We start from the raw sequence: 71,826 nt of genomic DNA, 5'->3' as shown, positions 1-71,826 counted from the left end.
GGCTTTATAATGAGGGGTCAGGAGTGAGGGCCTGTTCCCAGGAGCTGCAGTCTGAGGAAAGGGCTAAAAAGCCTTCAATAGACCCCTGTACAGCTGTATAATGAGGCCCAGGCTTTATAGTGAAGGGACAGGAGTGAGGGTCTGTGCCCAGGAGCTACAGTCTGAGGAAAGGGCTAAAAAGCCTTCACTAGACCCCTGTACAGCTGTATAATGAGGCCCAGGCTTTATAGTGAAGGGACAGAAGTGACGGCCTGATCCCAGGAGCTGCAGTCTGAGGAAAGGGCTAAAAAGCCTTCACTAGACCCCTGTACAGCTTTGTAATGAGGCCCAGGCTTTATAGTGAAGGGACAGGAGTCAGGGACTGTTCCCAGGAGCTAAAGACTGAGGAAACGGCTAAAAAGACTTCACTAGACTCCTGTACAGCTGTATAATGAGGCCCAGGCTTTATAGTGAAGGGACCGGAGTGAGGGACTGTTCCCAGGAGCTACCGTCTGAGGAAAGGGCTAAAAAGCCTTCACTAGACCCCTGTACAGCTGTATAATGAGGCCCAGGCTTTATAGTGAAGTGACAGGAGTGAGGGCCTGTTCCCAGGAGCTACAGTCTGAGGAAAGGGCTGAAAGCCTTCACTAGACCCCTGTACAGCTGTATAATGAGGCCCAGGCTTTATAGTGAAGGGACAGGAGTGAGGACCTGTTCCCAGGAGCTACAGTCTGAGGAAAGGGCTAAAAAGCCTTCACTAGACACCTGTACAGCTGTATAATGAGGCCCAGGATTTATAGTGAAGGGACAGGAGTGAGGGCCTGAGCCCAGGAGCTACAGTCTGAGGAAAGGGCTAAAAAGCCTTCACTAGACCCCTGTACAGCTGTATAATGAGGCTCAGGCTTTATAGTGAAGGGACAGGAGTGAGGGCCTGTTCCCAGGAGCTACAGACTGAGGAAAGGGCTAAAAAGCCTTCACTAGACCCCTGTACAGCTGTATAATGAGGCCCGGGCTTTATAGTGAAGGGACAGGAGTGAGGGTCTGTTCCTAGGAGCTACAGTCTGAGGAAAGGGCTAAAAAGCCTTCAGTAGACCCCTGTACAGCTGTATAATGAGGCCCAGGCTTTATAGTGAAGGGACAGGAGGGCCTGAGCCCAGGAGCTACAGTCTGAGGAAAGGGCTAAAAAGCCTTCACTAGACCCCTGTACAGCTGTATAATGAGGCTCAGGATTTATAGTTAAGGGACAGGAGTGAGGGCCTTTTCCCAGGAGCTACAGACTGAGGAAAGGGCTAAAAAGCCTTCACTAGACCCCTGTACAGCTGTATAATGAGGCCCAGGCTTTATAGTGAAGGGACAGTAGTCAGGGACTGTTCCCAGGAGCTAAAGACTGAGGAAAGGGCTAAAAAGCCTTCACTAGACCCCTGTACAGCTGTATAATGAGGCCCAGGCTTTATAGTGAAGTGACAGGAGTGAGGGCCTGTTCCCAGCAGCTACAGACTGAGGAAAGGGCTAAAAAGCCTTCACTAGACCCCTGTACGCTGTATAATGAGGCCCAGGCTTTATAGTGAAGGGACAGGAGTGAGGGCCTGTTCCCAGGAGCTACAGTCTGAGGAAAGGGCTGAAAGCCTTAACTAGACCCCTGTACAGTTGTATAATGAGGCCCAGGCTTTATAGTGAAGGGACAAGAGTGAGGACCTGTTCCCAGGAGCTACAGTCTGAGGAAAGGGCTAAAAAGCCTTCACTAGACCCCTGTACAGCTGTAAAATGAGGCCCAGGCTTTATAGTGAAGGGACAGGAGTGAGGGCCTGAGCCCAGGAGCTACAGTCTGAGGAAAGGGCTAAAAAGCCTTCACTAGACCCCTGTACTGCTGTATAATGAGGCCCAGACTTTATAGTGAAGGGATAGGAGTGAGGGCCTGTTCCCAGGAGCTACAGTCTGAGGAAAGGGCTGAAAGCCTTCACTAGACCCCTGTACAGCTGTATAATGAGGCCCAGGCTTTATAGTGAAGGGACAGGAGTGAGGACCTATTCCCAGGAGCTACAGTCTGAGGAAAGGGCTAAAAAGCCTTCACTAGACCCCTGTACAGCTGTATAATGAGGCCCAGGCTTTATAGTGAAGGGACAAGAGTGAGGGCCTGAGCCCAGGAGCTACAGTATGAGAAAAGGGCTAAAAAGCCTTCACTAGACCCCTGTACTGCTGTATATTGAGGCCAGACTTCATAGTGAAGGGACAGGAGTGAGGGTCTGTTCCCAGGAGCTACAGACTGAGGAAAGGGCTAAAAAGCCTTCACTAGACCCCTGTACTGCTGTATAATGAAGCCCAGGCTTTATAGTGAAGGGACAGGAGTGAGGGTCTGTTCCCAGGAGCTACAGTCTGAGGAAAGGGCTAAAAAGCCTTCACTAGACCCCTGTACAGCTGTATAATTAGGCTCCGGCTTTATAGTGAAGGGACAGGAGTGAGGGCCTGTTCCCAGGAGCTACAGACTGAGGAAAGGGCTAAAAAGCCTTCACTAGACCCCCTGTACTGCTGTATAATGAGGCCCAGGCTTTATAGTGAAGGGACAGGAGTGAGGGTCTGTTCCCAGGAGCTACAGTCTGAGGAAAGGGCTAAAAAGCCTTCACTAGACCCCTGTACAGCTGTATAATGAGGCCCAGGCTTTATAGTGAAGGGACAGGAGGGCCTGAGCCCAGGAGCTACAGTCTGAGGAAAGGGCTAAAAAGCCTTCACTAGACCCCTGTACAGCTGTATAATGAGGCCCAGGCTTTATAGTGAAGGGACAGGAGGGCCTGAGCCCAGGAGCTACAGTCTGAGGAAAGGGCTAAAAAGCCTTCACTAGACCCCTGTACAGCTGTATAATGAGGCTCAGGCTTTATAGTGAAGGGACAGGAGTGAGGGCCTGTTCCCAGGAGCTACAGACTGAGGAAAGGGCTAAAAAGCCTTCACTAGACCCCTGTACAGCTGTATAATGAGGCCCAGGCTTTATAGTGAAGGGACAGTAGTCAGGGACTGTTCCCAGGAGCTAAAGACTGAGGAAAGGGCTAAAAAGCCTTCACTAAACTCCTGTACAGCTGTATAATGAGGCCCAGGCTTTATATTGAAGGGACAGGAGTGAAGGACTGTTCCCAGGTGCTACAGTCTGAGGAAGGGGCTAAAAAGCCTTCACTAGACCCCTGTACAGCTGTATAATGAGGCCCAGGCTTTATAGTGAAGTGACAGGAGTGAGGGCCTGTTCCCAGCAGCTACAGACTGAGGAAAGGGCTAAAAAGCCTTCACTAGACCCCTGTACGCTGTATAATGAGGCCCAGGCTTTATAGTGAAGGGACAGGAGTGAGGGCCTGTTCCCAGGAGCTACAGTCTGAGGAAAGGGCTGAAAGCCTTCACTAGACCCCTGTATAGTTGTATAATAAGGCCCAGGCTTTATAGTGAAGGGACAGGAGTGAGGACCTGTTCCCAGGAGCTACAGTCTGAGGAAAGGGCTAAAAAGCCTTCACTAGACCCCTGTACAGCTGTATAATGAGGCCCAGGCTTTATAGTGAAGGGACAGGAGTGAGGGCCTGAGCCCAGGAGCTACAGTCTGAGGAAAGGGCTAAAAAGCCTTCACTAGACCCCTGTACTGCTGTATAATGAGGCCCAGACTTTATAGTGAAGGGACAGGAGTGAGGGCCTGTTCCCAGGAGCTACAGTCTGAGGAAAGGGCTGAAAGCCTTCACTAGACCCCTGTACAGCTGTATAATGAGGCCCAGGCTTTATAGTGAAGGGACAGGAGTGAGGACCTGTTCCCAGGAGCTACAGTCTGAGGAAAGGGCTAAAAAGCCTTCACTAGACCCCTGTACAGCTGTATAATGAGGCCCAGGCTTTATAGTGAAGGGACAAGAGTGAGGGCCTGAGCCCAGGAGCTACAGTATGAGGAAAGGGCTAAATAGCCTTCACTAGACCCCTGTACTGCTGTATAATGAGGCCCAGACTTTATAGTGAAGGGACAGGAGTGAGGGTCTGTTCCCAGGAGCTACAGACTGAGGAAAGGGCTAAAAAGCCTTCACTAGACCCCTGTACTGCTGTATAATGAGGCCCAGGCTTTATAGTGAAGGGACAGGACGGCCTGAGCCCAGGAGCTACAGACTGAGGAAAGGGCTAAAAAGCCTTCACTAGACCCTTGTACAGCTGTATAATGAGGCCCAGGCTTTATAGTGAAGGGACAGTAGTAAGGGACTGTTCCCAGGAGCTAAAGACTGAGGAAAGGGCTAAAAAGCCTTCACTAGACTCCTGTACAGCTGTATAATGAGGCCCAGGCTTTATAGTGAAGGGACAGGAGTGAGGGACTGTTCCCAGGAGCTACAGTCTGAGGAAGGGGCTAAAAAGCCTTCACTAGACCCCTGTACAGCTGTATAATGAGGCCCAGGCTTTATAGTGAAGTGACAGGAGTGAGGGCCTGTTCCCAGCAGCTACAGACTGAGGAAAGGGCTAAAAAGCCTTCACTAGACCCCTGTACGCTGTATAATGAGGCCCAGGCTTTATAGTGAAGGGACAGGAGTGAGGGCCTGTTCCCAGGAGCTACAGTCTGAGGAAAGGGCTAGAAAGCCTTCACTAGACTCCTGTACAGTGGTATAATGAGTCCCAGGCTTTATAGTGAAGGGACAGGAGTCAGGGACTGTTCCCAGGAGCTACAGTCTGAGGAAAGGGCTAGAAAGCCTTCACTAGACCCCTGTACAGCTGTATAATGAGGCCCAATCTTTATAGTGAAGGGACAGGAGTGAGGGTCTGTGCCCAGGAGCTACAGTCTGAGGAAAGGGCTAAAAAGCCTTCACTAGACCCCTGTACAGCTGTATAATCATGCCCAGGCTTTATAGTCAAGGGACAGGAGTGAGGGTCTGTGCCCAGGAGCTACAGTCTGAGGAAAGGGCTAAAAAGCCTTCACTAGACCCCTGTACAGCTGTATAATGAGGCCCAGGCTTTATAGTGAAGGGACAGGAGTGAGGGCCTGTTCCCAGGAGCTACAGTCTGAGGAAAGGGCTAAAAAGCCTTCACTAGACCCCTGTACAGCTGTATAATGAGGCCCAGGCTTTATAGTGAAGGGACAGGAGTGAGGGCCTGTTCCCAGCAGCTACAGTCTGTGGAAAGGGCTAAAAAGCCTTCACTAGACCCCTGGACAGCTGTACAATGAGGCCCAGGCTTTATAGTGAAGGGACATGAGTGAGGGTCTGTTCCCAGGAGCTACAGACTGAGGAAAGGGCTAAAAAGCCTTCACTAGACCCCTGTACAGCTGTATAATGAGGCCCAGGCTTTATAGTGAAGGGACTGGAGTGAGGGCTTGTTCCCAGGAGCTACAGTCTGAGGAAAGGGCTAAAAAGCCTTCACTAGACCCCTGTACAGCTGTATAATGAGGCCCAGGCTTTATAGTGAAGGGACAGGAGTGAGGGCCTGTTCCCAGGAGCTACAGTCTGAGGAAAGGGCTAAAAAGCCTTCACTAGACCCCTGTACAGCTGTATAATGAGGCCCAGGCTTTATAGTGAAGGGACAGGAGTGAGGGCCTGTTCCCAGCAGTTACAGTCTGTGGAAAGGGCTAAAAAGCCTTCACTAGACCCCTGGACAGCTGTACAATGAGGCCCAGGCTTTATAGTGAGGGAACAGGAGTGAGGGCCTGTTCCCAGGAGCTACAGACTGAGGAAAGGGCTAAAAAGCCTTCACTAGACCCCTGTACTGCTGTATATTGAGGCCAGACTTCAGTGAAGGGACAGGAGTGAGGGTCTGTTCCCAGGAGCTACAGACTGAGGAAAGGGCTAAAAAGCCTTCACTAGACCCCTGTACTGCTGTATAATGAAGCCCAGGCTTTATAGTGAAGGGACAGGAGTGAGGGTCTGTTCCCAGGAGCTACAGTCTGAGGAAAGGGCTAAAAAGCCTTCACTAGACCCCTGTACAGCTGTATAATGAGGCTCCGGCTTTATAGTGAAGGGACAGGAGTGAGGGCCTGTTCCCAGGAGCTACAGACTGAGGAAAGGGCTAAAAAGCCTTCACTAGACCCCCTGTACTGCTGTATAATGAGGCCCAGGCTTTATAGTGAAGGGACAGGAGTGAGGGTCTGTTCCCAGGAGCTACAGTCTGAGGAAAGGGCTAAAAAGCCTTCACTAGACCCCTGTACAGCTGTATAATGAGGCCCAGGCTTTATAGTGAAGGGACAGGAGGGCCTGAGCCCAGGAGCTACAGTCTGAGGAAAGGGCTAAAAAGCCTTCACTAGACCCCTGTACAGCTGTATAATGAGGCCCAGGCTTTATAGTGAAGGGACAGGAGGGCCTGAGCCCAGGAGCTACAGTCTGAGGAAAGGGCTAAAAAGCCTTCACTAGACCCCTGTACAGCTGTATAATGAGGCTCAGGCTTTATAGTGAAGGGACAGGAGTGAGGGCCTGTTCCCAGGAGCTACAGACTGAGGAAAGGGCTAAAAAGCCTTCACTAGACCCCTGTACAGATGTATAATGAGGCCCAGGCTTTATAGTGAAGGGACAGTAGTCAGGGACTGTTCCCAGGAGCTAAAGACTGAGGAAAGGGCTAAAAAGCCTTCACTAGACTCCTGTACAGCTGTATAACGAGGCCCAGGCTTTATATTGAAGGGACAGGAGTGAAGGACTGTTCCCAGGTGCTACAGTCTGAGGAAGGGGCTAAAAAGCCTTCACTAGACCCCTGTACAGCTGTATAATGAGGCCCAGGCTTTATAGTGAAGTGACAGGAGTGAGGGCCTGTTCCCAGCAGCTACAGACTGAGGAAAGGGCTAAAAAGCCTTCACTAGACCCCTGTACGCTGTATAATGAGGCCCAGGCTTTATAGTGAAGGGACAGGAGTGAGGGCCTGTTCCCAGGAGCTACAGTCTGAGGAAAGGGCTGAAAGCCTTCACTAGACCCCTGTATAGTTGTATAATAAGGCCCAGGCTTTATAGTGAAGGGACAGGAGTGAGGACCTGTTCCCAGGAGCTACAGTCTGAGGAAAGGGCTAAAAAGCCTTCACTAGACCCCTGTACAGCTGTATAATGAGGCCCAGGCTTTATAGTGAAGGGACAGGAGTGAGGGCCTGAGCCCAGGAGCTACAGTCTGAGGAAAGGGCTAAAAAGCCTTCACTAGACCCCTGTACTGCTGTATAATGAGGCCCAGACTTTATAGTGAAGGGACAGGAGAGAGGGCCTGTTCCCAGGAGCTACAGTCTGAGGAAAGGGCTGAAAGCCTTCACTAGACCCCTTTACAGCTGTATAATGAGGCCCAGGCTTTATAGTGAAGGGACAGGAGTGAGGACCTGTTCCCAGGAGCTACAGTCTGAGGAAAGGGCTAAAAAGCCTTCACTAGACCCCTGTACAGCTGTATAATGAGGCCCAGGCTTTATAGTGAAGGGACAAGAGTGAGGGCCTGAGCCCAGGAGCTACAGTATGAGGAAAGGGCTAAATAGCCTTCACTAGACCCCTGTACTGCTGTATAATGAGGCCCAGACTTTATAGTGAAGGGACAGGAGTGAGGGTCTGTTCCCAGGAGCTACAGACTGAGGAAAGGGCTAAAAAGCCTTCACTAGACCCCTGTACTGCTGTATAATGAGGCCCAGGCTTTATAGTGAAGGGACAGGAGTGAGGGTCTGTTCCCAGGAGCTACAGTCTGAGGAAAGGGATAAAAAGCCTTCATTAGACCCCTGTACAGCTGTACAATGAGGCCCAGGCTTTATAGTGAAGGGACAGGAGTGAGGGTCTGTTCCCAGGAGCTACAGTCTGAGGAAAGGGCTAAAAAGCCTTCACTAGACCCCTGTACAGCTGTATAATGAGGCCCAGGCTTTATAGTGAAGGGACAGGACGGCCTGAGCCCAGGAGCTACAGTCTGAGGAAAGGGCTAAAAAGCCTTCACTAGACCCCTGTACAGCTGTATAATGAGGCTCAGGCTTTATAGTGAAGGGACAGGAGTGAGGGCCTGTTCCCAGGAGCTACAGACTGAGGAAAGGGCTAAAAAGCCTTCACTAGACCCTTGTACAGCTGTATAATGAGGCCCAGGCTTTATAGTGAAGGGACAGTAGTAAGGGACTGTTCCCAGGAGCTAAAGACTGAGGAAAGGGCTAAAAAGCCTTCACTAGACTCCTGTACAGCTGTATAATGAGGCCCAGGCTTTATAGTGAAGGGACAGGAGTGAGGGACTGTTCCCAGGAGCTACAGTCTGAGGAAGGGGCTAAAAAGCCTTCACTAGACCCCTGTACAGCTGTATAATGAGGCCCAGGCTTTATAGTGAAGTGACAGGAGTGAGGGCCTGTTCCCAGCAGCTACAGACTGAGGAAAGGGCTAAAAAGCCTTCACTAGACCCCTGTACGCTGTATAATGAGGCCCAGGCTTTATAGTGAAGGGACAGGAGTGAGGGCCTGTTCCCAGGAGCTACAGTCTGAGGAAAGGGCTAGAAAGCCTTCACTAGACTCCTGTACAGTGGTATAATGAGTCCCAGGCTTTATAGTGAAGGGACAGGAGTCAGGGACTGTTCCCAGGAGCTACAGTCTGAGGAAAGGGCTAGAAAGCCTTCACTAGACCCCTGTACAGCTGTATAATGAGGCCCAATCTTTATAGTGAAGGGACAGGAGTGAGGGTCTGTGCCCAGGAGCTACAGTCTGAGGAAAGGGCTAAAAAGCCTTCACTAGACCCCTGTACAGCTGTATAATCATGCCCAGGCTTTATAGTCAAGGGACAGGAGTGAGGGTCTGTGCCCAGGAGCTACAGTCTGAGGAAAGGGCTAAAAAGCCTTCACTAGACCCCTGTACAGCTGTATAATGAGGCCCAGGCTTTATAGTGAAGGGACAGGAGTGAGGGCCTGTTCCCAGGAGCTACAGTCTGAGGAAAGGGCTAAAAAGCCTTCACTAGACCCCTGTACAGCTGTATAATGAGGCCCAGGCTTTATAGTGAAGGGACAGGAGTGAGGGCCTGTTCCCAGCAGCTACAGTCTGTGGAAAGGGCTAAAAAGCCTTCACTAGACCCCTGGACAGCTGTACAATGAGGCCCAGGCTTTATAGTGAAGGGACATGAGTGAGGGTCTGTTCCCAGGAGCTACAGACTGAGGAAAGGGCTAAAAAGCCTTCACTAGACCCCTGTACAGCTGTATAATGAGGCCCAGGCTTTATAGTGAAGGGACTGGAGTGAGGGCTTGTTCCCAGGAGCTACAGTCTGAGGAAAGGGCTAAAAAGCCTTCACTAGACCCCTGTACAGCTGTATAATGAGGCCCAGGCTTTATAGTGAAGGGACAGGAGTGAGGGCCTGTTCCCAGGAGCTACAGTCTGAGGAAAGGGCTAAAAAGCCTTCACTAGACCCCTGTACAGCTGTATAATGAGGCCCAGGCTTTATAGTGAAGGGACAGGAGTGAGGGCCTGTTCCCAGCAGTTACAGTCTGTGGAAAGGGCTAAAAAGCCTTCACTAGACCCCTGGACAGCTGTACAATGAGGCCCAGGCTTTATAGTGAGGGAACAGGAGTGAGGGCCTGTTCCCAGGAGCTACAGACTGAGGAAAGGGCTAAAAAGCCTTCACTAGACCCCTGTACTGCTGTATAATGAGGCCCAGGCTTTATAGTGAAGGGACTGGAGTGAGGGCCTTTTCCCAGGAGCTACAGACTGAGGAAAGGGCTAAAAAGCCTTCACTAGACCCCTGTACTGCTGTATAATGAGGCCCAGGCTTTATAGTGAAGGTACAGGAGTGAGGGCTTGTTCCCAGGAGCTACAGTCTGAGGAAAGGGCTAAAAAGCCTTCACTAGACCCCTGTACAGCTGTATAATGAGGCCCAGGCTTTATAGTGAAGGGACAGGAGCGAGGGCCTGTTCCCAGGAGCTACAGTCTGAGGAAAGGGCTAAAAAGCCTTCACTAGACCCCTGTACAGCTGTATAATGAGGCCCAGGCTTTATAGTGAAGGGACAGCAGCGAGGGCCTGTTCCCAGGAGCTACAGTCTGAGGAAAGGGCTAAAAAGCCTTCACTAGATCCCTGTACAGCTGTATAATGAGGCCCAGGCTTTATAGTGAAGGGACAGGAATGAGGGCCTGTTCCCATGAGCTACAGTCTGAGGAAAGGACTAAAAAGCCTTCACTAGACCCCTGTACAGCTGTATAATGAGGCCCAGGCTTTATAGTGAAGGTACAGGAGTGAGGGCCTGTGCCCAGGAGCTACAGTCTGAGGAAAGGGCTAAAAAGCCTTCACTAGACCCCTGTACAGCTGTATAATGAGGCCCAGGCTTTATAGTGAAGGGACATGAGTGAGGGACTGTTCCCAGGTGTTACAGTCTGAGGAAAGGGCTAAAAAGCCTTCACTAGACCCCTGTACAGCTGTATAATGAGGCCCAGGCTTTATAGTGAAGGGACAGGAGTGAGGGCCTGAGCCCAGGAGCTACAGTCTGAGGAAAGGGCTAAAAAGCCTTCACTAGACCCCTGTACAGCTGTATAATGAGGCTCAGGCTTTATAGTGACGGGACAGGAGTGAGGGCCTGTTCCCAGGAGCTACAGACTGAGGAAAGGGCTAAAAAGCCTTCACTAGACCCCTTTACAGATGTATAATGAGGCTCAGGCTTTATAGTGAAGGGACAGGAGTGAGGGCCTGTTCCCAGGAGTTACAGTCTGAGGAAAGGTCTAAAAAGCCTTCACTAGACCCCTGTACAGCTGTATAATGAGGCCCAGGCTTTATAGTGAAGGTACAGGAGTGAGGACCTGTGCCCAGGAGCTACAGTCTGAGGAAAGGGCTAAAAAGCCTTCACTAGACCCCTGTACAGCTGTATAATGAGGCCCAGGCTTTATAGTGAAGGGACAGGAGTGAGGGACTGTTCCCAGGAGTTACAGTCTGAGGAAAGGGCTAAAAAGCCTTCACTAGACCCCTGTACAGCTGTATAATGAGGCCCAGGCTTTATAGTGAAGGGACAGGAGTGAGGGCCTGAGCCCAAGAGCTACAGTCTGAGGAAAGGGCTAAAAAGCCTTCACTAGACCCCTGTACAGCTGTATAATGAGGCCCAGGCTTTATAGTGAGGGGTCAGGAGTGAGGGGCTGTTCCCAGGAGCTGCAGTCTGAGGAAAGGGCTAAAAAGCCTTTACTAGACCCCTGTACAGCTGTATAATGAGGCCCAGGCTTTATAGTGAAGGGACAGGAGTGAGGACCTGATCCCAGGAGCTACAGTCTGAGGAAAGGGCTAAAAAGCCTTCACTAGACCCCTGTACAGCTTTATAAGGAGGCCCAGGCTTTATAGTGAAGGGACAGGAGTCAGGGACTGTTCCCAGGAGCTAAAGACTGAGGAAAGGGATAAAAAGCCTTCACTAGACTCCTGTACAGCGGTATAATGAGGCCCAGGCTTTATAGTGAAGGGACAGGAGTCAGGGACTGTTCCCAGGAGCTACAGTCTGAGGAAAGGGCTAAAAAGCCTTCACTAGACCCCTGTACAGCTGTATAATGAGGCCCAGGCTTTATAGTGAAGGGACAGGAGTGAGGGCCTGTTCCCAGGAGCTACAGTCTGAGGAAAGGGCTAAAAAGCCTTCACTAGACCCCTGTACAGCTGTATAATGAGGCCCAGGCTTTATAGTGAAGGGACAGGAGTGAGGGCCTGTTCCCAGCAGCTACAGTCTGTGGAAAGGGCTAAAAAGCCTTCACTAGACCCCTGGACAGCTGTACAATGAGGCCCAGGCTTTATAGTGAAGGGACATGAGTGAGGGTCTATTCCCAGGAGCTACAGACTGAGGAAAGGGCTAAAAAGCCTTCACTAGACCCCTGTACTGCTGTATAATGAGGCCCAGGCTTTATAGTGAAGGGACTGGAGTGAGGGCCTGTTCCCAGGAGCTACAGACTGAGGAAAGGGCTAAAAAGCCTTCACTAGACCCCTGTACTGCTGTATAATGAGGCCCAGGCTTTATAGTGAAGGTACAGGAGTGAGGGCCTGAGCCCAGGAGCTACAGTCTGAGGAAAGGGCTAAAAAGCCTTCACTAGACCCCTGTACAGCTGTATAATGAGGCCCAGGCTTTATAGTGAGGGGTCAGGAGTGAGGGCCTGTTCCCAGGAGCTACAGTCTGAGGAAAGGGCTAAAAAGTCTTCACTAGACCCCTGTACAGCTGTATAATGAGGCCCAGGCTTTATAGTGAATGGACAGGAGTCAGGGACTGTTCCCAGGAGCTACAGTCTGAGGAAAGGGCTAAAAAGCCTTCACTAGACCCCTGTACAGCTGTATAATGAGGCCCAGGCTTTATAATGAGGGGTCAGGAGTGAGGGGCTGTTCCCAGGAGCTGCAGTCTGTGGAAAGGGCTAAAAAGCCTTCATTAGACCCCTGTACAGCTGTATAATGAGGCCCAGGCTTTATAGTGAAGGGACTGGAGTGAGGGCTTGTTCCCAGGAGCTACAGTCTGAGGAAAGGGCTAAAAAGCCTTCACTAGACCCCTGTACAGCTGTATAATGACGCCCAGGCTTTATAGTGAAGGGACAGGAGTGAGGGCCTGTTCCCAGGAGCTACAGTCTGTGGAAAGGGCTAAAAAGCCTTCACTAGACCCCTGGACAGCTGTACAATGAGGCCCAGGCTTTATAGTGAAGGGACATGAGTGAGGGTCTGTTCCCAGGAGCTACAGACTCAGGAAAGGGCTAAAAAGCCTTCACTAGACCCCTGTACTGCTGTATAATGAGGCCCAGGCTTTATAGTGAAGGGACTGGAGTGAGGGCCTGTTCCCAGGAGCTACAGACTGAGGAAAGGGCTAAAAAGCCTTCACTAGACCCCTGTACTGCTGTATAATGAGGCCCAGGCTTTATAGTGAAGGTGCAGGAGTGAGGGCCTGAGCCCAGGAGCTACAGTCGGAGGAAAGGGCTAAAAAGCCTTCACTAGACCCCTGTACAGCTGTATAATGAGGCCCAGGCTTTATAGTGAGGGGTCAGGAGTGAGGGCCTGTTCCCAGGAGCTACAGTCTGAGGAAAGGGCTAAAAAGCCTTCACTAGACCCCTGTACAGCTGTATAATGAGGCCCAGGCTTTATAGTGAATGGACAGGAGTCAGGGACTGTTCCCAGGAGCTACAGTCTGAGGAAACGGCTAAAAAGCCTTCACTATACCCCTGTACAGCTGTATAATGAGGCCCAGGCTTTATAGTGAAGGGAGAGGAGCGAGGGCCTGTTCCCAGGAGCTACAGTCTGAGGAAAGGGCTAAAAAGCCTTCACTAGACCCCTGTACAGCTGTATAATGAGGCCCAGGCTTTATAGTGAAGGGACAGCAGCGAGGGCCTGTTCCCAGGAGCTACAGTCTGAGGAAAGGGCTAAAAAGCCTTCACTAGACCCCTGTACAGCTGTATAATGAGGCCCAGGCTTTATAGTGAAGGGACAGGAATGAGGGCCTGTTCCCAGGAGCTACAGTCTGAGGAAAGGACTAAAAAGCCTTCACTAGACCCCTGTACAGCTGTATAATGAGGCCCAGGCTTTATAGTGAAGGTACAGGAGTGAGGGCCTGTGCCCAGGAGCTACAGTCTGAGGAAAGGGCTAAAAAGCCTTCACTAGACCCCTGTACAGCTGTATAATGAGGCCCAGGCTTTATAGTGAAGGGACAGGAGTGAGGGACTGTTCCCAGGAGTTATAGTCTGAGGAAAGGGCTAAAAAGCCTTCACTAGACCCCTGTACAGCTGTATAATGAGGCCCAGGCTTTATAGTGAAGGGACAGGAGTGAGGGCCTGAGCCCAGGAGCTACAGTCTGAGGAAAGGTCTAAAAAGCCTTCACTAGACCCCTGTACAGCTGTATAATGAGGCCCAGGCTTTATAGTGAAGGTACAGGAGTGAGGGCCTGTGCCCAGGAGCTACAGTCTGAGGAAAGGGCTAAAAAGCCTTCACTAGACCCCTGTACAGCTGTATAATGAGGCCCAGGCTTTATAGTGAAGGGACAGGAGTGAGGGCCTGTGCCCAGGAGCTACAGTCTGAGGAAAGGGCTAAAAAGCCTTCACTAGACCCCTGTACAGCTGTATAATGAGGCCCAGGCTTTATAGTGAAGGGACAGGAGTGAGGGTCTGTTCCCAGGAGTTATAGTCTGAGGAAAGGGCTAAAAAGCCTTCACTAGACCCCTGTACAGCTGTATAATGAGGCCCAGGCTTTATAGTGAAGGGACGGGAGTGAGGGCCTGTTCCCAGGAGGTACAGTCTGAGGAAAGGTCTAAAAAGCCTTCACTAGACCCCTGTACAGCTGTATAATGAGGCCCAGGCTTTATAGTGAAGGCACAGGAGTGAGGGCCTGTTCCCTGGAGCTACAGACTGAGGAAAGGGCTAAAAAGCCTTCACTAGACCCCTGTACAGCTGTATAATGAGGCCCAGGCTTTATAGTGAAGGTACAGGAGTGAGGGCCTGTTCCCAGGAGCTACAGACTGAGGAAAGGGCTAAAAAGCCTTCACTAGACCCCTGTACAGCTGTATAATGAGGCCCAGGCTTTATAGTGAAGGCTCAGGAGTGAGGGCCTGTTCCCTGGAGCTACAGACTGAGGAAAGGGCTAAAAAGCCTTCACTAGACCCCTGTACAGCTGTATAATGAGGCCCAGGCTTTATAGTGAAGGGACAGGAGTGAGGGCCTGTTCCCAGGAGCTACAGACTGAGGAAAGGGCTAAAAAGCCTTCACTAGACCCCTGTACAGCTGTATAATGAGGCCCAGGCTTTATAGTGAAGGCACAGGAGTGAGGGCCTGTTCCCTGGAGCTACAGACTGAGGAAAGGGCTAAAAAGCCTTCACTAGACCCCTGTACAGCTGTATAATGAGGCCAAGGCTTTATAGTGAAGGGACAGGAGTGAGGGCCTGTTCCCAGGAGCTACAGACTGAGGAAAGGGCTAAAAAGCCTTCACTAGACCCCTGTACAGCTGTATAATGAGGCCCAGGCTTTATAGTGAAGGCACAGGAGTGAGGGCCTGTGCCCAGGAGCTACAGTCTGAGGAAAGGACTAAAAAGCCTTCACTAGACCCCTGTACAGCTGTATAATGAGGCCCAGGCTTTATAGTGAAGGGACAGGAGTGAGGGCCTGTGCCCAGGAGTTACAGTCTGAGGAAAGGGCTAAAAAGCCTTCACTAGACCCCTGTACAGCTGTATAATGAGGCCCAGGCTTTATAGTGAAGGGACTGGAGGGAGAAAAGTGGGGGAAGGAGCAAGAAGAGCCGGACTGCCCATCACTAACCTGCAGAGCCGCACTCCACATATATGGCTGCTCTGTGTGCACAGGACCTGTGATGAGGTCACAGGAGGGGAGGAGTCAGGGGTCACATGATCAGGGGCCTCAGTGTGTGCAGGACTCTGCTGTGCTGGTTGTCATGGTGCTGGATGAGGGGAAGTTTCTGTGTGGGGTCAGGAGGGTTTACAGGGTGGATGTAGCAGAGCCGCGTGTGTACGAGGTGTACGGAGCGGAGCCGTGTGTGTACGAGGTGTACGGAGCGGAGCCGTGTGTGTCCGAGGTGTACAGAGCGGAGCCGCGTGTGTACGAGGTGTACGGAGCGGAGCCGCGCGTGTACGAGGTGTACGGAGCGGAGCCGTGCGTGTACGAGGTGTACGGAGCGGAGCCGCGTGTGTACGGGGTGTACGGAGCGGAGCCGTGCGTGTACGAGGTGTACGGAGCGGAGCCGCGTGTGTACGAGGTGTACGGAGCGGAGCCGCGTGTGTACGAGGTGTACGGAGCGGAGCCGCGTGTGTCCGAGGTGTACGGAGCGGAGCCGCGTGTGTCCGAGGTGTACGGAGCGGAGCCGCGTGTGTCCGAGGTGTGCGGAGCGGAGCCGCGTGTGTACGAGGTGTACGGAGCGGAGCCGCGTGTGTCCGAGGTGTGCGGAGCTGAGCCCTGTGTGTACGAGGTGTACGGAGCGGAGCCGCGTGTGTACGAGGTGTACGGAGCGGAGCCGCGTGTGTACGAGGTGTACGGAGCGGAGCCGTGTGTGTACGAGGTGTACGGAGCGGAGCCGCGTGTGTACGAGGTGTACGGAGCGGAGCCGCGTGTGTACGAGGTGAAATGTCTTTGACTCCAATTTTTAAATTTCACAGAGTCAAAATGGAGCCACAGGTCACACGGTAATTTCTCCCAAACCTGAGGCCAGGAATGACTGCACACGGCCAGGCTCCAATGGGGAGAGTCACTGTTTTGCTTTTGGAGCACTAATTTGGCAGTCCTCTCTTGTGGGGGCCAATTGTAAAGCCCCCGATGATTGTGGACAACATACAACCCCCTAAAGTGTCCCCATTTCAGACACTGTGCTCATCAGGGTAGTCATCTAAGGGTGTAATGGGCATTTTTATCTTACAGGTGTCACTGATTTCTTTACCACTTGCTGTGAAGATAATATTACATTTGTTCCGAGGTGCAGCATGGGGTTCAGCTCAGGGATATCTGAGTGGGCTCCGAGTCCTAACAAGGTGTTATGGTGATCCCTCACATGCCCTCTCAGCGCCTCCCTACTCACTATGGTCACTGCAGCTTCTCAGCATGTTGCTTCCATTTAGCCTTGGGGGATTGGCCAGTCTCTACAGGAATTTAACCCTGCTGTGTCCTTCACAGATTAGGTTCCCCAGCCTATCCCGTGCCGGCAGGTCCTATATTAGGCAGCTCCACCATCCTCTCTCTGCTGGATGTTGGTTCCTAGGCAGTTCACTTTGCCTGTTGTACCTCACACTTGTGTCTCTGACCCACCAATCAGCTGAGGTTATCTTGGGTACTACCCTGGAGTAGTTCCTGGTGTCTACCGGCTGTCCAGCCTATCCTCTCCACCAGTAGCTCTAGTGAAGACCTGGTGGACACCCAGTTACACCTCTCTAGGGTAAGCCTGGCTGATGGTGCAGTGGGTCCACATCCACCAGTGTTACACCAAGTAACTGTGCACACCTCACAACTTTTGAAGCACAGATAGAGGCACAGAGCATGCGGCGCGCATAGCAGCAAATTTTGGCCTCACCCTAATCCACGGCCATTTACCACTGCTTTCTCCCCCAGCAGGAGGAGTTGTCAGAGGGACGCTGGTAGTGAGGGAAATACAGCAGACGCCTGAGACTGCAGGGCGTAGACCCAAATCTGGGACTGTCCGCTGTATCCGGGACAGTCGGAGCCTCCAGAACGTTCTCCTCTTTATGTAGCGTCACTATACGACATCCGGCTTATTTGTGCCTGTAAGGCCGTGTTCACACATTGCAGAAATACGGTGGTTTTTGTTTTCTGCAGGATCCGCACCATCTACAATAACGATCTTCTCCCCCTTATTTGATGCGTTCTTGGTGCAGATGTGAAGCTGCGGTTTTAGGCTATGTGCCCACGTAGCGTTTTAAAACGCACAATGAAAATCGGACTCCTTCCCAGAAATCACGCGTTTTTTTCCGCGCGATTTCACCGCAATTCTGTTCACGATTTTGCCGCGATTTTCTCAAGCACTTTCCAAGCGATTTGAAGCATCGCTTGGAAAGTGATTGACAGGTTGGTCACACTCGTCAAACATAGTGTTTGACAAGTGTGACCAGGTTTTTACTATTGAGGCCGCCTATGCGGCGTCAAGAGTAAAAGATAAAATGTTAAAAATGATAAAAAAATAAAAAATCGGGGTATATTTACCTTCCGGCGTCCTGCGCTGCCATCCCGGCCTCAGCGTTCCCAGTAATGCCTTGCGAGACCTGTGATGACGTAGTCTTGCGTTGCTATAGTGATCTCGCGAGACTACGTCATCACAGGACCTTGCCGCAAGGCATTACTGGGAACGCTGAGGCCGGGAATGCAGCGCGGGACGCCGGAAGGTAAATATACCCCGATTTGTTATTTTTTTTTCTTTTTATACAGGGGTATGGTACCCAGGGCCTGGAGGACAGTCTCCTCTCCTCCACACCGTGGGTACCAACCGCACATGAGATGCTTAACTTCCCGCATGGTGGGCATAGCCACATGCGGGAAGTCAGCGATTCTCATGCATTCCTATGGGTGCGGAATCGCGGCAATTCTTTGCGATTCCGCACAAAAGAATGAGCATGCTGCGATTTTTTCCGCAATGTGATTCCGCTGCGGAAAAAAGCGCAGCATTAGCACAGCATGTGCGGAATGCCGTAGGAATGCATGGGGGGCGTCATGTACAAGATTTTTAAACGTTTTCGCAGCATTTTCGCAGCAAAACGCTTAAAAATCGCATCGTGGGCACACAGCCTTAATGCGCTTTTTAGAGGACAGAAAAGCTTTGATTCTGCACTTAATAAAGTTTCTGCAGTTTTTTACCTGCGATTTTATTAGAGAGAAAAGCCCCAAATCCGCACAGATCAGCCGCGTGCCTTGGGCGCACAGCGGGATCCTTTTATGGTAAAGTAGTTTTTATTAAGGATTTATTTACATAAATGGGGTAAAGAAAAAGGGGAGACAGATTATAAATACCCAGTAATACAGACAAGAACCAAACAACAGCAAAAAGAGAAATGTAAAGTCATGAAAGAGAGAGGCAGAATAAAGGGGAGAAAGGGTTAAGGAGGAGAATGGGGAAGGAAAAATAGGGTTTGTTAACCCCTTAGAGACCTTGCCCTTTTTCGTTTTTGCGTTTCCGTTTTTCGCTCCCCTTCTTCCCACAGCCATAACATTTTTTATGTTTCCGTCAGTATGGCCATGTTAGGGCTTGTTTTTTGCGGGACAAGTTGTGCTTTGGAACGACATCATTGGTTTTACCATATCGTGTACTCAAAAATGGGGAAAAAATTCCAAGGGCGGTGAAATTGCAAACAAAGTGTAACTCCACAACGTTTTTTGGATTTTCTTTTTACCATATTCCCCAAATGCTAAGACTGCCCTGCCATTATGATTCTCCAGGTCATTACAGGTTCATAGACACCAAACAGGTCTCAGTTCTTTTTCATTTAAGTGGTGAAAAAACAACAAAATTTGTTGGAAAAAAATTGCTCCATTTTCATGATCTCGGGTTGGGTGAGGGCTTATTGTTGCTGAGTGGATGTTTTTATTGATCCCATCATCCGTTATTACATTATATTGCAATGTCACTGCAACCAAAAAAACGTAATTCTGGCATTCTGACTTTTTTCTCACTACGCCGTCTAGCGATCGGGTTGTTCCTTTCTTTATTGATAGATCGGGTGATTCTGAACGCGGCGATACCAAACTTGTGTATGTTTGATTTTTCTTTTGTTTTATTTTGAATGGTGTGAAAGGGGTGGGGGGATCTGAACTGTTATATTTTTTATTTTTTTAATATTTTTAAAAACATTTTTTTACTTTTGGCCTGCTTCAATAGTTTCCATAACTCTGCAAAGGAATACGTGGATTTCGTCCGCGCTGCCCAAACGATGACATTCCAGTTCCACCACTTAAAAAGATGAGAGGCGTCTGTAATTTACATCATAGGTAGACCTCAACTATGGGAGACAAACTGAGAAAAAAAAATCCAGAAAATCACATTGTCTGTTTTTTTTTTAATTTTATTTGCATATTATGGTGGAAAATAAGTATTTGGTCAGAAACAAAATTTCATCTCAATACTTTGTGATATATCCTTTGTTGGCAATGACAGAGGTCAAACGTTTTCTGTAAGTCTTCACAAGGTTGCCACACACTGTTGTTGGTATGTTGGCCCATTCCTCCATGCAGATCTCCTCTAGAGCAGTGATGTTTTTGGCTTTTCGCTTGGCAACACGGACTTTCAACTCCCTCCAAAGGTTTTCTATAGGGTTGAGATCTGGAGACTGGCTAGGCCACTCCAGGACCTTGAAATGCTTCTTACGAAGCCACTCCTTCGTTGCCCTGGCGGTGTGCTTTGGATCATTGTCATGTTGAAAGACCCAGCCACGTTTCATCTTCAATGCCCTTGCTGATGGAAGGAGGTTTGCACTCAAAATCTCACGATACATGGCCCCATTCATTCTTTCATGTACCCGGATCAGTCGTCCTGGCCCCTTTGCAGAGAAATAGCCCCAAAGCATGATGTTTCCACCACCATGCTTTACAGTAGGTATGGTGTTTGATGGATGCAACTCAGTATTCTTTTTCCTCCAAACACGACAAGTTGTGTTTCTACCAAACAGTTCCAGTTTGGTTTCATCAGACCATAGGACATTCTCCCAAAACTCCTCTGGATCATCCAAATGCTCTCTAGCAAACTTCAGACAGGCCCGGACATGTACAGGCTTAAGCAGTGGGACACGTCTGGCACTGCAGGATCTGAGTCCATGGTGGCGTAGTGTGTTACTTATGGTAGGCCTTGTTACATTGGTCCCAGCTCTCTGCAGTTCATTCACTAGGTCCCCCCGCGTGGTTCTGGGATTTTTGCTCACCGTTCTTGTGATCATTCTGACCCCACGGGGTGGGATTTTGCGTGGAGCACCAGATCGAGGGAGATTATCAGTGGTCTTGTATGTCTTCCATTTTCTAATTATTGCTCCCACAGTTGATTTCTTCACTCGAAGCTGGTTGGCTATTGCAGATTCAGTCTTCCCAGCCTGGTGCAGGGCTACAATTTTGTTTCTGGTGTCCTTTGACAGCTCTTTGGTCTTCACCATAGTGGAGTTTGGAGTCAGACTGTTTGAGGGTGTGCACAGGTGTCTTTTTATACTGATAACAAGTTTAAACAGGTGCCATTACTACAGGTAATGAGTGGAGGAAAGAGGAGACTCTTAAAGAAGAAGTTACAGGTCTGTGAGAGACAGAAATCTTGATTGCTTGTTTCTGACCAAATACTTATTTTCCACCATAATATGCAAATAAAATGAAAAAAAACAGACAATGTGATTTTCTGGATTTTTTTTTCTCAGTTTGTCTCCCATAGTTGAGGTCTACCTATGATGTAAATTACAGACGCCTCTCATCTTTTTAAGTGGTGGAACTTGCACTATTGCTGACTGACTAAATACTTTTTTGCCCCACTGTGTATATATATATATATGTGTGTGTCTAGATCTATTCATTCTTTGTGTGCGGAAACCTGTCATTGGGCTCCATTATATGTCCATTTTGCTATCCTGCGAGAAAATCTCGCCAGACGGATGTCAATCAGATGCTTACATGTGAATAAAATCGCATCAATGAAGAAAAATCGCATAAAAAACGGATCACTGGTCAAGATACCTTTGTGCGATTTCGGACCTTTAAAATCGGACCGTTTTTTCAATCGTTGTGTGTGACTCCAGCCTTATAAAAAAAAAAGGGAATCACTCATCTGTAAAAGCTCAGTGGCAGAGTGGGAAGGACGATGTGCTCCACACCTGCAATATTGTGCACACGCTCAGGATCGCACCGCAGGAGGAGCACACGGCGCTTCTCCCAATACCACACGGCTGTTACATCTCCCGCACAGAGTCAGATTATACAGCGACCGGTGTAAGTCACATCCCAAAGTTTAAAAACTCACTCCTTCAGCAGCGTTATTAACACCACCTGAGGATAGCAAATCATGTCAGGGGATGATTTCTTTAGGACAAAGGAATGATTGGCTCTATATAAATATTTCTGAGAGGAATATTAACAAACTTAGAAATATATATATATATACCAGTAATCATTTTTATAATTGTACTGGGGTCCACAGACAGTCCGGAAAGAGGAGAGGGTTAATGCTCTGTAGAACTACTATTTCTCTGAGTGGAGATAGAGTAGAAAAAAATTGATAAAACAGTGTTTCGGGCTTTCCCTTACCCGCTCTGCGGGAAAAAGAGAGAGTGACGCTATATTAGTAATTATGGTGTAAAATGTATCAGGAAGGACCAAGAACACCTAACAAGGGGGACAAATACTTACTTGGCGTTACTCATCCCATTTTCTAACCGCAGCACCATCGGTTTAATCCTATTACTGTGGAGCGCTTATAGTTAATAAGTCTCTAAATTTAAAGGGCTTACTAGTCATAAAGGAGTATGATGGAAATAATTATATTAAAAACACATTAAAAATACTTCCCTTATAAAACATGAATAAGATCTTTTATAACAATTAAATAATCATCAGGTATTTCATGGTGAAATTCCTTATAAACTCCCATAGAAAAATAAATATCAAAGGACTTCCATAAATATCAAAAAAATATAAATAAATGCATATAACAACCTCTATTAATAAATTAAATAAAAACCTCTGTGATCTCATGAAGACCCTGTGGTTTGAGGCTTCTTAATTTATAGATCTAATATACCTGTTTCCTGTTTAATTTCAGAATCCTATTTGGAATATGAGTAGGGATATGATCAATAGGAATAATTTGTAACTTATTAAAATCTTTATTATGAACTAAGGTATAATGTCTCGTAAGACCATGGGTAAGAAGTAGAGATGAGTGACTTTGCCTTTTTTCGGGTCGAGTCGGGTTTCACGAAACCCGACTTTCGCAAAAGTCGGGTCGAACGAAATCGGCCGATTATTGTGAAAAGTCGAAGGCCGACTGAAACACGTAACCCAACGTAAGTCAATGGGGAAGAAAAGTCGGCAGGGAGTGGAGGACAGGAAACACACCTACAGTGCCCATTTTAATGCCAAAAACAACAATTCTTATTCCTTAAGCTTGTCAACCTTAATTTACTTTATAATAATAGTTAGGCATTGAAAACTGGGGGTTATTTGGCTAAAGTTGTGGGGGGGGGGTAGGGCTGGCTCCAGATTTTCATGGGCCCAGGGCCAAAGAGTGTCAGTGCGCCCCTTTAACACATGCCACAATTCATGATCCTTTGACACGGCAGAGAAATAGCGGTATAGTACAATGAAAAATACTTCACTTCTTACATCACATGACTGATATCCATTTTAAATTCTCCAATAGCTCCAAAAACAGACAGTATATTCCTCCATACAGTATTATGGCCACCGCATAGTCCCTCATACAGAGTAATGAGGCCCATATATTTCTCCATACAGAATCATTGGTCCCATATAATGTTCGATACAGTATATCATGAGCTCCACATAATGCTACAGTATATGTTGTTCACCATGGATGAAGCTCCAGTGTCTTATAGGCCCAAATAATGCTCCATATATAATGGGCCCCATTTCTAATGCTCCAGTGCATAATGGGCCCTGTAAATGCTGCTCCAGTGACTGATGTCCACCTTTGGAATGCTCCAGTGTATGGTGGGCCCCATCTATCATTCTCCAGAGTATAGTGCTCCCCAAAAATTGCTCCCAACCTTTAAAACAAAAAGTTTCCTCGCTAGGGAATCCCTGTACTCTGGACCCCTCGTCTTCCCCATCTTCCATCTCTCTGCACTTGCACTGTTTAGGCAGAGGGCATACAGACGTGATGTCATCGCGCTCTTTGACCAGAATGTCACTGTCAGGAATAGTGTTTGGTTTCCGGGGGCAGTATGGTTGCAAAGCTGAACCTTAAAGGAATGTCCAGAAGGGCACCACCAGGAGTGGAGCCTGCGGCTTAATTGGACTCAACACGGGCAACCTCAACCATGCCATCCACAAAAAAGCTGCACAGATTGCAAGCTTAATTCTGTTAACGAACGAGACTCAGGCATGCCCCCGCGTCCGCGTCCAGCTTACTAGAGGGACACGCAAGGCTCTGGCATACGAGATCGGCCAATAACAGGTCTGTCACGCCCTTACATGTCCGGGGCTGCACGCGTGCTACAATGAAAGGACCAGCGTGTATCGCTTACAGGTGTGGATAACACGCTGAACCCCGTTAGTGATGGGGATCTGGGATTACAATTCTTCCCCGCGAACAAGCATTTCCCAGTAAGTGCAAGTCAACCGTAATTCCGGAATTATTCCTAAACGGCATTCCAGAAAGAATGTGAAAAATTTAACTGTCCAAACCACAGGTGCTGTAGCTTGCTTAACAGCTGGGTTCCTCTGCTGAGTAGCACACAGTTCTTACATAAACAGGCGGCATAGCTTGGTTCACGGGTGGCCAACTCTGCTGAGTAGCAAACACAATTACTCGGCCCAAAGTATTAAGTGGTGTAAATGCAGTCAAAAACTGGTTCTTTCATAAACAGGCGGCATAGCTCGGTTCACGGGTGGGCTCCTCTTCTGAGTAGCAGACACAGTTACTAGGCCGTAAGGGATTTTCAGGACAATATTAAAAAATTATTAGAAACACACACAGTGTAGCTCCTTCACAGGTGTAGTACACCACTGACTACCAGACACCGCTACTATGCCCTAAAACTGTCTATTATCATTGAAAACCATTATTAATGTGAAAAAAAGATACGCTTTTGTTTAACGAAACGTTCTCGAACGGAAACTCGAACAGCCGAATTTTAATCAAAGTGTAGTTCGACGAACGGATCTAACACCGCCCAAAACAGCTAGAATTTGAACTTGGCCAACAGTTCCACTCAAACACCACTCATCTGTAATCAGGAGGCAGACTCAGATGGTCTCAGGCACAGTATGGATTCGACAAGATTGCAGAAAGTTGAGAAAGGGTACAGTATCTCCGGATAACAGGTATATATAGCAGAGTTTAAACATTTAAAATCTCCGTGTTTATTTTCGGAGTACGACAAAGACACTCACAGCCTCAGTATGGATTAGACAACAATCTAAAAAGTAGAAAAAAGGAAATGTTTTTGAAGCATACACCAGTATACACTGTTGGGGTATTTCTAAATCTTCATATATATTTCTGTCTCAGTAAGACAGTCCAGACTCTCCGCAAGAGGAAACGAGATGGATAAAAGTACAGACATAAAGTCGAGTGATTGCAGAAATCTAGGAATTACTAATCACGGGAAAAACTCCCTGGAGAATTCTCAGAGGTGATGCTGCCCCTCAATTACTTTGTGTGTGGAGACAGCGAAAACAGTTCTTTGTGATGAAAGTGTTGCTGTATCGCAGTACCGTTGATTCCATCACCGTTACTCATCTCCATCAAATTTTGATCACAAGGAGAGATGTAGAAATGGTCCTCACTGCCTATCATGATCTGTCAGGTGACTTTGGAGTGCAAAAGACACAAGCCACAGGCTGTAGGCGATTCTATTGGATTGGCATGAGAGGGCACATTTAAAAATGTGGGCAGGAATGTCACACGTCTATGAGTAGGAAAACTGTGAAAGCTGATGATAAACCACCATTGCATCTCATTGTGAGTCGACGTCCATAACAAATGGAAGCCATTGATCATCTGAAGATAGAGCCCAGCAGGGCAGGGCATAGCTACGTCTTAACCATCATCTATCAGTTCACCAAATTTGTAGTGGCAGTCCCAGTGAAGGATTTAACAGCCCAGACTACACAGTGGTGGAGCAGGGAGAGGTAAGTTTTGCAAGTGCTGGGGCCCTGAGCCAGCAGGGGGGCCCACTCGTGGGCGGCGGTACTGGCACAGGGCCCCTCATAGTATGCCGGTGTGTCTGACAGTGGGTGTGCACCCCCACCATCAGAGACACTTGATTGTACTATGAGGGACCCTGTGCCAGTGCCATCACCCAAGAGTGTGCCCACCCACCTGTCCAGGGCAACGGCACTCGCACGGGTGCGTGCGTCAGGTGGTGACTCCGGCCCTGTGGGGGGAGATGGAAAAAATGGCATATGTTGATGTTGGATATTCAGCAGCTGCAAATGGAGGAATTGGAGAAGTCCGAGGAAGAGGAGGACAAAAGCGAGCAATTTTTCTGGCAAACTATGTGTCAGCAGGGGAAGGTGGGACAAAATCCTTTGAAACCCATGCATGGTTCATTTTAATGAAGGTTAGATCATCAACATTTTGGGTCGACAGATGGGTCCTTTTTTCTGTCAGGATTGATCCAGCAGCACTGAAGACTCTTTCGGATAGCACACTAGCAGCAGGGCAAGCGAGCTCCAGTAAGGCATATTGTGCCAATTCAGGCCAGGTGTCCAGTTTACAGGTCCAATAGTCAAAGGGGAATGACCTGTGAGGGAGAACATCGATCTGGGAGAAGTAGTTTGTAACCATAGATGACAACTGCTGTCTCCTGTCACTTTCAGTCGATGCAGTATTATCAGTCGTGTGAGCGGTACTTGAAAAACCAGTCCACAACATGGTCATGAAACCCCTGTCTCCCACGCCACTTCGGATGTGTGCACCACGAACACCTCTTCCATGTTGCACCCTACGGCTCGTGTGAGAACCATCACCGCTGCTGTGTGCTGGGAATGCCTTAAAGAAACGGTTTACCAGAGTTGCTTGTTAGCCAATATTAGCTCTAGGTTCTCCTGTGGCATGATGTTTTGGAATTTGCCTTTATAGCGTGGATCCAGGATGCTGGCCAACTAGTAGTTGTCATCCTTCATCATTTTGGCAATGCAGGGGACCCTTTTTAGGATCAGCAAGGCATAATCACACATGTGGGCCAATGTTCCAGGTGTCAATGATGCACTGCGAGTGCTGGGTGGAGGAGCACTTTCTGGCAAATCCACTTCCCTCCAGTCATGCACAAACCCTGTACCTGACCTTGCCATGCCAACATTTTCTCTTGCCCCCTGAGAAGCATCCTCCTCCCCTAAATAATCATCCCCATCATCCTCGTCCTCTTCTTCCTCCACCTCGTACAGGAGAGTTCCCTGAGCAGACAATGGCTGACTGTCATCAAGGCTTCCCTCCTCTTCCTCTTCCTCCTCGGCTGCAGACGCCTGCTCCTTAATGTGCGTCAAAGTTTGCATGAGCAGACGCATAAGTGGGATGCTCATGCTTATGATGGCGTCGTCTGCGCTTACCAGCCATGTGCATTTCTCAAAACACTGAAGGACTTTACAGAGGTGTTTCAGCTTCGACCACTGCACATCAGACAACTCCATGTCTGCCCTCAAACTGCCTGCCCGGGTATCCTCCCACAAATGCATTACAGCCTGCCTCTGTTCGCACAGCCTCTCAACCATGTGCAGGGTGGAGTTCCACCTTGTTGCAACATCAATAATTAAGCGGTGCTTGGGAAGGTGGAGCAATCGCTGCAGCTTCTGCATATGACTGGAGTGTACGGGCGACCGGCGGATGTGCGAGCACAGTCTTCGCACCTTATGGAGTAGGGCTGTTAACTCCGGATAATTATTGAGGAAGCACTGCACCACCAGGTTCAAGGTGTGAGCCAGGCAAGGTATGTGTCTGAGTTTTGAAAGGGCTATGGCTGCCACAAAATTCCGGCCGTTATCACTAACTACCTTGCCTGCCTGAAGATGTAGACTGCCCAGCCATGACTAAGTTTGTCGCTGCAAGTAGTCGGCCAGTACCTCCGCGGTGTGTCTGTGGTCGCCCAAACACATCATCTTCAACACAGCCTGCTGACGCTTACCACTAGCTGTTCGATAGTGGGACACCTCGGGTGCAACACTGGCAGCTGCGGATGGAGTGCTCGTGCGACTGCGCTCTGTGGATGACCTTTCGCTTCTGGAGGAGGAGGGTCGAACCCCTACAGCCAACTGTTTCCTGTACCGTGGGCTAGGCAGCACGGTCCCACCGCCGCTGTCCCCTGTGGACCCTGCATCCACCACATTAACCCAGTGCGCAGTGATGGACACGTAATGACCCTGGCCATGCATCTGTTGTGAGGTGCACCTTTCCACTCACTGATTGCTTGAGTGCATGGACAATGCGGTCTTTCACATGCAGGTGGAAGGCTGGGATGGCGTTTCGAGAAAAGAAATGTTGACTGGGTAGGTCATAGCGTGGTACTGCTTAGGCCATGAGCTCGCGGAAAGCTTCACTTTCAACGAACTGGTAGGGCATCATCTCTAACGAGATTAGTTTGACAATGTGGACGTTCAAACACAGTGTACGCGGATGAGAGGATGAGTACTTTCTTGTCCTACTCAGAGTCTCTGGTAGGGGAGCTGGACTTGAGAGCTGCATATGGTGGAACTAGCGGTGGACATGGCGGACTGAGAGAGGGTTGGTGATGGTGATGGTGTTGGTGGTCTTGCTGATGGCCTAGATTCAGTCTTTCGTAGCAATAACATTGTGATTCCTTGACTGCTTTGGCCTTGCGACGACACCTCAACATTTGCTGCTGGTTGTGTGCTAACCGGTGGTCTTACAGTGGGGAAAGCGATGTAGCGTTGCTGACTACCTTCATTTGGAGCAGGTGCACATGTGGTACGTGAGGTTTGGTAGTCCGTCCATGCTTGCAAGTGCATGGTGGTTAAGTGCCTAAGCATGCAACTGGTATTCAAATTTCTGATTTTTCCCTTGGCTAAAGGTCTTTGCGCACTTCTTAAAGATAACCTTTGCCTGATCATTAGGATTTTGTTCAAAAAAGTGCCACACTTCGCTCTTCCTACTGTGGAAGACATTGTGAAGCCTTGTACGCTGTGCTAATTTGACCGTCTGGCCAAGCTGTCCTGCAACTCTTTTGGTTTTTGTAACCCGTTTTTGGACTGCTACGGGCCTGCCAGATAACAGCTGTTGCGATGTCGATGCCTGCTGCGGATCCTCCTCCTCCTCTTCTGAGCTATTGGAAGCGGCACCCTCTTCCCCCAATGGATGCCAATCTGGGTCAACAAATGGGTCATCCATCACCTCCTCTTCAATTTCATGTGCACCTTCCTCTGTGTCACCGTGTAAGGTGGCATAGTATGCGGGAAGGGGAACCTGAGTCTCATCAGGGTCAGATTCTGGCTCAGTACACTGCGAGGACAATGTAGTGCTCTGAGTGAATGTACCAGCAGAAAAATCTAGCAGTGGCTGTGCATCAGTGCACTCCGTGTCAGATTAATCTTGGACTGGGGAATTCACGATTTGACTTGATAACCCAGGCATGGTATGTGAAAAGAGCTCCATGGAGAAATCTGTAGTGTGGCCTGCCGCATCCTTCACTTTTGGTAGGGGTGAAGGGCACAAGAAAAAGTGTTGTTCCTGACCAGGAGCCTCAACTGATGACTCAGTGCTTTTATTTTTTGAAACTTCAGAAGAGGAGGCGATAGAGCTGGAGGCTGTGTCAGCAATGTAAGCCAAAACTTGTTCCTGAAGCTCCGGCTTTAAAAGCGGTTTACCTCCTTCCAGAAAAGGGAGCCTTTGAGGCCTTGTGGAGCCAGATGATGACGCAGGCTCAACACCTCCTGCCTTAGGTGCTAGTGTGCTTTTGCCACTACCAGCAGATGCAGCACCACCACCACCACCACCATGAGTACCAGTTGGCAACCTCCGCCCACGTTCACAGCCTCTTCCACCATACTTCCTCATTTTTGGGAAAATGTACCCAAAATACCACCATCTATATGGTACTGTAAAACAAGGTACAAGGTGTATATAGTATTGGGGAGAATTTGAATCTCCCTAGAGATTTTAGGAGGCTGAACTATTATCTCAGGCCCACTATAGATTACACCTCAATTTAACAGGCTGAAATTGGATGGTGTATGACAAAGTACAAGGTGTATATAGTATGAGGGAGAATTTGAATCTCCCTACAGATTTTAGGAGGCTGAACTATTATCTCAGGCCCACTATAGATTACACCTCAATTTAACAGGCTGAAATTGGATGGTGTATGACAAAGTACAAGGTGTATATAGTATTGGGGAGAATTTGAATCTCCCTACAGATTTTAGGAGGCTGAACTATTATCTAAGGCCCACTATACACTCACTGGCCACTTTATTAGGTACACCATGCTAGTAAGGGGTTGGACCCCCTTTTGCCTTCAGAACTGCCTCAATTCTTCGTGGCAGAGATTCAACAAGGTGCTGGAAGCATTCCTCAGAGATTTTGGACCATATTGACATGATGGCATCACACAGTTGGCGCAGATTTGTCGGCTGCACATCCCTGATGCGAATCTCCCGTTCCACCACATCCCAAAGATGCTCTATTGGATTGAGATCTGGTGACTGAGGAGGCCATTTGAGTACAGTAAACTCATTGTCATGTTCAAGAAACCAATCTGAGATGATTCGAGCTTTATGACATGGTGCATTATCCTGCTGAAAGTAGCCATCAGATGTTGGGTACATTGTGGTCATAAAGGGATGGACATGGTCAGCAACAATACTCAGGTAGGCTGTGGAGTTGCAACGATGCTCAATTGGTACCAAGGGGCCCAAAGAGTGCCCAGAAAAAATTCCCCACACCATGACACCACCACCACCAGCCTGAACCGTTGATACAAGGCAGGATGGATCCATGCTTTCATGTTGTTTACGCCAAATTCTGACCCTAACATCCGAATGTCGCAGCAGAAATCGAGACTCATCAGACCAGGCAACGTTTTTCCAATCTTCTACTGTCCAATTTCGATGAGCTTGTGCAAATTGTAGCCTCAGTTTCCTGTTCTTAGCTGAGAGGAGTGGTACCCAGTGTGGTCTTCTGCTGCTGTAGCCCATCTGCCTCAAAGTTCGACGCACTGTGCGTTCAGAGATGCTCTTCTGCCTACCTTGGTTGTAACGGGTGGCAATTTGAGTCACTGTTGCCTTTCTATCAGCTCGAACCAGTCTGCCCATTCTCCTCTGACCTCTGGCATCAACATGGCATTTCCGGCCACAGAACTGCCGCTTACTGGATTTTTTTTCTTTTTCGGACCATTCTCTGTAAACCCTAGAGATGGTTGTGCGTGAAAATCCCAGTAGATCAGCAGTTTCTGAAATTCTCAGACCAGCCCTTCTGGCACCAACAATCATGCCACGTTCAAAGGCACTCAAATCACCTTTCTTCCCCATACTGATGCTCGGTTTGAACTGCAGGAGATTGTCTTGACCATGTCTACATGCCTAAATGCACTGAGTTGCCGCCATGTGATTGGCTGATTAGAAATTAAGTCTTAACACACAGTTGGACAGGTGTACCTAATAAAGTGGCCAGTGAGTGTAGATTACACCTCAATTTAACAGGCTGAAATTGGATGGTGTATGACAAAGTACAAGGTGTATATAGTACTGGGGAGAATTTGAATCTCCCTAGAGATGTTAGGAGGCTGACAATGATGCTCTCAGTCCAAGTATGGCGGCAGCAGGCAGCCTAATAAGCAGGACTGCTGCACACAAAAGTGTGGAAAAATGAACGCTTGGTAACTGTGCAGAAAAGAGGAAGAAAAGTATTTTTGCTTTTAAAAAAGCAGTTTGCACAGCAGTGTGCAAGCAGCAATGCAGCTATCAGGGAGCCTTATAAGGCAGCCTAATAACCAACAGAGCTGATGCACAAAAATAGAGCCTCCCCTGTCACTGCACACAAAGTGTTGTAAGTGGAAATCGCTACCAGCAGAAGCAGTTTTTGGGTTCTTCTTCCCTGCCTAACGCTCTCCCTTATTCAGAATCAGCAGCAGCAACCTCTCCCTCCCTATGCTAAGATCGGCAGAAGTAAGATGGCGGTCGGCGTGCACGCCCTTTTATAGCCCCTGTGACGCCACACAAAGCAAGCCAATCTCTTGCATGCCCTTCTCAAAGATGGTGGTGACCGCTGCCCATGTCATCGCATTGCCCACAGTGTGCGTCCTCCATCATTGGCTGAAAAAGGGCGCTGGAAGCATCATTTCAAACGCGACTTTGGCGCTCTGGTCGCCGACCTCATGGCCAACCTCACGCTATGATTGTATTTCATTTCATGATACCCGACTTTAGCAAAAGTCAGCGACTTATGAACTTGACAGACCCGTTTCGCTCAACTCTACCTATCGCATTATATTATGGGGGAGCATTATACCCCTAAGGGGGAGCATTATACCCCTATGACGGAGCATTATGGGGGTGCATAATACCCCTATGGGTTATATTATACCCCTATGGGGGTGCATTATACTGCTATATATGACTATGGGATGCATTATACAATTAGGGATGACTCTGGGGCAATATGCAGAGACATGAGGCAGAATGCGTGGACACGTGGGGTCCAGAATGTGGGATATTATTACTATAGGGGCTAATTAAAGGATATTATTTTTGAGGTTACTGTTTTCAGATTGGGGGAGGAGAGGTCCTGTCACTATGCATTGCGACATGGTCGCTTTTTTCATCTGGCGTAGTATAGAAGTTGGGCAAAAATCGGGGAATGTACTATAGATTACTGTGTTATTTTATGCAGAGACGAGTCCTGGCTGGAAGAAGTGATCATGGTCTGAACTGGATGAAGAAGAGAAGCAAAGATGAAGGACTTTAACTAGAGATGTCACCGGTGAGTCAGTGTGTTACCTGTACACTGACACTACGTACTGTATACTATATACATAGCTCCTGTGCATAATGTCACTAGTGATCACAGTATTACCTGTACACTGACACTATATACAGAGCCCCTGTGTATAATGTCACAGGTGATCACTGTATTACCTGTACACGGACACTGTATACTAAGTACAGATCCCCTGTGTATAATGGCATTAGTACTGTGTTTTTATTTTATTAATGATCAGTATTGTAATATTCAATCACTATGTGGTGGTAATATGTGATCTGGTCATGATGTGGTGGTATTTGTTCCTTGTACATGCTATTATTCGGTCACTGTGGTGGTAATATATTGTCTAGTTATATTGTGGTGGTATTTATTCCCTGTATGTGGTAATATTTGGTCACTATGTGGTGGTAATATGTGATCTGGTCATGGTGCAGTGGTATTTTTCCCTTGCATGTGATGTTAATGGTCATTTTAAAAAAATGATAAATAAAAATATACCTAAAATTGTATTGGATATTTTAACAATTGTTTAATAAGTTACAGTCGAGTAGAGCCTGGCCAGAAGAGACTACTTTGTCGTGGAGGGGATTAAAAAATCTTTTGGCCAAAACAAAAGCTACTGGCTATGTATGTGATCTGGTGATGTATAATGGGGGAGGATATGGTGCAGAAGTGGAGTTTTTCCAAGAGAGGTTGGTGGGACCATGGAAGGTCCGAGGGGTGGAGGTGGGGCTATGGTGGAGCCTGGGCAGAGTTTCAAGGTGGCTCCGAAAATTTTGCCAATATGGGGCCCTGAAATTCCTAATGGCAACCCTGCAGTGGTGACTCCCACCTAGGATCAGACAGCTGAACCTACAGCCAGAGCCATTTGTCAGGACTTCATTCGCATATATGGATGCCCAAAGTAAATTCACTACGACCCAGGGTCCTGCTTCCAGGGGCAAGTGACGAACCAACTGTACTGCATCCATGGAATCAACAAATCCCAAACCACACCATATCATCCACAGGGGAATGGGGATTGTGAGCACTTCAACCGAACCCTGTTGCAAATGTTGCGGACCCTGGAAGATGACAAGAAGATGAAGTGGCTCGAATTTGCCTCTGAGTTGTTGTGGGTTTGCAATAATTGTTTCCATGTGACTGCTAGTAACACCTCTTACATGCTACTGTTTGGTGGAGAGACCACTGAACTGGAGCTGGAGGCAGAGGATTCCTGTTCGGGCAGTAGGCCTAGTGCCAGGACCCGAGAACACAGTCACAGATTTCAGACGGTAAGGAAGCTGGTTGAGCAGAAGCTTCAGGAAGTGGAACATTCAAGTCGATCCTCGATGTCAGATGGACCACTTCAGCCAGGGGACCATGTGTTGATGCCGGTTAAATGACCCGGAAACAAGCTGCATCATCATTGGGAGGCGGTACTCTACCGAGTGGTGAGGAAGAATCACCTGAAAAACCCAGTCTATGAGGTTAGACCTGAAGGGGATGATGCCACCTCAGGTGTTGCACAGGAATATGCTGTGACCCAGCTCTTCTGAAGCAGAAGACCATACCAGGCAGGGGCCCCAACTGAAGTGGCTGAGGTCCACAATGGGCAGTCTTAGAGGAAGAAGAAGAATGGTTAACAGGGTAAAAACAAATTCAGAGTCGACTTACCACACCCAGTGCTTGAGTCTCCAAGTACCTCAAATGCGCCTCAGCAGGAAGAGCTCCTCAGGACTGAGCGAGCCAATGCCGGGATTACCCCTAACCAGTATGCTCAGGATGAATTTGTTTGATCCCAGAAGACCCAGGAATGCACGCAATTATTGGCTGACGACGGCCTACCTGTGGGGAAACCTCAAACTCAAAAGAATTCACTCACCCGAGGACTGGCGAGCAAAAAGGGGGGAAGAAAGTAACAAAGTGATGAGACCACTGGAAAATTAGTGCAAGATGTGCCATTAATGAGGAAAGACTGCTATCTGCTGGCCAGCCAAAATCAAGTGGAACCAAAGTGTGCTAGAAGATTTGCAGGATTAAGGACCTTGCAGGGCCAGACTGGCCATCTTGCAATTCTGGCAAATGGCAGAAGGGTCTGTCTGGTTGTGGGCTGCCTTATCTGCTATGTTGCTAACAGAATCGGCTTCCTCAAGATGCGCATACTTTTAACAGTTGTGACGGAGCACAAAGTCACTGGCTTCGTCACTTACCCCAGCCAGCTGTGGGCGTCCCTTCTATCTTAGGCCTGCTGGAGTCCAGCACTAAGCAAGGAACATTGGCGGTGCAAAGATGTCACTGCATCATGCCATCAGAATCCACTGCGAGAATGGCTAGAAGAAGAGACAGTCACTGCGGAGGATGAGGAATCTCGATTAGGTGAGTATAGGGATTCTTTTTTCTTTTTTGGGAGCTCTGGGGTACAATCGCACTATATAGGGTGCTGACAGTTGGAACATCATAGTAGATAAGGGGCTGTATGATTCATCCATGAGGTCGAGACTGGGGACAAGGTCTATGTGAATGCCGGGTCCATTAGTTTTGACGGTCCTTTTCAGGAATGGGACCGAGTGACATTTATTAAAGAACAAGGGCCCCGTGGACAGTATGCTGTGGTGGTGAAAATGGTCTCCAGCATCAAAGAGAGACAGGCACAGGAAGCGCAGTATTGCGTGCAGCCGTCTGCAATTATTGTAGTCCCTACAGAAAGTCAGAGGCGCCCTTAAAGGAAGCGGTGGCAACAATCGGGTCACGGGAGCAGGAAGTTCCAGGTACCATGAATCAGCCGCTGACAGAGGAAAGGAGCAGGAGAAAGAGCGGAGAGTCCTCCTCCAGCGGGTCTTCGGGCAACACGTTTATAATAATTCAGGACCAGAATGCGGTCCATTATTCCAGTCGCAAGGAGAGCAAGGAGTGAAGGCAGCCCCTAAAATGAACTGGATGTGCTAGTTGCATGGATTGAAGTGCAGGAGAGACTGTTCCGTATCTGTGAAAGGGTAGTGAACCCTGGGCGGGACCAGGACTTGGTGTCAGTGGTGGCCAGTATGGTCACAGTTGAAGGACTGTTGTTTGTTTTTCTTCTACCCTTTATCCAAGTTTATTTGTGCACGTTTGCACACCCCCTGCTGGATTACGGGACTAAAACCTGAAGGGGTTAATCACCCTTGGAAACAGTAATGGACTGTGTGTGGCTGCATTATGTACTGGACTGTTTTAACCCTGAACTTTTCCTGTTTTAACCCTGTACTGTCCTCTGATAAAAGCAGCCCACTTGTTTTGTTAAGGGTCCGTACTCTGCTAAAGGAGGAAGGGGGAAAATCTGAACAGTAGGACCCGAGGAGCAAGTCCGGTCAGGACTATATGTACTGTTGTTGTTAAAGGGAACCTGTCACCCCCCCAGGGCGTTTTTCAGTTAAAGAGCCACCTTCAGCAGCACTAAGGCTGCATTCTGTGAAGGTAGCTCTTCTTTTTCTGATCCCCAGTAATGCCAAAATATTGACTTTTATAATTAGCTCCTCATACCTGTAATGTGTCCCACAGGTATGATGTGCCCCCCTCTATCAGCCACCTACCATCCGTCAATCATGCCTGTGCGGCGCCTCAGCGCCTCCCACCATCTGTCCATCATGATGCCCCCTGTGTCGCTGCCTCCTCTTGATTTGAATCCCAGCGCCTGCGTTGTGACAAGTGTTCTCGGGCATGCGCAGTGTGCGCTGCCCGAGAACGACATCAGGCTATTGCGTCTGCGCGTTGTGGAGGCCCCAGCCTCGCAGTGTGAATATGTCATAACACATTGCAGAGCGGGATCTGGGGCCTCCACAACGCGTAGGCGCAATAGCCTGATATCGGTTCTAGGGCAGCGCGCACTACGCATGCCCGAGAACGCTTGTCACAGCGCAGGCGCCAGGATTCAAATCAAGAGGAAGCAGCGACGCATGGGGTATCATGATGGACAGATGGTGGGTGGCGCCGAGGCGCCGCTCAGGCATGATTGACGGATGGTAGGTGGCTGATATGGGGGACACATCATACCTATGGGACACATTACAGGTAAGAGGCGCTAATTATAAAAGTCAATATTTTGGCATTACTGGGGGTCAGAAAAAGAAGAGCCACCTTCACAGGGGAACCAGGGGAAGAGTCTTGAGGAGATCATTTGCATATTCCCAGTGCCTTCTGGGATAAGTGAAGAGTCTCCGCGAGCTCAACGATCACTGGGTTTTGGCCGTTGCAGCTGAAAAGAGGAAATCGGAAAACCAGGGGAAGAGTCTTGAGGAGATCATTTGCATATTCCCAGTGCCTTCTGGGATAAGTGAAGAGTCTCCGCGAGCTCAACGATCACTGGGTTTTGGCTGTTGCAGCTGAAAAGAGGAAATCGGAAAACCAGGGGAAGAGTCTTGAGGAGATCATTTGCATATTCCCAGTGCCTTCTGGGATAAGTGAAGAGTCTCCGCGAGCTCAACGATCACTGGGTTTTGGCCGTTGCAGCTGAAAAGAGGAAATCGGAAAACCAGGGGAAGAGTCTTGAGGAGATCATTTGCATATTCCCAGTGCCTTCTGGGATAAGTGAAGAGTCTCCGCGAGCTCAACGATCACTGGGTTTTGGCCGTTGCAGCTGAAAAGAGGAAATTGGAAAAACCGCGCGCCGATTTGGCTCATCTTTCATCGTTTTTAAGAAATCTCAAGACGGAAGAGGCCAGGAGCCATTTGGTGAGCTGCATTTCTTGCTACATGTTCACAGATTTACCAGTGGAAAAGCCAAACTTCACATGCCACAAATGCAAGCTTGTGTCCCTGTTGGAGGAAAAGTTGCAAAATCTCGAAGAGAGGTTAGCTACGTTGAAGATCATTAAGGAAGGTGAAGAGTTCTTAGACAGAGCAGAATTATCTCTTCATGTTACAGAAAGAGAAGAAATTCGAAGTGCACCTGAAGAAACAGGGGAATGGAGACATGTGACCCAGAGAAGCAGGAGGATCAGGAGGCAGTCAGCACCCATACTGCTCAGAAACCAGTACCAGGCTCTCACGCAGGAAAACGATGAAGAAATACATCAGGATAAGACTTTGCCCACAAACAGCAACCTTGTACGCCTTCAGAGTCCTCCTGGATGGAGAAAGAAAAATGTTGTGAAGAAGAAACGGAGAGTGGTGGTCATGGGGGATTCCCTGTTGAGAGGAACAGAGGCCGCTATCTGCAGACCGGATATAACTTCAAGAGAAATGTGCTGTCTTCCAGGTGCAAAAATTAAAGATGTGTCTGACAGGATATCAGGACTCTTCAGACCTACAGATGACTACCCATTCCTGCTACTACATGTGGGGACAAATGACACCGCAAGAAACGACCTGGAAACCATCTGCAGAGACTTTGAAGACTTAGGCAAGAAAGTGAAAGAACTGGGAGCGCAGGTGGTCTTCTCTTCCATCCTCCCAGTGGATGGCCATGGAACAAGGAGGTGGAATAAGATTCTGCAGGTGAACAACTGGCTACGTCGATGGTGCCGTCAGCGACGATTTGGATTTCTGGATCACGGAGTGAATTACCTTTACGATGGACTACTTGCTAGAGATGGGGTGCACCTTACGAAGACTGGAAAGCATGTATTTGGAAGTCGCCTTGCTACTCTTGTAAGGAGAGCTTTAAACTAGAACAACATGGGAAGGGAAGCAAAAGACCAGAAAAAGCCATACACCTGACAAATACTATTGAGAACTCTGCTAATAGAAGTGGAAAGGAAGAACAAAGACGAAAGAATCTAATTAATAAAAATATTGGAGAAAGAGAAACCAATCACAAACTAAAATGTTTCTATACTAATGCACAAAGCATGGGCAACAAACAAGGAGAATTGGAACTACTAACACAGGAAAAGAAATATGATGTCATTGGAATCACTGAGACTTGGTGGGACAATACACATGATTGGAATACAAGACTAGAAGGATACAACTTATTTGCAAGAAACAGACTTGATAAACGAGGAGGGGGTGTCGCATTGTATGTTAGAAATGCGTATATCTGCACAGAGATTGAAGCTTCAGAGACTGGGAGTTCTGTGGAAACTGTTTGGGTAAGAATACAAGGACAGAACAATGGAAAGGACACCATTGTAGGCATTTACTACAGGCCACCTGTGCAAGCTGAAGATATGGATGAACTCTTTATGCATCAAATGGCCAAGTTCTCCAAAAAATATGACATAGTTGTCATGGGAGATTTCAACTATCCAGACATTTGTTGGGAATCTCTCTCAGGCAAAACTAACAGGTCAAGGAAATTCTTATCCTCTCTTGCTGGCAACTTTATCTTCCAAAAGGTAAGGGAGAAAACAAGGGGAACTGCTACCTTGGATCTAATCCTTTTAAACAGGGAGGAAATGGTTGAGGAGGTAAAAGTGGCTGGGACCCGAGGAGGTAGCGACCATGCTATTTTAGAATTTTGGATAACTAGAGGCGGAAGACCTGTCAAGACTCAGACGTCAAGGTTAGATTTCAGAAAGGCAGATTTTAAGGGATTCAGAAAGCGAATTGGAGGGATCCAATGGCTGGATATCCTTAAAGACAAAAATGTCCAGGAAGGATGGGAAATCTTGAAAAATGAAATTCTCAAAGCACAATTGTTAACAATTCCAAAAAGAGGGAAGAATAGGAAGCATTTAAGGAAGCCAGGATGGATGAACACAGAACTTAAGCACATGCTAAAAAGGAAGAAAAAAATGTTTATAAAATGGAAAGAGGGAGGCATATCTAAAGAAGAATATAATGCTGTCTGCAGAACCTGCAGGGCACAAATCAGATTATCTAAAGCTGAAAATGAATTGAGGCTTGCAAGAGATGTCAAAAGCAATAATAAAGGATTTTGGGGATATGTCAAAAGTAAAAGAAAAGTCAAAGATGCTATAGGATTTTTACAGGATGAAAATGATGAAATGGTAAGACAGGATGTTGAGAAGGCCGAACTTTTAAATTCCTATTTTGCATCTGTTTTCTCTCAGAAAGGAAATGTAACCTCAGCTGTTCTTCACTGTCCTATTAAGGGAATAGAAGAATCCAGGATATCTATAAACAGAAAGATAGTGAGGAAACACTTAGCTAACCTAAATGAAATCAAGTCTCCAGGTCCAGATGAATTACACCCCAGAGTACTGAAGGAGATAGCAGAAGAAATTTTTGAACCCCTCTCCATAATCTTTGAAAATTCTTGGAGAGCAGGAGAAGTCCCAGAAGACTGGAGAAGAGCAAATGTTGTTCCTATCTTCAAAAAGGGGAAGAAGGTGGACCCAGGCAACTATAGGCCGGTGAGTCTGACTTCTATACCAGGAAAGATCTTTGAACAAATTATTAAACAACATGTATGTCAGTACCTGGATAAGAATGAAATGATTAAACATAGTCAGCATGGGTTTGTAACTAATAAGTCATGTCAGACTAACTTAATTTCCTTCTATGACGGAATCACTGATTGGGTGGATCAAGGAAATGCTGTAGATATAGTATATCTTGACTTCAGCAAAGCATCTGACAAAGTATCTCATACAATCCTTATTGCAAAAATGACTAAGTATGGAATGGACAAGGCAGCTGTTAGGTGGATTCATAACTGGCTTAGCGATCGGACCCAAAGAGTGGTCGTAAATGACTGCACATCCAGTTGGAAGAATGTCTCAAGTGGGGTACCACAGGGCTCTGTCCTGGGCCCTGTATTGTTCAACATCTTTATCAACGATTTAGATGAAGGAATTGAGGGTAAACTGATTAAATTTGCTGATGACACAAAGCTAGGAGGGATAGCTAATAAAAGAGAAGAGAGAGAGAGGATTCAAAAAGATATAAATAAACTGGAGCAGTGGGCAGCAACTAACAGAATGGTTTTTAACAGGGAAAAATGCAAAGTACTACATCTGGGCAATAAAAATGAAAAAAGCATATACAGAATGGGAGGAATAGGGCTAAGCAACAGCACATGTGAAAAAGACTTGGGTATACTAATAGATCACAGACTGAATATGAGTCAACAGTGTGATGCAGCAGCAAAAAAGGCAAATGCAATTCTAGGATGTATTAACAGAAGCATACAGTCTAGATCACGTGAAGTCATTATTTCCCTCTACTCCTCTTTGGTCAGACCTCATCTTGAATACTGTGTCCAGTTTCGGGCACCACATTTTAAAAAAGACATCAACAAACTGGAGCAAGTTCAGAAAAGAGCGACCAGAATGGTGACCGGTCTGCAAACCCTGTCTTATGAGGAAAGGTTGCAGGATTTGGGAATGTTTAGCCTGCAAAAGAGAAGACTGAGAGGAGACTTAATAGCTGTCTACAAATATCTAAAGGGCTGTCACATTGTAGAAGGATCATCTTTAGTCTCATTTGCACAAGGAAAGACTAGAAGCAAAGGGATAAAACTGAATGGGAGGAGACATAGATTAGATATTAGAAAAAACTTTTTGACAGTTAGAGTGATCAATGAGTGGAACAGGTTGCCACGAGAAGTTGTGACTTCTCCTTCAATGGAAGTCTTCAAACAGAGGCTGGACAGACATCTGACTGGGATGATTTAGCGAATCCTGCTTTGAGCAGGGGGTTGGACCAGATGGCCCAGGAGGTCCCTTCCAACTCTACGATTCTATGATTTTATGGGTTTTATAGAGAAAAATATCAATTACGCCATTTTGTTTCTCCCGTAACTTACCGATTCCTGTAAATAGTCTGATCGCTGTGTTATGCAGGTCATTACAGTTATGTGTATTCTACAACTATGTGTAGAGAAAAGAACATATTCTCACTTTCTTAAGTAAGAGCACGGTGAGGATAGAAAGGAAAACAGTATTGAATTGTGTGGCTAAAATAAATCTTGTTTAACCCCTTAGTGACAGAGCCATTTTGCAGCTGAATGCCAGGGCCAATTTTTAAATTTCTGACCACTGTCCCTTTATGAGGTCATAACTCTGAAACGCTTCCATGGATCCCGGTGATTCTGACATTGTTTTCTCGTGACATATTGTAATTCATGTTAGTGGTAAAATTTCTTCGATATGTCTTGTTTTTATTTATGAAAAAAACTTTAAATTGTTTATGCCCTTAAATCGGAGAGATGTATCACACAAATTTCTTAATAAATAACGTTTCCCACATGTTTACTTTACATCAGCACAATTTTGGAAACAAAATTTTATTTTGTTAGGAAGTTATAAGGGTTAAAAGTTGACCAGCGATTTCTCATTTTTACAACAAAATTTACAAAACCATTTTTTTTAGGGACCACCTCACATTTTAAGTCACTTTGAGGGGTCTATATGGCATAAAATACCCCAAAGTGACACCATTCTAAAAACTGCACCCCTCAACCTACTCAAAACCACATTAAAGAAGTTTATTAACCCTTTACGTGCTTCACAGGAACTAAAGCAACGTTGAAGGAAAAAATTAACATTTAACTTTTTTTGCAAAAAATTTACTTCAGAACCAACTTTTTTTTTATTTTCACAAGTGTTAAAAAAGAAAATAAACCACAAAATTTGTTGTGCAATTTCTCCTGAATACGCCGATACCCAATATGTGGGGGTAAACCACTTTTTCAGTGCACGGCAGAGCTCGCAAGGGAAGGAGCGTCGTTTGACTTTTTCAACGCAGAATTGGCTAGAATTGAGACCGGATGCCATGTTGCGTTCGGAGAGTCCCTGATGTTCCTAAACAGTGGAAACCCCCAACAAGTGACCCTATTTTGGAAACTAGACCCCTTAAGGAGCTTATCTAGATGTGTGGTGAGGACTTTGAACCTTCAAGTGCTTCACAGAAGTTTATAACGTAGAGCCGTGAAAATAAAAAATCATTTTTTTCCACAAAAATGATATTTTCGCCCCCAAATTTTTATTTTTACAAGGGTAACAGCAGAAATCATACCCCCACAGTTGTTGTGCGATTTGTCCTGAGTACGCCGATACCCCATATGTGGGGGTAAACCACTGTTTGGGCGCACGGCAGAGCTCAGAAGGGAAGGAGTACCGTTTGACTATTTCAATGCAGAATTGGCTGGAATTGAGATAGGATGCCATGTTGCTTTTGCAGAGCCCCTGATGTGCCCAAACAGTGAAAAAACCCCACAAGTGACACCAACAGCAGTGAAAATAAAAATCACTTTTTTTTCCTCAAAAATGATTTTTTTTAGCCCGCTATTTTTTATTTTCCTAAGCGTAACAGGAGAAATTGGACCACAAAAGTTGTTGTGCAATTTGTCCTGAGCAGGTTGATACCCAATATGTGGGGGGAACCACTGTTTGGGCGCATGGGAGAGCTTGGAAGGGAAGGAGCGCCATATTGGAGAAAGTAAATGGATAATGGGAAAATAATGTAAATAAAGCAAATGAAATGGGAATAAATGAATGTGAAAATAACAGAACAAAATCATTTTTGGGATGAAATCTATATAAAAGAATGGATGAATGAAAAAAATGGATGAATAAACCAAATGAAAAAATGTTGAAAAAAAGGGAAAAAAATTAAAATAAAAAATAAAAAGGGGGACATTTTTTTTTAAGAAAAATGAAAACAAATATATTATTATTTATCTTACCGCCAGGGAAGGTGTCAATATAGACTCATAGGGGCACCTGTTCAGTGGGTCTGAAGGGAAGAAAAAACCCTGACTGTTGTATCACCATCGCACCAAAACCACCTAGACTCCCTTTTGTTCATGGCCACCATCCTTCCATGCAGAGAGTCCATAATCTCATCCATAAACATTGGTTTCTACTTACCAAAGCCTGCCCCAAAATTGACAATTTCAAGAGCCCACCATTGATGTGTTTAAGAAGACCTCAAAACATCAAAGACAAGTTGGTCAGGGCCGACCTAGGACATTGCAATCAGACTTCCACACGAACACTGTCAGGTCAAAAAAGGATGGGTACTTTCCCTTGCCTCAGTTGCATGAGTTGTTCCAACATCATTAAAGGTGATGAAGTCATTCACTCACGTACAGGCAAATCTTACCCCATTAGGGACTACTTCACATGCAAAACCAATTTCGTAGTATACCGTATGTTTTTTCTATTAGTCATCTATTGACTAACCTTCAGGGGCAAATTATGGGTATAGTTTTAGATTTGGAATTAATAAAGTTTAGTTTTATTCTTTTGTCAGCAAACATGAGGAATGACAAGAGACAACGCATTTAAGAAGATTCAATTTTGGTTAAAACTATTTCAACACTACGAACATAAAAAAGGCTTCTCCCCTATGTGACATCTCTGATGTTTATTAACACTTGATTTCCAAGTATAATATTTCCCACATTAAGAAAATGAAAAAGGCTTCTCCTCTGTGTGACTGCTCTGATGGCGATCAAGAAGCACTTTCTGGTTAAAATATTTCCCACAATCTGAACAGGAAAAAGGCTTCTTCCCCGTGTGAGTTCTAAGGTGATTAGCCAAATTTGATTTCCGGTTAAAACATTTCCTACATTCTGAACATGAAAAAGATTTCTCCCCTGTGTGAATTCTCTGGTGATTAACCAATTGTGATTTCCGGATAAAACATTTCTTACATTCTGAACATGAAAAAGGTTTCTCCCCTCTGTGAGTTCTTTGGTGCCTAACCAATTCTGATTTGTTGACAAAACATTTCCCACATTCTGAACAGGAAAAAGGCTTCTCCCCTGTGTGAATTCTCTGGTGCTTAACACAATCTGATTTACTGTTAAAACATTTCCCACATTCTGAACAGGAAAAAGGCTTCTCTCCTGTGTGGATTCTCTGGTGCTTAACACAATCTGATTTACTGTTAAAACATTTCCCACATTCTGAACAGGAAAAAGGCTTCTCCCCTGTGTGAGTTCTAAGGTGACTAATAAGATGCTCTTTCTTGTTAAAACATTTCCCACATTCCGAACAGGAAAAAGGCTTCTCCCCTGTGTGAGTTCTATGGTGATTAACCAAATTTGATTTCCGGTTAAAACATTCCCCACATTCTGAACATGGAAAAGGCTTTTCCCCTGTGTGAATTCTATGGTGACTAATAAGATGCTCTTTCTTGTTAAAACATTTCCCACATTCCGAACAGGAAAAAGGCTTCTCCCCTGTGTGAGTTCTATGGTGATTAACCAAATCTGATTTCCGGTTAAAACATTTCCCACATAATGAACAGGAAAAAGGCTTCTCCCCTGTGTGAGTTTTTTGGTGCCTAACCACTTCTGATCTATTGATAAAACATTTCCCACATTCTGAACAGGAAAAAGGCTTCTCCCCTGTGTGAGTTCTTTGGTGCCTAACAAAATGTGATTTCCATGTAAAACATTTCCCACATTCTGAACATGAAAACGACTTCCTTGCTTTAGGAGCAGTTTGTTTTTTACTGCCTCTTTTGTGACTTTGATTTTCCTTAGTAATCAGTAATGAATCAGAAGATGGGACCTGTTTCATAGGATCAGATGACAGATCTTTGCTGTGAATGGATGATGGTATATCTGGAGTAATGGCATTCACTTCAGTTGTATCTTGTAGGATCTCAAGATCATCAGATTTAAAAATTGAAGATGTGAGCTGTCCTTCTGATCTCCTGGTACAGTAATCTGCTAAGATAAAAACAATTTTTTTAATAACATATCCTTGAGTTTTATATTTTTAAACATTTCTACTTAAACTGTCCATAAAAATGGCAAGCTATGTAAAAAACTTTAATTATTTACCAAGACAATAACTGTTCACAGTCTAATAGGAAACCTTGTTGGATGAACCAGTAGTGTGTGGTGTCCAACTGTTTGTTCATTCTGCCTCCCAAATATCGAATAAAAAAGGAACCAATCAATGTTATGTAGGCGAAAATAATACCAATTCTCATCTCACAAAAACCAAGACCCCACTCAGGTCCATAATTTGTCAATAGAAAAACAGATAAGGCAGGTTACAGTTAGCGCTATAGTTAGGGTTAGTGTTGGGGTAAAGTTAGGGTTACTTTTAGGTTAAAGTTAGGGTTAGTGTTATGCTAAAGTTAGTTACTGTTAGGCTAAAGAATTAGGCTTTTCTCAATTGTCTCCCCAATAATTTGGTCAAGTCAGTCATGTCAGAGATTTCTATTTCCGGAAAAAGAAATAAAAACAAATAAAATGGCCGGTCAGTATTATAGTGCAGAGGAGGCTTATGCACTTTTTACGTTCTGACAGTGAAAAAAGCGCAGTGTCAGATGGTGATGTGGATTTCGAGGGTTTTAGTAGCAGTGAGAATGATAGCTCAGAAATGAGCAGTGATTCTGGTCCATCCTCACACACAAGGACCAGTACAACAAGAAGGACAAATAGCGCTTCTGGAGAATGTCTCCAACTCAGGGAACAATGCCCAGTACTAGTGCTGTCCCTAGTGCTCGTGAATTGGTGCACACCAATGTCCAAGGGGCTTTGCCTCTTGATGTAGCATTTCCCAGATGGGAGGCTTCGGATTCGGCTACTCCATTCATCCCTAATTTTAATGCCATTCCTGGTATAAATGTGGAGGTGGAAAATTTTGGACCAATTATTTTTTTAATTTGTTTATGACAGATAGCTTGCTAGAGCATATTGTCCTACAAATTTATATGCGTCCCAATTCATCAGCCAGAATCCACGATCCGATTATGCTAGGTCAAATTTATGGACACCAACTAATGTCCTATAAATGAAAACATTTTTAGGACTTACATTCACTATGGGGCTTGTTAAAGAAACGAGCATGACATTGGTAGTGTCGAGTTGCCACCAGACAGGCGTGGGAACAAATCTCACCCTGTCACCAAACCTCCCCCCGCATCACCTCCAATAATCCCCACCACAGAACACGGAGACTCGGAATTTCTTTTGGAATGTTATGGCCACAGCAGCCTTTATTATAAACACCAAAAACACAAACAGTGAATCATAAATCACTTTAACAAAAACATGAACCTGAGAAGGATTCCTTGAAGCCCCAAGATCTTGGTGAATAACCCCAAAAATTGCTGTGGACAAAAACCCCTCATGATTGCTCCCAGCCGATACCCCACTGGCTCGGGAGCACCAACACCGATATATCTTGTCCACTAAGCTACTCGGGGATCCACCACTTTGGCCGGAAACTCCCCCACCACCTTTCACCAGATCACCCACCAAGATACCTGTTTAACGAAGGAGACCCTAGACACTGAGTCTCCAAACCCAATTTTTACCGACTTCAAGGACTCCCCCCCTCTCGAAACCGCCATGACCCCAAATAAAAATAACCAACAACACACCAAGAACACAAAGGGAGGGAGGGCGGGACTTCTTCTTGGGGGGACCAGATCCAAAGAGGAAGGGGACACCCACACCCCTCCTCTAAATACTCCCCCACTCCGGGGTACTCCCCCTGGTAGCCGACCACCCCCCCGTCATGCTGGCCTCCGCCTATGCCTCCTTGGGGGGGGGCAGGGGAGGCTCAGCTCCGGCCAATTCTTGACGTTGGTAGTGTCGAGTTGCCACCAGACAGGCGTGGGAACAAATCTCACCCTGTCACCAAAACTCCCCCCCCGCATCACCTCCAATAATCCCCACCACAGAACACGGAGACTCGGAATTTCTTTTGGAATGTTATGGCCACAGCAGCCTTTATTATAAACACCAAAAACACAAACAGTGAATCATAAATCACATTAACAATAACATGAACCTGAGAAGGAGTCCTTGAAGCCCCAAGATCTTGGTGAATAACCCCAAAAATTGCTGTGGATAAAAACCCCTCATGATTGCTCCCAGCCGATACCCCACTGGCTCGGGGGCACCAACACCGATATATCTTGTCCACTAAGCTACTCGGGGATCTGCCACTTCGGCCGGAAACTCCCCCCCACCTTTCACCAGATCACCCCCAAGATACCTGTTTAACGAAGGAGACCCTAGACACTGAGTCTACACACCCAATTTTTACCGACTTCAAGGACTCCCCCCCCTCTCGAAACCGCCACAACGAGGGCCAATTGAACACCTCAATGGCCCGAGACCCCCCGAACCCGCCATGCCATGGGCCGCTCAATACCCTCCTGGAATCCGAGAGCCCAAATGTCAGAACCAACCGAATTCAAATGAACCTCATCGGCCAGCCAGAAATCACCCTCGCCTTTTTCCAAATCAAAGTGTCGCACCGCCACCCCTCCATTCCTGATAACAAAAGAAGACACAGCCCTGTTCACTTTTATTCGGGCCTTATTAACCTTAGCGAGAGACCTCATGGAACGCCATCACCTCTGAGGAACAATGTCGGACCAAACGATAGTGACCCCTCGGTACAATAACCACAAGCGCAGACAGTCCTGTTTGATGTCCCGTATCAACTCCCGAAAAGGTCGAACCGCCAAGTCACTACCCCCCAACATGCAACACCAGGATGTCCGGAGCATGGTCCAACCGAACGCACTCGTGTATCTCCGGCAAGACACGTCTCCACTCCATCCCCCTAAAACCACACCAACGCACCAAGGCCATGTTCCTGGAAAAACCGAGCTGTCTGCCTTCGTTCCGGACATCCACCCGCAACGCTCCCCAGTAAACGAAGGAATGACCAAAAATCCACACCAGCAACGGCTTGACACCTGGAATATAAAGGCGATGCCAATATCAAACACAAGCACCATTAGCGTGAATGCCGCCCTCCGCCTCACCCATCACCACCCACCGACCTAACATAACTTCGGTAACGATTGGACGCCCAACCACCAATGCGCCGAATCAAAGCCACCTCCAAACCCCGAACTGCTGCTTCTGATGCCGCCCCAATCCTGAACGAATGAGAAGCGAAACGGGATTCATCCAAACCCAACGATCGGATGGACCTCTGACCTCTTGAGAACAGCACCAAATTGGTATCTCGACAAACTAGAGCCATCCACGTGACACAAAAGGGGGCCGCTCAAACTAGGACCCAGCTCCCAAAACCCCCGCAAACACTGAACGGGACACATCAAAGACCCGGGCACATGGCCCAACACCACTCGGCGACCTTTACCCGCCTGATCCGTCTAAGACCGTCGCAACCAAAACTCAATGCCCCGCGCAGTAAGCACAACATCCCTGGCCAATATACCCCCGGCTGACTGCTTGTTCCCCGACACTAGTTCCCCTACCCTTAATGCGCCAAAAAATGCCAACGAAAAGGCTAGGCGAAATAACAAAACCTCATAGCGTGAAGAACACACCGTCTCCAAAATGCCGCCCAACCGTTCAAGCACCTCAAAAGATATCGGACGCCTCAAGTCACTCCCGCTTTTTAACCGGCGAAACCCTTTCGCCGCTTGTTTCACCAAAAATGTTTTCGTCCAATCGCGGCAGCCGCGCAAGCGAAATCCAAAGGACAAACCCGCTAAAACACGCATGGCTTTTGCACCCGACCAACCCTCGGAGGCCCCCCACCCCAACCAAGACAACAAAACTCCCTCCTGATCCAAGCCGGGCCCGACTGCTACGTCGGCCGCTAACTGTTCCTCCCACTTGCACCATACAGCCTGGTAAGCCTCCCAGGTCTTTGGAGCCAAAGACGACTCAATCAGCGATGCCGCGGCCCGTAGGCCACTATCCACAGCTCCTCCGGACAAGCTAAACCCATGACCTCCGCCTTTGGCGCCAAAGAGCGAAACCGATCCCACTGTAAACGAGAGAGTCAGCGATATCGTTCTTAACACCTGGAACATGCGTCGCGGTCACTTGTGCATTCAGGTCCAAACAGAGGAGAACCAACCGCTGTAACACCCGAACGACTGGGAGAGACGATGCAGTAAGACCATTAATCGCGCACACAGCGCCCATGTTATCGCAATTAAAACGCACCCGCCAATCCCGAAACTCATGTCCCCACAAATGGACGGCTACCAGAATCGGAAAGATCTCCAGCAAAGTGATATTGCGCACCAAGCCATCCGCAATCCATTCCTTAGGCCACCGGGACGCGCACCACTGCCCCCGAAAGTAAGCCCCAAAACCAACACCGCCAGCCGCATCTGTGAACAACTCCAACGCGTCACTGCTGACCACCTCTTCCATCACCAACGAACGGCCGTTGTACCCCTCCAAGAATTACTCCCAAATCGCCAAATCGGCCCTGAGTTCCGCTGACAACCTGATGAAATGATGAGGGGCTCGAACACCCGCGGTCGCACTGGCCAGACGACGTGAAAAAACACGCCCCATTGGCATGACTCGACATGCAAAATTGAGCTTTCCCAGCAACGACTGGAGATCACGCAGCGACAACTTCTTGACCCTGCGCGCTCGGACCACCTCCACCCGCGAATCAGCCAACTTATCCTCAGGCAGCCTGAACTCCCAATTCACCGTATCAATGACAATTCCCAAAAAACGCAAACATGTACAGGGGCCTTCGGTTTTTTCAGGCGAGAGAGGAACACCAAAACGCTCCGCCACCCACTCGATGGCCTGTAACAGTCTCTCGCAACAATCGGAATCCCCGGAGCCCACACACAAAAAATCATCCAAGTAATGAATGACCGAATCAAAACCGGAAACATCGCGCACGACCCACTCCAAAAAAGAACTGAAGGCTTCAAAATACGCACAAGACAACGAACATCCCATGGGTAGACACCTGTCCACAAAAAACATGCCTTCCCAATAGCAACCTAACAACTTCATGCTATCCGGATGAACCGGGAGCAAACGAAAAGTGGATTCCACGTCCGTTTTAGTCATAAGGGCACCCCGACCACATTTTCGCACCCACCGCGCTGCTTCATCAAAGGAGGAGTAAACCACCGAACAGATTTCCGGATCGATACCATCGTTAACAGAACCCCCGCGAGGGTACGACAAATGTTGGATAAGCCGAAACTTATTCGGCTCTTTCTTCGGAACCACTCCTAGAGGAGAAACAACCAAATCCGAAAAAGGGGGGGAAACAAAGGGGCCAGCCATACGGCCCAACGAAACCTCCTTTTCCAGCTTTTCTGAAACCACTGAACCATGTAACAAGGCCGAACGCAAATTTTTTAAAACCCGCGGAATAGCAAAAGGGGTGAGGGATAACAAAACCGTCCTTGAAACCCGCGTACAGCAAAGCCGACTTCTCCCTGTCCCCATATCTATTTAGATAAGGGACCATCCTTTCCAGCCTCACTGGAGACTAACCCCTTGGGAATTACCACCGCCGGTTCGGGGCTTCCCTTTCTTGAAACACATTGCGGCTCCATAGGACGCGCTATTGCAGTTGGAGCAAAGATGTTAAAATTTGCAGTTCGCCCCGAATTTACATGGGCTGTCGTTGAACTGCCAGCACACCCCCAACTTATGATTTCCCGTTTGAACCTACCCGCCCCCTCCTGAGACGCCGGAACTGCCGCTACTCTGGCTGGTACTCCCAGCCCCCCCATGAAAGGAGCTACCAAATTTATTTTGAGCTATGACCCGCATCCACAGCCCAATGTCCTTCTGGTCCCAACGGATAGCCGGACGGACGGCCTTCCTCTGCCGAAATTGCTCATCATAGCGCAACCAAGCCTGACCCCCGTACACCCTATAGGCCTGCCCGATGGCGTCAAAATAGCAAAATAACGCTGAGCAATTATCAGGGGACTTTTCTCCAATGACGCTCGCCAAAATAGCGAACGCCTGTTGCCAATTAACGAACGTTTGCGGGATCAGACGCCATCTACGCTTCTCTTCATCCTCCTTTTTGCTATCCTCCTTCTTGCCCTTATCCAAATTAAATTTCTCTAATGGCAAGAGGGAAAATATTTCCACAGACTCGTCCTTCCAAATGCACTCCTTTACTTCTTTCTTTAAATGAGCCCCCAACCGACCCTCAAAACAAACATACACCTCCCCATGCGCTCTATCGTCCAAGTGTATGCGACATTCTTTCTCTTTCTCAGTGTGAACCGACACCGACACCGGTTCACTTGCGCGCCCGGCCAAATCCGCCCCACTCCGCCCCGCAGGACTCCCAGCTTGTGCCCAAGCTGCTACTGGTGACGATGAAGCGAGACCCCGCTCCAGACGTGATACCAAATTCCGCATATCCGCAAGCACATCGCTAACCCCCCCGGCCGCGGCTATGCCACCAAATCCCAACCCCCCGCTGACCCCGAGGGATTCCGCCAACGGCCCCCCACCCAACCAGGATGATGTTGCAACTGGATGACAAACAGGGGACATACTCACCGGGCTGCGAGGGGGCTGTGTGCCCTCCAGCCGGAAAACCTGGGTCCTCGGATGTACCTTCGCCAGCTTGCTGTCGACCTCTGGGACTCCCCGCAGGAGGAGCCAAATGATGATGACTGGGCCCCCCGAGGGACCCCGATGACGGGACCCCAGCAATGGACGCTGACTGGGACACCGTGAGTTCTGCTCCCGCTGCCACGGCTGGCTCCTGCAGCGAAGCACTAAGGGCCCCCCGCTGCGCCTCCAGGCCCCCGGAAAAGAGCCCATCGCCACTGTACATGGGCATCGCTGTTAGCGGCCCCACAGGGGAGCAGGCCGCGGTCCTGGTGTGGAGACGTCCCCCTCCTCTTGCAGCGGCCCCCGAAGCGGACAGCCGATGCTGGGCCCCTTCGCCGTGGCCCCCTGCCGCACTCGGTGTTCCCCCACTGCCTGGGGATGATGATGGCAGCCCTGCCAGGCTGCAGGCCGAAGCTCCCCCGACGTCCGCCCCCCTGCTGGAGGGGGAGGCAGGCCGCACGGCGAGGAGGTTACCGCCGCAGCCTCCCGCTGATGCAGGAGCTTGCCGCCGCCCGGCGCCTGACAGGCCCGCCCCCCGCCTGGAGGTAGGCCGCGGCCTAGCCATCGCCGCGGGCCCTCGCCTGGCCTGCAGATTCCTCCCAGGCCGGGTAGCGGCGACAGGCACAGAACGCTGCGCCCGGCCTGGAGGGTCCCCGGAGGGGCTCCGGCGGCGTCGCCAGGCCCTGGGGGATGAATCGGGTGAGAGCCGCTCGGGATGCCTCACCCGTCTGTAGCGCCGTTCCCTTCCCGCTGCTGCTGCAGACTCTCCGGACGTCCCAGGAACAATGCCGGCCACCCGTGATGCCAGCCAGCCTGGGGGCTGTGACCGCGCCGCCGCTCGCAGCTGCTCCAACACCCGCTCCACATCAGACATGGTAAAGGTGACTTCTTCTTGGGGGGACCAGATCCAAAGAGGATTGGGACACCCACACCCCTCCTCTATATACTCCCCCACTCCAGGGTACTCCCCCTGGTAGCCGACCACCCCCCCGTCATGCTGGCCTCCGCCTATGCCTCCTTGGGGGGGGCAGGGGAGGCTCAGCTCCGGCCAATTCTTTCAGTCCTATTGTTCCAACCGCCCTGTTCCAGTCATGCCCTACTTATTTGGGGACATCCGGAAAAATCATTTGGGAGCTGATAACTCCATTTTTACAAAAAGGATACAATCTGTAAGTTGACAACTACTACACCAGCATACCCTTATTTAAAACTCTGGTTGAACTTAACATAGGGGCTTGTGGGACCATTTGCAAAAACCGTCAGGGGTTTCCACAATCAGTGGTCAGCAAAAAGTTCCGAAAGGGGCAGTCAGGGGCTTTACACAATGGAGAGCTGCTTGCCCTTAAGTATAAGGATAAAAAAGATATTTTTATCCTGAGCTCGATCCACACAGATGCCACAAGGGCCACTGCAGACCAACAAGGATCCACTACTCCAAAACCTGGGTCTGTCACTGACTACAACAAATATATGGGGGTGTGGACCTTCCAGATCAGGTTCTACAGCCATACCAGGTATCAAGAAAATCATATGTCTGGTATAAAAAGTTAGTCATGTATTTGTTTCAGGTGGCCACATATAATTCTTTTGTGTTATCCAGAAAAGCCGGAAATGCAGATACTTTCCTTGATTATCAGGAAAAGGTCACTGAAAATCTTGTTTCTGACAATGTTGTCCCAGCCAATCCTTTAGAATCTGAAGATGTGAGAAGACTCACTGAGCGACATTTTATTGCACTCATCCCAGTAACTGAGACAAGAAAGAACCCCAGAGAAGATGTCGTGTATGTTCCTAGAGAGGAATGAGGCATGATCCCCGCTATTATTACCCACAATGCCCATCACTGCCAGCCTTATGCCTTCATGACGGCTTTACAATCTTCCACACAGAACCACGTTTTTGAACTGTTTTGACATTCAAGCATTTGGTTTATTTAGTGACAGACACATTTGAGTAGAGCTGACTTAATATCCGGGTGTAGGTGGGGGGGAGGTCTCCAGAGACACAAGCTGGGCACAATATGTTATTGTGAGGCTTAGAAAAAAAAATGACATCCAGCAAAATGTCACCGGTCATGGCGGCTCCTGCATAGTAGCATCTATAAGTAAGAGATAGAGGTTACTGCGCAGGCGCCGCTGGTGTCATTTTGCTGGATGTAATTTTTTTTTCTAAGCCTCACAATAGCCACAATATTATAGGCATTATCACCAATAATATCAATGCTATTATATGTATTATGTAATAATGGAGGCAGGTCAGTGAGGGATCAGTGACCTGTCATAAGCCAATACAGATGAATATGTAATCAGAGCACCACATAAAGCCCCGCCCACAGCCCCACCCACAGCCCCGCCCCAGAGCACGAGAATCTCATTAACTGAAAACTACAAATACAGATTATACAACAGTAAACCAGAGTTGCCCTCATTTATGGTGGATCATTGGAGCTACTATGAATCCTGACCAGAAGATTAGAGAAAATAATATTGTTCCCCATTTCAGGAGAGATTGTGCAGTAATCTGAATTCCTTAGGACCAAAAACAATGTAATGTATGACGTGGAGTGACTCCATGACACCAGGGCTGGAGCCAACACATCTCCTGCAGGCGGGAATAAATGTATATTACAGCCCTCAGCCACGCACAGCTTAGAGATCTATCAGGGCACAGGTGGAATGTTTGTCCTGGAGATTATCACAATCCTCCTTGAAGTTAGTTGGTTTTAATACAAATTGAAAACTCAGGATAAAGGGAAACTCTGCTGTTATTGGACAGAAATTCACACTTGGCCTCACTGCACATTTACTGGTGTCGCTCATAAAAGGGAAGTGTGGCCAGAAAGACTGGACCTGGTCTTGTAGGGACCATGAGACATTCAGCAGCACAGAAGGGAGAGAAGATTCATCAGATAAGATCTCAGGGATCTAGGAAGCCAACAGCATCATTACCCTCCGCTTTCTCTTACAGGCCCAGCATAAGATTTTTCTTCAAGTGATTTTCTATCTTGTCAGCACATTCTACGTACGCTGTCATTTGGCTTTATAGTTACAGATCTGAGCAGGTAACGGTCAGCGTCTCCTAATGTGAAGGAGACAATGGCTAATGAAATCAATTATTAAACGTTATATAAGTCAGTTCAGATATGGTGTACCAAGATGGCGTCTGTGTCTTCAGCCAACACCCTGGAAGGAATCCTTGGAATGCAGAAGCTGAGATACTGGATACCATATATGGAAGTGAAGCTGAAATGGACCTATCATAGACTGACACTGGCTCCTCAGGAGATTGTGTGACACCCATCTCCTGTCTCTCTGTCTTGAGAATAAACTTCAGTTGTGTGCAAGCCTTTGCTGAGAAAGGAGTAGACATCTAACTCTGTGTTCGGTGTGACTCCTTAAGCGCGCACTCGGCCTATATTAGGTCAGGTACAAGCAATCATATAGATCTCGCTTTAAAGGTTCACCTTCACACTAATCTCAGGGGGTAGGTGGATCCTCCAGGTTGTAAGTTCTATAGAAAAGGGCTTTCAATGCCCAAAGTCGTTGAACAGTTTTGGGTGGAGGAGAATGTTGTGGTCTAGAGGCAAAATGGTGATCATGGTAATACGGCTGGACTACACCACCGACAAAGCAGCCACAGCCGGTGACTGAGAAGAATCTGCGACTTCTCTGCATTCAGTGGTTACTACTCACCTGGGTAGTCATATGTGGGAATCTCCTCTTTACACCACTCATCACCCCTCACATATGTCTCTGTAGTATTAATATGGGTCAGATCTTCACCCTGAAACAAATATTGTAAAAGTCACAGACAGATGGAGAAGTCCCATCTATGATCACCTCTAATCCTGCCATCTCCACCGTTCTCATTACACAAGTATAAAACATATAATACTGGTGGATAAAACAAGACTGAGCACAAGACCTTCACAGCCGTCTACACATCATAGGGGAGATCTCCTGACACCTTCTCTCCATCTACCTGATGATCCTGAGGAGCACTGGGATCTTCTTGGTTACAGTCCTGTGGTGTTGTCCTCTTACTGGATAGAACTGGAGGAAACACATACAGGGACTGAATTCATTCTCTACATACAGATAATTATAGGCCGTGTGTATTTAGTCCTGTCTATTACCTGGTGATGTGAGGGGTTTGGGAACCTCCATTATGACGTTCTTGTACAGATCTCTGTGTCCTTCTAAATACTCCCACTCCTCCATGGAGAAATAGACAGCGACATCCTGACACCTTATAGGAACCTGACACATACAATGATACCGTCATCCCCCGATCCCTTCATAGTGTTACTGTATAATGTCCCAGCATTCCTAGCAGTGTCACCTCTCCAGTCAGCAGCTCAATCATCTTGTAGAGGAGTTCTAGGATCTTCTGGTCATTGATGTCCTCATGGATCAGGGGGTGAGGTGGAGGCCGCGTGATTGGGCTCAGGGGTCTTCCACATCCCTCAGACACAGGGTCCTGACAGCAATCACTAGAGGTCTTCTTCACCACTGTGTAATCCTGGTTATGGAGAGACACATTAATAAATCTCACTACAGACATTTCCAGAGTCCTCACCTCTCCAGTTCTGTCCATCTGTTATTCCCATAGATAAGAATGATGTAATGTGACGTCATCAGAATCTCTCACCTCTCCAGTGAGACGGAAGAGGACCTCTAGGGTGAGGTGTAACATCCTCTGCGCCATCTTGTCTCTGTCCATATCCATCCTTGATGGGTAAATCAGGAAAATTCTCTTCTGTAGAAGATCTTCACTGAGAGGATCCGATATTGTAGAGACCTGAATGAGAAGAAGATGATCCGATGTAACATCATAAGAATCTTGTGTAATAATACAATTACTGGAGATAATAAGGGAAACATATGAGGAGATTTATTATCTTACAGGGTTTAGTTTTCTCCCCTGACATCTACTAATAAAACCTATATATTTAGGCCACAGACAACAAGCAGTTTCCTCCTCGGAGTCGGCAGCTGAACACGTTCCTCATAGACTCATCTTCCATAACGCTAATTCTCGTCTCATTACCGACACTGGAATCGGCATTAGCAATACTGCAGGAGATATTCATTACACGTGACATGAGAAATAACTCCTTCATGATGAGGACGACATCTTCATCTCCTACTACCGCTCTAGAGACAGATTTGGCCAGAGTCGGTCACTGCCTCCTTCCCCACCGGCCGTCTATATGAAGGTTTCCCGTCTTCCCCGCACTGGAATCTTCTCTCACGTTAGATCTCAGCTCTGAGTCACACACAGAAGTTTGAGGCTTTTAGAAAAGATTTTTTGTTTCCACAAACACAGCGGACAGAAATGATCTGATCCCAAAGTCTCCATGTACAGTGATTTATGGGGTTTATTTCTGGCCTTAGACTCCTATATTACAAGAAAAACTCCAGAAAAAGCCGATATTAAAATGTTTCTAAAGAAAATTGGCTCCAACAATTCTTGTAAGAAGAAAAAAATATGTAAAAAGCAGAAGACACATTTTATAATTTTTAACATGTTAAACATTTATTAAAAAGAAATTAATCTTTTTGGGCCCCAGAACATGGATGTACACCGCAGGGACGGCACAGATGAGGCTGCAACAAAAACCCTGAAAAGCAAACATGACATCTAAGAAGGTGTGACAGAGTTTGGCTGAATGCCCCCCGCCTCCAAGTACTCGATAGTATGGGGAGGCCTAGTTACTCTGATACTTAGGCCTGTTTCACACTTCAGTTTTTGTCCATCAGTCAACATCCGCCGTTTTGCAAAAAAAACAGATCCGCTATTTTGTTTGGCGGATCCGTTTTTTTTCCCATTAAGTTGCATTACCAGCGGATCTTGACGGACGGCCAACCGTTGGATCCGCTTTTTTGCGAATCCGCCAAAATTTTGCCGTCCACCGACATGCCCGAACAGAGCATGTAACGTTTTTTCGGGCGGCAGGATCCGCACTTCACACTGTGCATGCCCGAAAAACTTCACTCACCCTGAATTTTAACCCTAAAGTCTGTTCTGGCGCCTGGAAAAAAAAAATCTCTCTCTCTTTCTCTCTCTCCCCCCTCCTCCCCCCCCCCAGGGCTGCAGTTCCTTTAAAATTCTTCATTCATCGGATCCGTCAAAAAAAACGGTCCAGTGGCATCCGTTCACATCAGTTAGCAACGGATCCGCTTTCCGCCATTTTGGCGGATTTTAACTGACACAAAAAAAATAAGTGTGAAACAGGCCTTACATGCCTAATAATGGGGTCTGGGCTGCAATGTATGAAGGTCTATTAGGCCGGGCCAGAGGCAGCGTCCAATAAGTTACCTTATAACGCCCCCATACACATTAGACTAAAGTTCCATGAAAGCACTGATTTCGGGGGTTTGGCCGACCATATAATGTATTTGGGGGCCTCCCGACAGATGATGTCAGGGCAGAGAAGGATCCGGCATCCTGAATTTCAGAGGATAATCCGTTTGTTCTTCCTGTAGATAATCCTCCTCTAGAGGAGTCTGGAGGCGACTCTCTCATACAGACCACAGGAAAGCTGGAATATTTGTGTGTATGGGGGAGTCGGGAGAGATCGCCGTCTGCCAAATGACCGTTCAGCCAACTCTGATCTCATGTGTATGGGGCCGTTAGTATTACACTGACAGGCAGTGATGATACACGGCACTACAGTAGTACAGGGCATCACCGGAGCCATCAGAGGCTTGTATGTTGTGTGATCGCACTGATCAGAGGGGTTTAAAAAAGGTTTAAAGGGGGGAAAATATCACAGTTTCACCAACAAGAAATATCCATCACTATATGGAAAGCAGAGTCACTGCACAATGTTAGTTACGTCACGTCCATAACTACTTTATTATACTCTATTATCCTGTACACAGTGGAGTAGATAGAAATCACAGATCACACAGCAATAGCTGGAATTGGACCCTCCAACGCAAAGAAAAGAAAACTCTATCTATATACACTGTTCAAAAAAATAAAGGGAACACTTAACAGAATATAACTCCAAGTAAATCAAACTTCTGTGAAATCAAACTGTCCACTTAGGAAGCAACACTGATTGACCATCAATTTCACATGCTGTTGTGCAAATGGAATAGACAACAGATGGAAATTATTGGCAATTATCAAGACACCCTCAATAAAGGAGTGGTTCTGCAGGTGGGGACCACAGACCACATCTCAGTATCAATGCTGATTGTGCTTTCACACTCGTGGTAGCATGAGACGGACTCTAAAACCCACTGTCATGTTGGACACTGTTCACACCAGGGTGTCCGGCAGACAGCGGTAATACCCTGTTGGGTATTCTGTTCCAGTCGGGATAGGGTTAACCAGGTTGTCATGCTGGCTGAGGGCTGGGCCACGCCCTTGGTCTTTAAATAGTTCGTCCTGACTATGGGCGTCGCCGACTATAGCTTTAGCCTAGTGCTAGCAATACCGGTCAGCAGTGGTGGTGTTGGAGCGTCTGATATCTGGTGCAGTATATCTCTCAGTTGTTCTTTCTCCTATCTGTTATATATTTATATTTGGTTGCCCTTGCACATTATTGTATTCCCTCGTGTATTAATGGTGTGGTGTTTCTTTTACCCCTGTCCATACGTATTTGTGGGGTCTGGTGTCTGGTCCCCTCACTGGGTGGAGGGTGGTGGGTTCAGCTTAGGGCTGGACAGGAGACAGGGACAGGGTGGAGGCTCAGGCAGGCACACCTTCAGTGTAAACCCTGGGTAGAGGGACAGACAGGGTTTTCCCTAGTCTGAGGGACATCACAGGGTTCCCGGGGTTTTTGCCTAAAGTAACCTAGGCATTCCATGACATTATAGTCGGCCCAAATAATAAAGTGAAAAAAAAAAAAAAAAAGGGAATATAGGGGTTACTTACTATGGATCCTATACTTTCCCTAACCAAGCAGCTGGAGGCTCTATCCATACAGGTCACTGAACTCAGGGGGGCGGTCCAGCAACAAGGTCTGTCAGCTCCTGCAGTACCTGCTGAGGCTGCAGCCAGGGCAGCTGAGCCCAAGTTTCCCCTTCCTGAACGATTTGCTGGTGATCGTGGTAAGTTCACGGTGTTTCGTGAATCATGCAAATTGTATTTCCGTATGCGTCCACATTCCTCAGGTAATGAGGCTCAACGCGTGGGCTTGGTGATTTCTTTGCTGAGTGGTGACCCACAGGCCTGGGCCTTTTCACTCCCTTCAGACTCACCGGCATTTGAATCTGTAGATTTTTTTTTCTCTGCTCTGGGTTTGATCTATGACGATCCAGATAGATTAAACTTAGCAGAGTCTAAGATACGCTCACTTCTACAGGGTGATCGACCAGCTGAGGATTACTGCACGGAATTCCGGCGCTGGGCGGTGGACACGCAGTGGAATGACCCTGCGCTTAGAAGTCAATTTTTGCATGGGGTTTCTGGAAGGGTTAAACAGACTCTCCTAATGTACGAGACTCCCGCCTCTCTGGAGGCTGCGATGACACTTGTAGTATGCATAGACCGACGTCTCCGTCAGGGGGCGCTGGTTTCGTTGCCTCCGGGAGGTGGGGGAGTGGTCGGTGAGGTTGCCGCGGGTGAATCCGCGGAACCCATGCAGATCACTGGTATAGCACAGTCACCGAGTAACAAGCCTAAACGTCCTTGGCACAGAAGGCAGGGGCTCTGTTTTTTTTTGTGGCAAAGGAGGACATTTTATTAACGCTTGCCCCCTGGTACCTAAGAAGGGCGCGCCGGCGGAAAACTGATAGGCTCAGAGAGTTTGGAGGAGTCTAGTCTGAGCCTTTGTGTATCCTCCGTCATGGTTTCCCAGTGTATGCTCCCTGCTAGGGTGGTACTTGGGGGGCAAATGCTCTCTATTACAGTATTTATTGATAGTGGCTCAGCTGCCTATCTCATTGATGAGAGGTTCGCGCATACAGCGGGATTTCCGGTGGAGAAATTGCCGAACCCCATCCGGGTGGTTACCATCAATGCTTCCCCGTTGTCTCAAGGGGAGATCACAGAGTGTGTGTTGGATATACGACTCCACATCGGAGTATTACACTCAGAGCGGGTAACTTGTAAGGTGCTTAGTAACTTACCGGCTCAGATGGTTCTGGGCTTTCCATGGTTGTCAATGCATAATCCTGTTATTGATTGGAAGACCCAGGACATAATTCAGTGGAGCAGGGAGTGTCAGGAGAGGTGCCTGGCTACATGTATTTCCGCTTTGACCCCCAGTATCCCGGAGCCGTTGCTGGATTATGCGGATGTATTTTCTGAGAAGGGTTGTTCGGAACTACCACCGCATCGCCCCTATGACTGTGCTATTAGGTTGAAACCAAGGGCCAAGTTACCTAAAGCTAGAATGTTTAATATCTCAGGTCCCGAGAGGCTAGCTCTCAAGGAATACATTGTGGATAGCCTGAGCAAGGGTCATATTAGACCTTCCTCTTCTCCTCTGGCTGCTGGCTTCTTCTTTGTTAAAAAGAAGGATGGCGGTTTACGCCCGTGTCTGGATTTCAGAGAACTCAACCAGATTACGGTCCGTGATCCTTACCCTATGCCACTTATACCCGATTTATTCAACCAAGTGGTTGGTGCCAGGTGGTTCTCCAAACTGGACCTCAGGGGGGTGTACAATCTTATAAGAGTCCGTCAGGGGGATGAGTGGAAGACAGCGTTCAATACCCCTGAGGGTCACTTTGAGAGTTTGGTAATGCCGTTTGGGTTGACTATAGCACCGGCGGTCTTTCAACACTTCATTAATGATGTCTTCTCTCAGTTGTTGGGGAGGTTTGTTATAATTTATCTTGACGACATCCTCATTTTCTCTCGAGACCATGATACACATATAGAGCATGTTAGACAGGTTCTGCAGTTGCTCAGAGAGAACAGGCTCTATGTCAAGCTTGAAAAATGTGTGTTTTTCGTACAGGAGCTACCATTCTTGGGTTATATAATCTCCGCCTCAGGTTTTAAGATGGACACCGCAAAGGTGCAGGCGGTACTACATTGGGATCGGCCTGATAATCTTAAGGCGCTTCAGCGATTTCTTGGCTTCTCCAATTACTATAGGAAATTTATTAAGAACTTCTCTATGATTGCCAAACCACTGACTGACATGACTAAGAAGGGTACCGACTTTTCTGACTGGTCTGAGCCTGCGGTACAGGCGTTTGAATTCCTCAAGAATAGTTTTGCCTTAGCGCCCATTCTGGTGCAGCCCGATGTCTCCTTACCGTTTGTCATGGAGGTGGATGCGTCGGAGGTTGGCTGGGGGCTGTACTGTCTCAGGGCCCTTCTTGGGCCAAGTTGCATCCGTGTGCCTTCTTCTCCAAGAAGCTGTCGCCTGCGGAGCGTAATTATGATATTGGCAACAGGGAACTATTGGCCATCAAATTGGCATTTGAGGAGTGGCGACACTTCTTGGAGGGGGCTGTTCATCAGATTACTGTGATAACCGACCATAAGAATTTGCTTTATTTAGAATCTGCTAAGCGCCTGTCCTCCAGACAGGCTCGCTGGGCATTATTCTTCACCCGGTTCAACTTCATTGTTACCTATCGCCCTGGGTCGAAGAATGTTAAGGCAGACGCTTTATCCAAGTGTTTTCCTGGTGGAGAGTTATGTGAAGAGCCGGTGCCTATTCTCCAAAAGGGTGTGGTGGTATCTGCCATCACGACAGAGATTGAGGCAGAGATTGCGGAGGCTCAGGAGGTGGTACCGCCGGGGTTGCCTGCTAATAAATCTTTTGTGCCGCTACATCTACGCTCTAGAGTGTTGGGCGAACATCACGACACGGTACTGGCAGGTCATCCAGGGGTTAAGAGCACTCTGGAACTGGTATCGCGTCGTTTTTGGTGGCCTAAAATCCGGCAGGATGTGGCCTCATATGTGGCTGCCTGTAACACGTGCGCACGGGCCAAGACTCCTCGTTCCCGTCCCGCTGGTAGCTTGCAGCCTCTCGGGGTGCCCAGTAAGCCATGGACTGAGATTTCCATGGATTTTATTACTGACTTGCCCGCCTCGGCAGGGAACTCGGTCATTTTGGTAATTGTTGATAGGTTCTCCAAAATGTCACATTTCGTTGCTTTACCGTCTTTGCCCAATGCTAAGACTCTTGCTCAGATATTTATTCGCGAGGTGGTCAGACTTCATGGTGTCCCGTCTGACATTGTGTCTGATCAAGGTACGCAGTTTGTGGCAAAGTTTTGGAGAGCTTTTTGTTCTCGCCTTGGAATCAAATTATCTCATTCATCGGCTTTCCACCCTCAGTCGAATGGACAGACTGAGCGGATGAACCAAAACCTGGAGCAATACTTGCGCTGCTTTATTTCCGACAATCAGGAAGAGTGGTCAGCGTTTCTTCCTCTGGCAGAATTCGCAATAAACAACCATTGCCAGGAATCGTCTGGAGAATCTCCTTTTTTTTTGTGTGTATGGTCAACATCCTCAATTTTGCACCTTGCGTCAGGGGTGCTCAGTTGGCGTCCCTGAGGAGGACCAGTTGGGAGCTCAATTGTCGTCTGTTTGGAGGAGAGTCAAGCAGCGCTTGTTGAAGGTGGGTTCCAGGTACAAACGGGTGGCTGACTGCAGACGTGTGCCAGGTCCGGACCTGTGTGTGGGTGATTGGGTGTGGTTATCTACTAGGAACATTAAGCTCAAGATACCGTCACTTAAGTTGGGTCCCAGGTTCATTGGCCCATTTAGAATCTCCACAGTGATCAACCCCGTGGCATTTCGTTTGGAGTTGCCAGCTGTGTATAAGATTCATAATGTATTTCACAAAGCATTGCTAAAGAAGGTCGTGGGTTTGGTGGATGGTTCCCCCGGGCCACCACCTTCCGTCTTGGTGGATGGCGCGTTGGAATTTGAGGTGTCCAAAGTGGTGGACTCTAGGGTTGTGCGTCGCACTCTACAGTACCTGGTCCACTGGCGTGGCTATGGTCCTGAGGAGAGGACATGGGTGCCGGCCTCTGACATTCATGCTGATCGACTGGTTACTATGTTCCATCGTCGCCATCCGGACAAGCCAGGTCCTCGACATGGTGAGGTTCCGGAGGTCCCTCGTAGAAGGCGGGGTACTGTCATGTTGGACACTGTTCACACCAGGGTGTCCGGCAGACAGCGGTAATACCCTGTTGGGTATTCTGTTCCAGTCGGGATAGGGTTAACCAGGTTGTCATGCTGGCTGAGGGCTGGGCCACATCCTAGGTCTTTAAATAGTTCGTCCTGACTATGGGTGTCGCCGACTATAGCTTTAGCCTAGTGCTAGCAATACCGGTCAGCAGTGGTGGTGTTGGAGCGTCTGATATCTGGTGCAGTATATCCCTCAGTGGTTCTTTCTCCAATCTGTTATATATATATTTGGTTGCCCTTGCACATTATTGTATTCCCTTGTGTATTAACTGTGTGGTGTTTTCTTTTACCCCTGTCCATACGTATTTGTGGGGTCTGGTGTCTGGTCCCCTCACTGGGTGGAGGGAGGTGGGTTCAGCTTAGGGCTGGACAGGAGACAGGGACAGGGTGGAGGCTCAGGCAGGCACACCTTCAGTGTAAACCCTGGGTAGAGGGACAGACAGGGTTCCCCTAGTCTGAGGGACATCACAGGGGTCCCGGGGTTTTTGTCTAAAGTAACCTAGGCATTCCATGACACCCACACAAGTGGCTCAGGTAGTGCAGTTCATCCAGGATGGCACATCAATGTGAGCTGTGGCAAGAAGGTTTGCTGTGTCTGTCAGCGTAGTGTCCAGAGGCTGGAGGCGCTACCAGGAAACAGGCCAGTTTACCAGGAGATGTGGAGGGGGTTGTATGAAGGCATCAACCCAGCAGCAGGACCGCAACCTCCACCTTTATGCAAGGAGGAACAGGAGGAGCACTGCCAGAGACCTGCAAAATGATCTTCAGTAGGCCACAAATGTGCATGTGTCTGCACAAACGGTTAGAAACCGACTCCATGAGGATGGTCTGAGGTCACGACATCCACAGATGGGGGTTGTGCTCACAGCCCAACACCGTACACTTGGCATTTGTATAATGAGGCCCAGGCTTTATAGTGAAGGGACAGGAGTGAGGGCCTGTTCCCAGTAGCTACAGACTGAGGAAAGGACTAAAAAGCCTTCACTAGACCCCTGTACAGCTGTATAATGAGGCCCAGGCTTTATAGTGAAGGGACAGGAGTGAGGGCCTGTTCCCAGGAGCTACAGTCTGAGGAAAGGGCTAAAAAGCCTTCACTAGACCCCTGTACAGCTGTATAATGAGGCCCAGGCTTTATAGTGAAGGGACAGGAGTGAGGGCCTGTTCCCAGGAGCTACAGTCTGAGGAAAGGGCTAAAAAGCCTTCACTAGACCCCTGTACAGCTGTATAATGAGGCCCAGGCTTTATAGTGAAGGGACAGGAGTGAGGGCCTGTGCCCAGGAGCTACAGTCTGAGGAAAGGGATAAAAAGCCTTCACTAGACCCCTGTACAGCTGTATAATGAGGCCCAGGCTTTATAGTGAAGGGACAGGAGTGAGGGCCTGTTCCCAGGAGTTACAGTCTGAGGAAAGGGCTAAAAAGCCTTCACTAGACCCCTGTACAGCTGTATAATGAGGCCCAGGCTTTATAGTGAAGGGACAGGAGTGAGGGCCTGTGCCCAGGAGCTACAGACTGAGGAAAGGGCTAAAAAGCCTTCACTAGACCCCTGTATAGCTGTATAATGAGGCCCAGGCTTTATAGTGAAGGGACAGGAGTGAGGGCCTGTGCCCAGGAGCTACAGTCTGAGGAAAGGGCTAAAAAGCCTTCACTAGACCCCTGTACAGCTGTATAATGAGGTCCAGGCTTTATAGTGAAGGGACAGGAGTGAGGGCCTGTGCCCAGGAGCTACAGTCTGAGGAAAGGGCTAAAAAGCCTTCACTAGACCCCTGTACAGCTGTATAATGAGGCCCAGGCTTTATAGTGAAGGGACAGGAGTGAGGGTCTGTTCCCAGGAGCTACAGTCTGAGGAAAGGACTAAAAAGCCTTCACTAGACCCCTGTACAGCTGTATAATGAGGCCCAGGCTTTATAGTAAAGGGACAGGAGTGAGGGCCTGTTCCCAGGAGCTACAGTCTGAGGAAAGGGCTAAAAAGCCTTCACTAGACCCCTGTACAGCTGCATAATGAGGCCCAGGCTTTATAGTGAAGGGACAGGAGTGAGGGCCTGTTCCCAGGAGCTACAGTCTGAGGAAAGGGATAAAAAGCCTTTACTAGACCCCTGTACAGCTGTATAATGAGGCCCAGGCTTTATAGTGAAGGGACAGGAGGGCCTGTGCCCAGGAGCTACAGTCTGAGGAAAGGGCTAAAAAGCCTTCACTAGACCCCTGTACAGCTGTATAATGAGGCCCAGGCTTTATAGTGAAGGGACAGGAGTGAGGGTCTGTTCCCAGGACAGGAGCTACAGTCTGAGGAAAGGGCTAAAAAGCCTTCACTAGACCCCTGTACAGCTGTATAATGAGACTCAGGCTTTATAGTGAAGGGACAGGAGTGAGGGCCTGTTCCCAGGAGCTACAGTCTGAGGAAAGGGCTAAAAAGCCTTCACTAGACCCCTGTACAGCTGTATAATGAGGCCCAGGCTTTATAGTGAAGGGACAGGAGTGAGGGTCTGTTCCCAGGAGCTACAGTCTGAGGAAAGGGCTAAAAAGCCTTCACTAGACCCCTGTACAGCTGTATAATGAGACTCAGGCTTTATAGTGAAGGGACAGGAGTGAGGGCCTGTTCCCAGGAGCTACAGTCTGAGGAAAGGGTTAAAAAGCCTTCACTAGACCCCTGTACAGCTGTATAATGAGACCCAGGCTTTAGAGTGAAGGGACAGGAGTGAGGGCCTGTTCCCAGGAGCTACAGTCTGAGGAAAGGGATAAAAAGCCTTCACTAGACCCCTGTACAGCTGTATAATGAGGCCCAGGCTTTATAGTGAAGGGACAGGAGTGAGGGCCTGTTCCCAGGAGATACAGACTGAGGAAAGGGCTAAAAAGCCTTCCCTAGACCCCTGTACAGCTGTATAATGAGGTCCAGGCTTTATAGTGAAGGGACAGGAGTGAGGGCCTGTTCCCAGGAGCTACAGTCTGAGGAAAGGGATAAAAAGCCTTTACTAGACCCCTGTACAGCTGTATAATGAGGCCCAGGCTTTATAGTGAAGGGACAGGAGTGAGGGCCTGTGCCCAGGAGCTACAGTCTGAGGAAAGGGATAAAAAGCCTTTACTAGACCCCTGTACAGCTGTATAATGAGGCCCAGGCTTTATAGTGAAGGGACAGGAGTGAGGGCCTGTGCCCAGGAGCTACAGACTGAGGAAAGGGTTAAAAAGCCTTCACTAGACCCCTGTACAGCTGTATAATGAGGCCCAGGCTTTATAGTGAGGGACAGGAGTGAGGGCCTGTGCCCAGGAGCTACAGACTGAGGAAAGGGCTAAAAAGCCTTCACTAGACCCCTGTACAGCTGTATAATGAGGCTCAGGCTTTATAGTGAAGGGACAGGAGTGAGGGCCTGATCCCAGGAGCCACAGTCTGAGGAAAGTGCTAAAAAGCCTTCACTAGACCCCTGTACAGCTGTATAATGAGGCCCAGGCTTTATAGTGAGGGGACAGGAGGGAGAAAAGTGGTGAAAGGAGCCTGAAGAGCCGGACTGCCCACCACTAACCTGCAGAGCCGCACTCCACATATATGGCTGCTCTGTGCACAGGACCTGTGATGAGGTCACAGGAGGGGAGGAGTCAGGGGTCACATGATCTCCGGAGTGCAGACCTTCATGGAGCCTTCTCCTCAGTCAGTGACATTCCCGCCATTATTCGCCCCTCACTACTGGCACAATTACCCCGCGCCGCCTTCTCTACACAGTGTTATGTGTGGACTGTAACGTGTGGTTTCTCTGGAGTGAAATAGACCCCACACATGAGGGAATTCTCCCCAGTTACCGGCCGTCTACTATATGGCGGCATATGATTGTGCTATCGACTCCACACCAGGAACTAAAATGCCCAAATCTCTAATGTAACCGCTATAAGAGAAGATATAACAAATTTCCCCTAAACTCACACAGCGGAGGAGGCCTCACTTGGAGCAATGTGATTCGCGCACAGAAAATCTATTCCCAGTTCTTTGATAAGTTATCGGCCAACAGGAAGAAGAAAGGTCTGAATTACAGCCCAGACTGGAGGAGAAACTGCAGGAGTTAGAATTGGCCAATCAGCGCTCTTCACCCCTATACTTATCTACACAAATACAAGACATGAAATGACAATTAGACGCCATTCTCACCACCAGAACGGAGAGGGGCTAACTTGGAGTAAAGCTGCGTTTTATCACCATGCCAATAAGCCTAATAAGATGCCGCTCGTAAGCTCAGAATGAGAGAGTCACTGCATATAATCTCCTCTATAAAAGACCCTAAGGGTCAGATCTCAGCCCACCCCGATGTCATGTATAGCACTTATAATGAATACTCCCAGAGTTTGTATTCCCCCCACAATCACCCCCCCTCACTACTGGAGTCATTCCTTCACACACTACATCTACCTAACCTGACTGAGTCCGCGGCACAACAACTCCATTTACACATCTCTGAGGAGGAAATAGTTTCATCACTCAAAAAACTAAAAAGAGGAAAGGCCCCGGGGCCGGATGGTCTTACAGCAATATATTATAAAAAATGCAGCGATGTGCTGACACCACATATAAAAACCTCTGTAATTCACTACTAAATGGCTCACAGCTGCCCCCTGAGCTCTACGTGGCGCATGTAACCGTAATCCCTAATCCTAAGAAAGATCATCTCACAACAAATTATAGACCTATATCCCTCTTATACATTGACTTCAAAATCTTTACATCCATTGTGACTAACAGGATCAATAAAATCCTCCCTCACCTCATCCATCGGGGTCAGGTTGGTTTTATACCAGCGCGACAGGCCCCAGATAATATTAGGAGAGCGTTAAATATTATTCATACAACTAACCTACAGCGAAAGCGACTTCTCCTGCTTGCATTAGATATTGAGAGGGCTTTCGATTCGGCGTCCTGGACATATCTCTTTACGGTTCTATCGGAAGTCGGATTCTCCCCTAAACTTATAAAGTGCCTCCAATTGTTATATGATAGCCCTATCACTTATGTAAAACTCCCGTCACCACATCCCACTCCAATTAATATTCAGAGGGTACCAGGCAGGGCTGTCCTCTATCTCCGGATCTTTTTGCACTCGCAATGGAACCCATTGTGGAAGCAATAAGGAGAGATCAGAATATCCTTGGCCCTGAGAATATGGGAGACCAATATAAAGTCAGCCTCTTTGCGGATGATCTCCTGCTAACATTAATAAGTTCCCACACTACACTCCCTCACTTGTTTTCTCCCCTTCTTAAATTTGAGAAGATCTCAGGGTTAAAGATTAACATTGATAAATCCGAAGCATTATTTGTAAATTTTCCTAAGAGCAAACTAATATAGCCTCCCATTTTGGGTTTATACACAAAGAACATTATCTAACATATCTGGGTATCAACTTCCAGAGAATATGGGAAGCAAGGTGTGCCACAGTCCGCGCTGCTGAGTCCACAAAATCACCTGGGATGCAAGATGTTGTAACAAAGTACTTCTTTATTCCTTCCTACGCGTTTCGGAAGGAATAAAGGTGCCAGGAAGGGCGCCGAAACGCGTAGGAAGGAATAAAGAAGTACTTTGTTACAACATCTTGCATCCCAGGTGATTTTGTGGACTCAGCAGCGCGGACTGTGGCACACCTTGCTTCCCATATTCTCTGGCAGTTTTTCCACGTTGGAGTGGTCGGTGGAGGTCCTGCAGCAGCTGATACTGTGTTATGTCTTCAAGCCAGTTGTGGGTCACACAACTGGAATAGTTGAGTGGTACTGCATTACACCACTCACATCGTAGTGTCACTAGTGATAGGGCACTATTGCGCCTCTTGTTCCCCCACCCTTTTTGTATGGGTATCAACTTAACAGCCAACAGGTCACCTCTGTTTCGGTGGAATTACACTCCACTGATCCAAAACTTCCAGAGGGACCTGGATAGATGGGCTTCCTCAAAGTTATCCTGGCTCGGCAGAACACATGCATTAAAAATGGTGTCACTGCCTCGCTTCTTATATCTATTTAGGTCCCTCCCAATTATGGTACCAGCCAGAACGTTCACTCATTTACACTCTATGATGTCTAAGTTTCTTTGGCTCGGAAAACAACCCAGAATTGTGCAAAAACTTATGTTCCGTCACAGAAAAGAAGGGGGTTTATCCCTCCCTAATTTTACCCTTTATTACAAGTCGGCACAGATTGCTCCATTAATAAGTGCGTGTTCATATCCCAATAGTCCAAGATGGGTTATTCTGGAATCATTTCTCTCCAAACCATTCTCTTTATCAGGCCTCATGTGGACCACAGACCGACTTCCACGGGGGTTAATGAATGTGGCTCCTTTTACAGTCCACTCGTTGCTTCTTTGGAGGAAAGTCCGGTTTAAATATAACTTACAATCAAGCCCTTCTCCCCTGACAGCTATATTACAAAACCCCATGTTCCCTCCAGGCCTTGAGCCACAAATGTTTTCTTGGTGGAAGCTGAAAGGTATTCATATACTTAAACATTTGTGCTCCCCACTTAATATCTTACTTGACAGACAGAAATGGCCAGAGTGAGCCTCCCGACCCCCTGGAGGAGGCATGGGCGGAGGCCATCATGACAGGGGGATTGGAGGTTTTAGTGAGGGAAGGGTTAAAGGGGAGGGGGAGCTGGGGGGTATTTAAGATAGGGACTGGGGGGTTCCCGCCCTCTGTTCCTGTTTTCCCAGCTCCAGAACAGTCAGTCCCATACACTTATGGGGATGGCTGCAGTCGACCAGATCCTGGACAGGCTGCGGGCGGCAGCGGCAGCGCAGGCTCCAGGATGGCTGGAGGCTCAGGTGGCCGGCCTGCTTCAGGGGGCGCCAGCGCAGGCCGAGGTGAGGGAGCGGAGGTCCAGGCGGGCGCGGCCTCCAGAACGGTTATCGCCCGACACCGCTCCCCGGGCCTCGCGTCGCCGTCGGAGCCCCTCCCATGACCCTCCAGGCTGCGCGACGCTGACTTCCCCATCCGTGGCGGCACGGCCTGGGAGGAATCCTTATGCGCGGCGAGGCCCTGCGGCGGCGTCCGGACCTTCGCACCCGGGGCAGGAAGGGGGCGGAGCTGGCGCACGCCCGACTTCCGGCAGCACCAGCTCCTTCGTGGGGCCGCGGCGGTTATGGACGTGCCACGCGGCCTGCCCCTGCAGCTTCCAGCGTTTCAGCCGCCGGCAGAGTGGCGGCCTGCCAGGCGGCAGGGCCGGGTCCTGCTTCATCCCCCAGCGGTGCGGGGGAACCGGCTGGAGCGGGGGGCGCTGCTGTGCTGGCCCCGCAGCGGCGCTTGCTTCTGACCCCCTGAACGTGTTTCACAGCCCTGGGGCTGCAGCGGGACCGGAGAGCAGCCCGGCTGGGTCGGGGCCGGCTGCAAGAAGATTCGAGCGGAGGACACTGTCGGGCTCCCAGTTGCCGTGGGGGGCCCCAGGCGGCCATGTGCCTCGCGATGGCACATCTGGAATGACTCTCGGCGGGGGGGCCAGGAGGCTTCGGATGTGGGGGTACTGCTGCCTGGTTCAGTCCAGGGGTTCAGGCCTCCTACCCCGGCCCAGGCTGCGGGGGTGTTCGGGCCACAACAACGAGGCGGTGGGTCCGCCGCCGGGAGCCGCGAGGTCCACGAGGCGTCAGGGGATCCAGGATTTCTGGCTGGAGGGCACACAGCCCCCTCGCAGCCCGGTGAGTATGCGTCTATGTCCCCTGTTTGTCATACGCTATTATCTTCGTCAGTGGTGGTAGGGGGCCCCTTAGCAAAATCCAGGGGCGGTGGGTTTGAGGCTGGGTTGAGCAGTTCTGGGTCGGCCGGGGGTGTATGTGATATGCTGGCGGATGTGCATAGCTTGCTTTTACGTTTGGAGCGGGGTTTTGTTGGGTCGTCACCGGTAGCAGCGTGGGTCGGGCCACAGGGTGGCGGGTTGTCAGGTCAGGGCGCGGCTGCGTCGGGCCATTGTGCTGGTGAGCCGGTGTCAGTGTCGGTGCAAACCGACAGAGAAAAGGAGTGTTGTGTGCATCTGGATGATCGGGGGCATGGCGAGGTGTATGTGTGCTTTGAAGGTTCGTTGGGGGCACATTTAAAAAAGGAGGTGAAAGAGCAGATTTGGAAGGATGAATATGTGGAAATATTTTCGCTATTGCCTTTTGAGAATTTTATTTGGATAAAAGTAAGAAAGAGGATAGCAAAAAGGAAGAGGAGGAAAAGCGGAGGTGGCGCATGATTCCTCAGACATTTGTAAATTGGCAGCAGGCTTTTGCCATTTTGGCGAGTGTTATTGGGGAACAGGCCCCTGATAATTGCTCAGCGTTGTTTTGTTATTTGGATGCTATTGGGGAGGTTTACAGAGTATATGGCGGTCAGGCGTGGCTGTGGTATGACGAGCAATTTCGTCAGAGGAAAGCTGTGCGTCCGGCTATCCGCTGGGACCAAAAAGACATTGGTTTGTGGATGCGTGTGATAGAGCAAAATAAGTCTGGGAGTTCCTTTCATGGGGGGGCTGGAAGCACCAGCCAGAATAGCGGCACCTCCGGCTCTACGAGTGGCGGGGGTCAAGGGCAGTCGGGAACGCACAAGGCGGGGGTGTGCTGGCAGTTTAATGATGGCCAGTGTAAG

The 71,826-nt window shown here is 48.2% G+C and overlaps 1 protein-coding gene across 1 annotated transcript; it reads right to left on the bottom strand.

The window, feature by feature from the left end:
• Positions 1-41,071: 41,071 nt before the first annotated feature.
• On the bottom strand, positions 41,072-70,444 carry LOC141047197 (uncharacterized). Its single transcript, XM_073542151.1, has 8 exons — positions 70,310-70,444; positions 55,461-55,640; positions 55,255-55,378; positions 55,101-55,171; positions 54,812-54,902; positions 47,362-47,485; positions 46,933-47,054; positions 41,072-44,483 (listed from the first exon to the last, which is right to left on the bottom strand). The coding sequence occupies exons 1-8, from the start codon at positions 70,442-70,444 to the stop codon at positions 43,210-43,212; spliced, it is 2,121 nt and encodes a 706-aa protein (XP_073398252.1). The 3' UTR covers positions 41,072-43,209.
• Positions 70,445-71,826: the final 1,382 nt, after the last annotated feature.

The sequence above is a fragment of the Dendrobates tinctorius genome, unplaced genomic scaffold, assembly GCF_039654945.1.
Source record: "Dendrobates tinctorius isolate UK_male_01 unplaced genomic scaffold, ASM3965494v1 ptg000126l, whole genome shotgun sequence".
NCBI classification, from domain to species: Eukaryota; Metazoa; Chordata; class Amphibia; order Anura; family Dendrobatidae; genus Dendrobates; species Dendrobates tinctorius.
This window is presented reverse-complemented; position numbering and strand designations above follow the sequence as displayed.

Bases quoted from the DNA above. Each gene is read 5' to 3' on its own strand.
- LOC141047197 (XM_073542151.1), bottom strand. From the start codon at position 70,444: ATGAAGCAGGACCCGGCCCTGCCGCCTGGCAGGCCGCCACTCTGCCGG. The intron at 55,641-70,309 runs GTCGGGCGTGCG...CTCCATAACCAG, and splicing joins AGGAGCTGGTGCTGCCGGAA to GATTACACAGTGGTGAAGAA. The intron at 47,055-47,361 runs GTGTGGTTTTAG...TTTTGTTATCAG, and splicing joins AACATGGCCTTGGTGCGTTG to GAATGGAGGGGTGGCGGTGC.